The sequence below is a fragment of the Quercus suber genome, unplaced genomic scaffold (genome assembly GCF_002906115.3).
Source record: "Quercus suber isolate HL8 unplaced genomic scaffold, Cork oak 2.0 scaffold_226, whole genome shotgun sequence".
NCBI classification, from domain to species: Eukaryota; Viridiplantae; Streptophyta; class Magnoliopsida; order Fagales; family Fagaceae; genus Quercus; species Quercus suber.
The window spans coordinates 243,420-301,362 of NW_027069684.1; the positions used below are offsets into that span (position 1 = coordinate 243,420).

At 35.2% G+C, this 57,943-nt stretch overlaps 4 protein-coding genes across 4 annotated transcripts; 1 reads left to right on the forward strand and 3 right to left on the reverse strand.

Annotated features, from left to right (window-relative positions):
- Nucleotides 1–15,164: 15,164 nt before the first annotated feature.
- LOC136070331 (uncharacterized) lies at nucleotides 15,165–17,913 on the forward strand. The gene is made up of 3 exons (XM_065780138.1): nucleotides 15,165–15,392; nucleotides 16,912–17,063; nucleotides 17,691–17,913. Exons 1-3 carry the CDS (start codon nucleotides 15,320–15,322, stop codon nucleotides 17,706–17,708), a joined length of 243 nt encoding a protein of 80 aa, XP_065636210.1. The 5' UTR covers nucleotides 15,165–15,319; the 3' UTR covers nucleotides 17,709–17,913.
- A 1-nt stretch (nucleotide 17,914) lies between these two features.
- On the reverse strand, nucleotides 17,915–18,889 carry LOC136070330 (NAD(P)H-quinone oxidoreductase subunit S, chloroplastic). Its single transcript, XM_065780137.1, has one exon. It carries the CDS (start codon nucleotides 18,768–18,770, stop codon nucleotides 18,045–18,047), a length of 726 nt encoding a protein of 241 aa, XP_065636209.1. The 5' UTR covers nucleotides 18,771–18,889; the 3' UTR covers nucleotides 17,915–18,044.
- Nucleotides 18,890–39,553: 20,664 nt separating this feature from the next.
- On the reverse strand, nucleotides 39,554–39,997 carry LOC136070338 (uncharacterized). The gene has a single exon (XM_065780173.1). It carries the CDS (start codon nucleotides 39,995–39,997, stop codon nucleotides 39,554–39,556), a length of 444 nt encoding a protein of 147 aa, XP_065636245.1.
- A 5,380-nt stretch (nucleotides 39,998–45,377) lies between these two features.
- Nucleotides 45,378–46,229, reverse strand: LOC112002963 (uncharacterized). The gene has a single exon (XM_024035129.2). The coding sequence runs from the start codon at nucleotides 46,227–46,229 to the stop codon at nucleotides 45,378–45,380; it is 852 nt and encodes a 283-aa protein (XP_023890897.2).
- Between the last annotated feature and the right edge of the window lie 11,714 nt (nucleotides 46,230–57,943).

Genomic DNA, 57,943 nt, shown 5'->3' on the forward strand with positions numbered 1-57,943 from the left:
TGAAGCGGAATCCTCCTGTAGAGAATCAACGCTGTCCGAGGATGATATCTCCAGTCCGAGGAGGACATCACCTGTCCGAGGAAGATATTTTACTTTGATATGATATCGGAGACTAACTGAGTAGGGGAAAAGCCTGATTGATTGTCCGAGGACTCCACCTGATCAAGATAAGCTCAAAACATACTCAAGAACGATAAGGATGAGAAAATATCTGAGGGAAAGGCTGCTGCCACCGTATTCAATGCATTGCAACAGCTTTTCTGGCCACATTTATGTGGAGAAGACCTCTGAACAGTGCTTCATAACCTACCGCCACTCACACAGAGATGAAAAGAAGCTGCCTGACGTGACAGGTACTTGAGCAAGTTCATGGATGGGGAGCACGTGGACGGTAGAGATGAGAGTGAGAGTGGCTATATAATAGAGGGAGAGGGTTTGAAACAAGGCAGGGAATGTATGGGAAACTGATCAATAAATAATAAAAAGAGTGATAATCCTTTGCTGTGAACCCCTTGTCAACTCTAGTTCTTCGACCCATACTCTACAAATTAATTGTCTTTGGGTTTACGTAAAGAAATTAGACCCTACATTTTTAATTTGGTTCCTAATTTTTATTTTTACCGCTTTTAGTCCCTATTTTGAAAAACACGTTCTGTTTTGGTTCCTACCGTAATCTCTATAACGGAAATATTCTATGTGGTAGACGGAATACACTGTTGGCATATAGAGCACCTACATAGCCATTAAAATATTAATAAAAAATTTTAATTGACATTTAAAATGTCCATGTCAGCATTTAAAATGAATTTAAAATCAAAACCATTTTCTTTTTAAATTTCTCAATTTTAAAAATAAAATAAAATATTTTAAAAAATATGAATAGATTTTCTTACAACTCTCTCTAATCTCAAATTCTCAAATACCTCTAATCTCAAACTTCGGCCCTCTCACTTCCAACATCGCTTCACCTCTAATGAAAACCATCTCAGATTCTTACACCTCAAACTTCCATTTCTTGATCTCACTCTCTCTCGCGCTCTCTCTCTCTCTCTCTCTCTCTGAGTACCCCTTGGTCGAAGCTCCCATCGTTCATCTCCTTCATTCGCCACCGCCACTGCAGCTATCAAGTTGGTAAGATCCTCCTAGTCAATGGCTTAGGCAAGGTTCACAGGTGGTGGGATTGATAAGGTTCATTAGTGGTGGGTTCAGCAGGGTGGTGGGTCAGTTTTTGGGTCGTATGTGGTGTGTGGTATTGGGTTTCAGCAGATCTGAAAGCCCACGTTTTCCTCTCCTCCTCATTATCTCATCTCACTCTCTCTATCTTGGGATTGAATTTGAAGAGGATCTAAAGCCGATCTTGGGTTTATTTTATTTGTTTCGGATTTTTGACAAATTTGAAAAACTCATTTGCTGTATGTGTTAAGAAGGGATATTTTGGGTTTATGGGTTTGTGAAAGGACTATTTGCTGTGTGTGTTGAGAAGGGATCTTCAAGGTTTGTGAAAGGGAGTGTTTTGGGTTTATGAATGAGAATTTGTTGGGTTTGTGAAAAGGGGATTTTCTGGATTACCAATTAGGAGAGAAAAATGTTCAGATCTTGAGATTGACGTTGCCAAGAAAATGCTTAATTAAATTTTATTTTATTTAATTGTTATTGATTTGAGGATGTGTTTGGCTTTAAAGAAAGTATAAGAAAGACAAAGAAATGAAAAGAAACTAAGAATTAATTTGCTAAGAAAATGAATATGAACAGCCATGTTTTGGGGAAGAACAAAAAAACATATATGAATATGTTCTTCTGAAGAAAATAATGAAAGGAAAAGAAAATTTTATTTTAATTATTTTATTTGATTTAGTTTTAAAAATCATATGTTTAGAATTTTATTTTGATTTTTTTTTTCTGACGTGGCTTTTAAAATGTTGATGTGGCATTATTTAAATGTTAATTAAAATTTTTTATTATTATTTTAATGGCTATGTAGGCGCTCTATATGCAAACAATGCATTCTAGATATTTTTGTTACAGACGATGATGGTAGGGACCAAAATGGAATGCGTTTTTCAAAATAGGGACTAAAAGCGGTAAAAATAAAAAGTAGAAACCAAAGTGAAAATAAGGTAAAAATATAGGGACAAAAATAATATTTTCACCTATATATATATATATATATATATAACTTCTGTACTAAGTCTGAAATGGTATGCCTAGACTAATTTCAAAATGTTTCGTTNTTAAATATTTTTATTAATATATATATATATATATATTATATCACTAATCACTATGTTTGTTGTTGAATGCAAAATACATTATATATTTTATTACATAAAACTTATTTAAAAAAAAAAAAAAAACTTCTAAATAACACATACATTATTTTTAACCTATAAATTTTACATTATATTCTTATAAGATAATGATATTATGCAGGCTTGTTTTTAGAGTAGTTGTAGGGAGTCAAATTGTGGTCCCCCAACAGGTTAAAACCACTTTCAAGCTCACTTTTAAGCAAATAAACTACCAAACATAGGCCTTACAAAAACACACGTACATAGATAATGAAACGACTGAGTTAAGACTATGGTTGTCAAAATCGCGATTTGGATCATAGGATCGCACAATTTTACAATTGCATCTCACCAAAACATTTAAGATTGCATTAGGATTGTAAAAATTGTAGAATCATGTAGGATTGTAGGATCAAATGGGATCCTACCGATTCTACCAATCCTACCAAAACATTAGTTTTTGGTTTTTTTTTTTTTTTTTTTAATTTTTTTTATGGGATAAATTGTTGGTTTTGATGAAGTTTTAAGGGTTTTTTTTTTCTATGTTATGATGGTATGACTTTTATTTATTTTTATATATTTATGTTAACCTAAGCAAATGTTTTCTAGTTTCTAGTTCACTTGTTATCAAAATAAAGGAATGCTTCATCATTTCTAAATGAAGAATTTATATTGGCTTTGCTACCTTTTAAGCTATATTATTGTTAAATTTGTTTGATCAATATACTAATTTGTGTTCTAATATTACTAAAATGTTGTTCTTATATATAATTTTATGAGTATGCTTGTATTTGTATATTGATTGATTTTTTTGATCATGCTTTGTAATTGTTGCTGAGTGGTATAACTTGAATAGTTTAGTGTGAAGTTGTATTTTAATCTCTTTTACAGCTCTAGTATACAAATATATAATATCTACATAGATGATGAAATGGATGATGATGATTAGGACCAAGGTTATAAGAACCCTAGAATGAGAATAATTAAATATTCATTTCACCTTAATATTCATCTTGCTTTTTGGATTTGATATTTTAGTTAGCTAGTTTCCATTTGATAACTTATTTTGGATTTTAAAATTGGAACTTGGAACTTAAAATTTGGAAAATATTTCCATATGTGTTGATAAATATTTTGGTATTTAGTTGCTAATTAAACATTTATTTAACTTTTTAAATACATTGGATTAAAACTTAAATATATTTGTTTCGTTAGTATAGACTAGGGGCGTAGCCAAGATTTTCCACTGGGGGGGGGGGGAATTATATATTTATATGCTAGTCATAACTCATAATTAATACAATAATTATATTCTATATAAAATAGTCAAATTTAACATTTTATAATATTTTAAAACTCAAATAAGATAATAAAAATTGTTCAATTTGCTATAAACATATAAAAGTTTTTTTTTTTTTAAGCCTTAGCATCTCCTATTAGAATTGTGCTTGATGATGACCATTCATAAAATAAATTACATTCATTATCATTTTCATAGTGAAATTCTTAACAATTTTTCCCTTTTTCAAATTGGGAGGGGGGTTAAGACTTGAGAATGTTTCTTATCTCTAGCGCAACCTAAATTCTGTTGTAGAAACATATCAATGTTGGTACAACTTATAAGGCACCTAGATTCAAAATGGAAAAAATAATCAACTTAAAATATATAAAAATGAGATGATGATAATGAGAGAAAAACATATGAGGAAAAAAATTGGAAATATGAGAAAATGATCAAATTTTGTGAAAAAATGGTGATGATGGAACCAAAATAAATGAATTTGAAGGCTAAGAATGAAAAGAAAAACACACCAATTTGAGCAACACGCATTGAATTTAAAAATTGAAAACAATAGGAACAACGTCCTTTTTCTATTCTTAGAAAAAATAAAAAGAACGACACCTAGAGATTAGGGATTTATAAGATTTTGGTAAAAGTCTAGGGATTTATAAGATTTTGGTAAAAGTGTGTGTATTGTTTGAGTGGAGTCCAATTGAGAAACTAATTAAATATTGGAATTGTGAATAGCTAAATGCAATCATTGTTATATTTTAAAGGGAAATAACATAAAAACTAACAAATCTCTATGACATTTTTTTTTTAAAGGAAAGTCATTATCCAAACTTAGAGTAAAGAGAAAACTAAGCAAAACAACAGTAAAAGAAAAAAGCATGAACTGTGAAGATGATGAATATTCATAGTTAATTGGAACTCTAAAACCAGAGACTATCTTTTATTCAATAGTTTAGAAACTTCAGGTTCTTAGCATGTTGTGCAAGTAGGTGGGCCACTTGGTTCCTTTCTCTTTTATTATGATTTAAATTGAGTTAAGAGTAGTCTAGACTTATGTATTAGGTGGCCTATCCAACTATGCTAGACCAATTTTCTTCCATTGACAGCAAGAAGGTTCTGTGAAATTTTTTGGAGGGGCCAATCATTATAATTTGTAGGCGCCCAATTTCTTTTTATACAGCACTATAAGAGGATTTCAAAAGTTTTGGGGAAGCCATGGTCCCCCCAAGACTATATGTACCTCCACCCTGGTATAGAAGTAGTGATGTATGACATGCAAATTGCATCATATGATGCAAATCTTTGTTTTTTAAGGATAGATTCACAATTTACGTGATTATTCAACATATAAAATCATTATCAATGTGTTTTTTGGTTTAAATCTGAAAATATGTAGGATCTTACAATCAATGATGATAGGCCAAAATGTATTGACCCATTGTGATGAATTAATTGATTAATTTGCCAAATTTATTAATTAATCAAATTAATAAGAAGGATGCGTGGTAACACAAACAAATCACCAGTTAACTAAAGTATGTAGCGGAAAATAAATTAACATGGTGATTTGTTTACGAATGGAGAAAATTTATACGGCAAAAATCCCACCGGATGATTTTAAGGTCACCACTCCCGAGAATCCACTATTATCAAAACAAGTGGTTACAAGTAAAGGAATCCTAATACCTTATACCAACCTACAGTTGAATCCTTACCCCAATACCCAATTGGACTTGTTCTGTAGTGACAATCTCTCCTTTTCAATGCACAGCTCCCAGTACGTGACTAACCAATTGTGCGGATCCCAATATGCGAATTGATCACCAACTTAAGAAGAATGTTAGCTGCAAAGTTGTTCAGTTCATCTAGACGATGAAGATCATGAATTTGCTTAGTCACAAAACTCTGTGGTATACAAACACAACAGCTTCTTTAAGAACTAGGGCAAACTAGGTTTCCGGTTACACTCTTCTTCACACTTGTGGAATTGTGCTCTTGTGCAACTGCATAACCTTTTACGACCCTTAAAATAATCTTTATATATATTTAGGGTTGTGAGAAAAGAAAATTCAAACATATACTCATGGATTGGATGAAAATCAGCTTGAAAAACTGAACTCCATAAATCTCGACAAATACCCTATCTATCAAGCTAGCTATCAAGCCACAGGTTTCAGCAGCTTTTAAACCTCGATAGATGATAGCTATCAAGTTTTAAAATCCTGCACTTCATTCATTGATTCTTGGATAGACTTACATGATTTTAACACTTGAACTTGAAACTTTATTTCTTGAAGCATTAAACACATTTTAGATCTACCTAATTACAAATAAAGTATGTTTTGTTAAAGAATTAGCTAATTACATAAAATGTTGACATATATTCCTAACATTGAATCACATATATCCTAACACATGATCTTACGTAAGATTCTGATTTTGACAACTTTGATTAAGACACTTAACATATCTATTTACGCGTTTTGAGTCTTTTGACTTGAATTCGTGAGTGAGACCCAACTGTCAATTTTATCATTTTGAACATCGCCATAATTTCAACAGGAAATTTTTACCGTTTTAAGGACTTCAACCCATATTGGCATAGACCTGAAAATGATCAAAAGTTTTTTTCGAGAATCTTTCTGTGGGGTTCTTTTGTTTGGACTTTGAACATTCAAGAAGAAACGGGTTGCACAATAAAAAATAAAAAAGCAACAACTAATTGCTGGCCTCTGAAGTAACAAATAGCCTAGAATGCACGGCAAGACTTTCCTCTCTAAGGCTTGAGAAATTACCCAAAACTTGATGCTATGACTTGAAGTGTTGAATTGATATAGTTTCAAAGAGAAGGTTCTTAATTTGGAACTGTAAAAGGACCAATTGTTAAGTTATGAACTTTGATTTTAATCTAATCAATTTTCATCTGGGTAGACTCCAAAAGCCTTTACAAGGTTTGCGGTACGGAATTTAATACCAATTTACGTTCAGATCCTACCTACCATGGTTCCTCAAAAAAAAAAAAAAAAAAAAAATCCTAACTACCATGACGGCAAGACTTTCCTCTCTAGGCTTGAGAAATTACCCAAAACTTGATGCTATGAATTGAAGTCTTGAATTGATATAGTTTCGAAGGGAAGGTTCTTAATTTGGAACTGTAAAAGGACCAATTGTTCAGTTATGAACTTAGATTTTAATCTAATCAATTTTCACCTGGGTAGACTCCAAAAGCCTTTACAAGGTTTGCGGTACTGAATTTAATACCAATTTACGTTCAGATCCTACCTACCATGGTTCCTCAAAAAAAAAAAAAAATATATAGATATATATATATATATATATCCTAACTACCATGACCCCGTTGAAGGGTTTGATTTATAGGAATGGATGCGGGAAAAGAAAAAAAATTTAATATTTTTTTACAACTTTTTATATTTTTAATAAAAATAATATCATTTTTTTTTAATTGCTCATTAACAAATGTCCTAAAAAGTAAAAACCTCCGTTAACCAAACCGTTGATTTATTGGTTTCACATAGGCTTACATATAGTTGTTAAGGGTATTTCATGTTGCTGTAGCATTTAGAGAGTGAGCTATAGGAGGATTAATTATAGTTAATCAATGCGATATTTGGATCTAGCTTTTAGAAAGTGAGCTATGATACCACCTTACACTCTTGGTGCAATAGTCACTCCACAAGTATAAGTGCTTGTGAGGTGTGGGAGGCAAAGGCGGGATTCAAGTCTCTAAGAGAGAGCTTCACACACATATACACTTAGATTAAGTTATAGTAGAATTCTAAAGTAGAATTTTATCTTACCTCACAAAAAGTTGCGAGTCTTTGTAAGGGGTCCATAGTGGATCCACACATCCTATGAAAGGAAGGACAACTTCTGCTATGTGAGTGAATAATTCACGCTAAGAAGAGGGTAAACTCTGTCCCTAAACACGCTAAAAAAACAATCACATTTTGGGATCAAAAACATATTCGGCATCCACTTTATTTATTTAAATATTGCTAGCTAGCAATTTTTTACTTGCCAACTTCCAAAGCATTCGTCAGTATCTTGTTACCTCCCCAACCCCTCTCCTGTTATCCTTACTTCCTTCCTTCCCTTATGTAAATAAAATTGAGGAAATTACATTCTACCACCTTAAATTATAACATATATTATACTTTCTACCCTAAACTTTTTGAATGTACGTTTTGTACCATAAACTATGACTTTTGTTACACTTTGCACCCCAACATTAAGTTTGGTGTTAACTTGAATTGAAAAGTATGACACTATGTGAAAATACCTAATTACCCATTTTCTCAATTTATTAAAAACAAATGAAAAATTACACTTTACCACCTTAAATTATATTTCTTATTAAACTTTGCATCCTATACTTTGAATTTCCATCAAAGTTAACACTAAACTTAACGTCGGGGTGCAAAGTGTAACAAGAGCTATAGTTTAAGGTGCAAAATGTATATTCAAAAAGTTTAGGGTGTAAAGTGTAATATGTGAGTTGTGTTTGGATTACAGTTTAAATCAGCTTATTTTACTATTTATCTTATTTTTACTGCTATTCATAGGTCCTACTGCATTTTTTGATACTATTCATAGGTCTCATTATACTATTTCAGTTAACTTTTACCTTTATTTATAATACTTTCAGTAAAAGGTTTTCAAAACATGTACTCAAAAAGTTTATGGTGCAAAGTATAATATGTGAGTTGCATTTGGGATTAGAGTTTAAAGTCAACTTATTTTCTATTTTTCTTATTTTTACAACTATTCAGCTTATTTTTACTATCATTCATAGGTCTTACTGTATTTTTTGGTACTATTCATGGTTTCCACTGTACTATTTCAGCTAGTTTTTATCTTTATCTACAATACTTTCAGTAAAAAGTTTTCAGTTTTAACTAAATAAATTGTTTCCAAACGGACTTATGGTATAGTTTAGGGTGATAAAATGTAATTTTCACAATAAAATAAGGAAAATAATAATAACAATAATAATGGTTGAGAGATGTATATACTATTTAGTCAAACGAATTTGTAGTAAGAAGCAATGTTATTGGGATGCAAAATATTTTGTAATTTTTTATAACTTGTTAAGATGACTTATTAAAAAAAAATGGTTAAATTGCAAAACTGACCCTCTAAGTTTTACCTTTTGTCATTTTAATCTTCTAAATTTTCGCTTTGTCATTTTAATCCTCTAAGTTTTACCTTTTGTCAATTCAGTCTTTTGTTACCCTTCTGTTAAGTGCTACCATTTACTAACCAAAATAGCATTGTTTTGAATGATTTTTTTTTTTAATTTCTTAATTTAATTTTACAAGCGTTAATTACAAAAAAGAAAAAAAGAAAGAAAGAAACTTAGGGAACGATGTGTGAAGGAAAATGCCCTAGGGACATCATCAACACAATCCCAAGCTTGAATGACGAGGCACATGTGGCAGTTTTTCGCGATGGAGAGGCGATTATGGTAGCAAAATCAAGGGATATCGACGCTGGCAATTCTGCAAGCTTGAAGAACCATCATGCCCTTTGGGACTTTCATCGAGTACACATCAATGAACACTTCAATTAATGTTTCGGGTTGGGGAAATGGACTTAGGCTCTAGCCACTAAAAGCCAAGGTGACAAAGGAAGGGGATCTAAAGTCAGGTCGATTTATGACTGGGATTGTGCTGATGATGTCCTAGGGGCATTTTCCTTCATGACGTCGTTCCCTTAGTTTTTTTTTTTTTTTTTTTTTTGTAATTAATGTTTTTTAGTAAAATTAAATTAAGAAATTAAAAAAAAAATCATCCAAAACAGCGTCGTTTTGGTTAGTAAACAGCAGCACCTAACAGAAAGATAACGAATGACTAAATTGACAAAATTTGAAACTTAGAGGATTGAAATGACAAAACTAAAACTTAAAGGATTGAGATGATAAAAGGTGAAACTTAGAGAGTTAGTTTTGCATCTTAGCTATATATATATATATATATATATAAAATAAAATAAAAAATTAAAAAAAAAAAACTTTACTTCTGTTTTTATAAGGGGTGAGGTTTTGGTCCAATACCCAGTTGCACTGAACCCATTAAAATAATGACACGTATCACCATCAAAACGGATCTAGTGCACTGAATGCACTGGACCTAAACCTCACCTTTTATTAGTATGCTACCAAACATGGTGATTAAAAAAAATAAAAGACTCTTACTTTAGACCTGACACCAACATAACAATGAAAAAAAAAAAAAAAAAAAAAAAAAAAAAAAAAAAAAAAAAAAAACCTTCCTCACGTATAAAAGCATATTACGAGGGGTGGGGGGAGTGGAACAGAGTAGCTTTTTTATATCTTGTCTCACATTTTCACTCATTTCACCAATGTTTTGTTTTACTTCCTTTTTTTTTTTTTTTTTACTATTCATATCACTTTTTTTGTTGGGTGATGCTAACGTTACAAATTTTATTACATTAGTCTGATGTATCACCATCTCAAAAAATCAATTCATATAATTATTTATTATCTTGACTAGTAGCACTACTAATCACATTCTTATCGCATCAATTTATTAGCTTTTTGTAGTAAAATTTGTAGTAACTTAAACATTCTTTTTCCAAATTTTTTTTCTCATGAAAATTCATTATTGGGTCCCATAATTAACATAATATAATAATTTTTTCTTTAAAAAAATAATGTTCTTGTACAGTACTAAAAACCTAATGCATCCACTACTTTCTTTCTTCTTTTTTTTTTCTTTTTATAATTTCTATTTTATATTTTGACTTTTTCAAAGTTTTAAACACCGTGTTTTTTTTTTTATAAACCCAAATTTTAATTATTTTGAAGAATGTATATATAAACTTTGCAGGTATACTCTTAACATTTTTAGATTATTTTGATTTCTCAATTTAGTTTAACAAATCAAATTAGATGTCTAAATTTTGTATATTTAAATAATCTCTTACTTTGATTGTTAGTAACTTTGAATTGGTTGTTTTTGTTTCTTTATTTTAATGATATGAAACATATATACATTTGTTCACAATTGTTTAATTATTTTTTTATTATCAATTAATATTTTTTAGATAATTTCTTTTAATATTGACTTTTAATCTTGTCCCTCCTAGATTGAAATCATGGCTCTGTCACTGGTGTCATGGATGATTGTTTTTTAATTAAAAAGAACAATCTTTATTCAGATAGTTATATGGTATAAAATTATTTTTTGGTTATAAAAATAAAAAATAAAAATAAAAAAACAAATTTCTTTATGAATTAAACAGAAATACAGGGTGTGGGTAAGAAGAAAAAGAAAAAAGAGGAAGGATCACATTATTTGGCAAGTGTCACTTAAAAATTTATAAGCTTATAAACAGATTGGAAAATCATTCTTGTTAAACCCGTCTCATGGTAAAGATCACACATACAATAGAACAACATCGTGATGAGGTCAGATTTTCAAGGTTCGAGGACATGAAAGTAAATGTCCATAAGGATGGAATAAAAAATATTGAAAGCTTTGTCAAGCTCTCCACTGATAAGAACTCTCTCATCCAAGTGAGAGCAATAACGTCGGACACCCCTACAGAACCACGCTATAAGTTCAACATCATTGCCATTCATGATTCATCTCAAGAAAATCCATGAAAATGAAGTTCAAAAAGAACTATGTAATGCAAGACATCTCCTTTTGGAACTGTGTAAAAAAAAAAAGAGGCACATACAAAAGACAAATAGATACATTATTCATATATAATGTATCATTTTGTCTTTTCATATAACTAAATAAAGTCATCAAAACATTACCTCATTTTTGTTACTTCATTATGTGCCTATTATTAGAAATCAACATTTTGGGTTTCTTTTTGCACATCATATATACTTATCATATGGTGCTTTTCAAAGCACATGTATATATTTGAAGTATGTACAACCTGTATACTTATACTATGGTGCATTTCAAAGCACCTGTATATATTTAGAAAAAAAAAAAAAAAAAAAAAACAAAACAAAACTTTGAATCTTAGGGAACGAGTGGGGTCAATGAGGTTTGGGGTTCCACTTTGGCTGGGTTTAAGTCAGAAATTTATTGAAATAAGATGGATTGCATAATTCCTATGACCCTTTTTACCAATTTTTGATGGGTTAGGTCAATTTAGAGTAACCAATATTTTTCCACATACCAAAAAAAAAACCTTTGACATAATTTCTAACCGCTTTCTTTTTCTTAATTCTTTTGATACAAATAAAAAGTCAAAAAAAAAAAAATGTTGAATAGTCCGATGGTTAATTTTATTAGTCTACTAATCTAATAATTGCACAAATTAATAAAATAAAACACCTATACATACTATACATGAAATATGAAATAAAGTTAAATCTCCTATAAACTAAAGTATGCTTATGGATTAAATTTTTGCTGAATTGCTAAAATTTGGTTAAATTATAGTTGCACTCAAAAAAATTGAGGCTTTTAAAAAGCTATACATATGATGAAAAGTTAAAAGGGAAAAAAATAATCTAAAGTTCCAAAATCATACAATATATAATTATATACATCTTTAAGAATAAAATATAACATATTAATTAAATAAATAAAAGGTGCATGATTAGGAAGAAAAACTATAATGAAATTACGGAATTACTAGTCAAGTTAACAAGTAATGTCGTTAGTATTTTTATCTACCATATAAAAAAAATTAATATAACTTTAGTATACAATGTTACAAACATACATTGAAAATGAAAATTAAAAAAAATTAAGTTTAAAATTTTATAGTAAAGGCTTGATGAATAGGTTGTGTCGAGTATGGGTTTAACCTGGTTGGGTTGGGCCAAACTTGGGAGTGGGTTATAAACAAATCGGACTAAAATGGGTTGTGATTCCTATTACGCTTATCCTATTTTTCATTTGGGTTTGAGCGGGTTAACGGGTCCACGTCAATTTTTCTAGGCTTAATTGACTTGCCTTGTGATAAGATTATAAGAACAATGAAATTCCCATCCAAAAAAAGAAAAGAAAAAAGAACAATGAAATTAGTAGTTGCATAATTGAGTCAACAACTTACTATAAGGTTTAGTTAAACAATTGCCAACTTTTTTAGCATCTTGCAACCTGCTTTGATTATAAACTAGATACTCATGACTTCCTATCGGGTTTTGGTCATAAAATTGATTTGGGCTGGGATGGTTATGTATACTATTGGTTTAATGCCCACACACACACACACACACACACACACATATATATATATATATATAAAGAATGCGAATTTGAGGGGATTTATGTAATTTGCTTTTTAAGAAAAAAAAAATTCCTAGAAAGAATTTATGAAATCATGAAAACTGTAATGGATTAATTTGAGAAGATAAAAGATAGTTTGCAAAACTTTGTTGAGGTGCAAAGTAATTAAATAGCCACAAATAGGCCCAAAAAAGAGATGGAAGAGACTTTGGGCTCATTTCACACAAAAAAAAAAAGAGAGAGAGAAATAATAAAGGGTGGGTTCTCACAATAAAGAAAAGGAAGAAGAAAAGAAAGAAAAAGAAAGGAGCCCAGAGGATCTGATCCAGAGGTCCACGAAGAAAGGGGCCCAAGAAAACAGATGAAAAGAAACAGCAAGCCAAAGGAAGCCCAGAAGAAAGAATTGGGTCGGGACGCCCAGAAGCAGTACCAGGGGCAGAGGATCCCTGGACACGTGGGTGAAACTAACGCAGATTTGAAGAGAGGAAAGAAACAAAAGGCACGCGGACCTTATGACTCAGGCACACAGTGGAAGTACAAAGCAAAAATGCAGGAGCTTTGGTTCCAACCATTTGAAGAAAGAGACAAGGAAAAGTACAACTGGGAAAGCTGGAGTAAAAGCCAAAACGCCTCAGGTCAACTAACGGGAAAATCTGGAAATGGGAAGCTAGCTGGGAGACTTTCATCCGGTCGCAGCAAAAAGAAAGAAACTATGAGGAAAAGGGAAATGACATGATCCTGAAGCAACCAGGCACTGAACCGACTTCAAAGGACAAAAAGGAAAAATCGGTAGTACCCCCAGGGGCCTGAAGCTGTGCTATAAAAAGGGGGGAAAGGAAAGGGAAAGGAAAAGGATAGGGCATTCGATTCTGGATGCTTAGATCATTCGTCAAGCATTCAAAGTCATTTCCCAAAAGTTTCAAAAGATTGAGAAGAGACTCTGTAAAACTAAAGGGAAAACAGAGGAATCTGTTCCCGGTATCCCAGAGGCAGCCACTACAGTACACGCTCGGATTCAACGAATTCAAACTTTGCAAGTCTTTGAAGCTTGAATGGCTATCAAAGTCTATAATTTTTGAACTCATTTGAACCTTGCATCATGTCTTAGTGAGCTTTGTAATCACAATTAAAAAGAAACTAATGAAACATACCTCACTAATTAGAGGATCCCTAACGTGTTCTCTGCATTATATTTCATTTATTATGCATTTCCTTTACTGTTAAACGTCATTCAATACGAATATTTTTTTTAGTTGTTTGTAATTGTAGGAAGTTTGTCCTGTGCACCAATCTATTCTTAAAACAGCCCGTTAGCTGCGGAGAATTGATCCCAGTCCACTAAGAACCTCTCACTACGGCCCAGGATCCTTGGGCCATAGTGCTAAAAAAAAAAGCACCCTCACAAACTTTCACAACAAATTTTAAGTGGCATGTTGGTTATTTTTGGTAGTTTGGAGGGGTGTGCAGCCATCCCGCTAACTCGTCAAAACCGACCCGATTCAATCCAACCCGCTAGGTTTGGTAAGTTTTTAGGAGTTGGTGAGTTACGTTGTGAAATTTATTTTATAATGAGTTGGGTTGGATTCAAATCATAAGATTCACAAATTCACCTAACCCAACCCGACTCACCTATATTAACATATATTTAAATTTAAAAAATATATTTAATATATAGTATACGATTTTTTATTTGCTTTTTTACCCCTCTTCCTACATAAAACACAAACTCTAAGTTCTCATCATTTCAATCTCCTTCTTATCTCACGTGTTGGCTTGAACTTTGAAGCACTATTAAAATTTCAAATAGTTTATGCCTTTGTGGTGGTCTTCTTTCAATGTTCAATCTAATAATAATAATAATAATAATAGTAATTAAAAAAAAATTCCAACCCATGTGGATTGGGTTGAATATTTTTTTACTCACCATGGTGGGTTTGGTTGAAAAAAATTGTCAACCTGACCCAACCTAACTCATGCACATTCTTATTTTTAATTTTTTAATAGTGTTCAAATTAGTACTAATAGCAACTTATCACTTAATATTTATTATAAAAATATTATGAACATAGTATTTTCCTAACTTTTATCATTCATCGTCACTCCAAAAAACTTCTAGGAAACCCCTTTATTTTGTCAGAAAGATAGTTGTTAAGGCAGCTGTTTAGGTTTTTAAGACGACAGTATCGTCTTTACAAGTAATTCTGGTAGCGACTTTCACGGACCAAAAACATTTATTACAACGGCAATGCTTCGTTATGGAAAGACTTTCTTGCGAGACTGGACCCCAAAACACTGTTCTCAAAAGTTTCAGCATGATCAGCGGTAGAGATCTTTCAGAGAGAAAAATGTAACAGTACGCAAAAGCACACTTTAATATTCCAAAGTTAAGACCTTCAAAACTCGCCGTCAACTTCAACTTCTAGACAAGTCTCTATTCGTTTTGCACAGAGAGACCGACACAGTCAAAGAAAGCAACAGAGAGAGAGAAAAAGATGGGTGCAACTCAAGCTTTGAAGAGAATCCCACGTATCAAGTTTCCTCATAGGCATCCCAAATCCTCTGGAGGTCTGTTTTTCTCTCTCTCTCTCTTTCTTTTTTGAAAGATATATATGGAAACTTTTGAACTTTGCTAATTCTTTGATCAATACTTGTGTTTTTGTTTTATGTTATTGAACTATTGTCTTTGTTTGATTGATGGGTCTTGTTGATTTATTGATTTTTGATGATGTGTTTAGTTTGAATACTGAGATTGTTGGCTCAGATCTTCTGTGAGAGACTTTAGTTCCATCCTGTGCAGCAACACACTAAATTTAACTTTTTTAGCATTCTTTGATGTCTATATTTATGAAATTATTGTCTGTATAGTCATAATTAATCCACTATTAAGTTTCTTTTATGTCTTTTGGAGGCTATTGGGTATTATGGATTAATGTAATGTCAAATTATGGGAATTCATCTTTGTAATTCGTGGAAGAGAGTGAAGCACTTTTTTTTTTCCACATATATATTCTTTTTGGACAATGTGATGCTTATATGTTAAGTTGGGGCCATTGCTAGTTTGTGCTGACCTAAATATATTAGTATCGGAGCATGATTAGCCAGATCGAAACACAAATACTCGTTGCAGTTGGGGCAGGTGGGTTTAATTAGTCTTGGCAGTTTCTAATGAGAAATAGGAATGATTTGTTTGCCACTCCACAATGTAGCACTAACACTGCAGTCATTACTTGTGGTGACCATTGTTTGGATTTTTAGCTAAGTGTTTGTTTGTTTATTACGGGATGTTGGTCAGTACCCCTGCTTTTAAAAGCATCGATTTTTTCTTGGTACAAGTTATTTTGTTATTAAAACCTCACTTTAGAAGTGAGCCAAATAAGTCCTGAAATTTAAGTTGTGCAAACTGAATGGACAGTTTAGTGAAATCACAAGGATTTGATCCATGTGTGTGTGTCCGTGTTTTATCAGCTACAATGAATTGGTGGGGAATTTCCATTCTTCTTCCCCAGCTCATCTGGTGTTTAGATATGCATTTGGAGATTTTACAAGCAAGCTTTAGATTCGATTTGTTTCTTTGTGTGTATGTGTGTTTATGTGTATGGTTTGTATACCCATTAGCCATATTGCTCAATTATCTCAATTCCCCTGCTCCTTCTGAACCGTCATTCGGTACTTTTGCCATCTTGTAATAATGTATGAACTTTTATTTCGATGTAAATTATGCTTCTTTCCTTTGATGCTTGATGCTAAATGAGAATTATATAGCTATCTTCTGATACAAAAGGGTGCCTCAACAAGTGTTATTTACCTGATAGCCTTACCAGACACCATTCTGTATATATTACACATAATTTAGTTAATAGTATTCTATAGCTATCTTTCAACACCATTCTGTAGCTATCTTTCCATTCAAAAGGGTGCTTCAACAAGTGTCATTTACCTGATAACCTTACCAAGCACCATTATGTATATATTACGCATAATTTAGTTAATAGTATGACTTGAAGTTTGTGAAAATCCCGTCATGTAACATTCTCCGTGAGTTTTTATTTTTGCCACTACTAAATAATAAGGAAATCACTTGCAGATTCTGCATCACAGGTTCAAGCAACTACTACAGCTGGTGCTGCTGACCTAACTTTCTTCTTTACTTCAAAGGCCTCAACAACTGTGGGAGGGAAAGCTTCTCTTCAGCCAAAACGAACACCAATGACCAATGAGGAGATGGAGGCTATAATGGTATGTATAAATCTCCATGATAGGTTGTTGCAGGGATTTTATGTTTACTGATTTGTTTCTCGCTCTTCTTATGCAATGAACTATGCTACCTTCGTCCAGTCTAATGGTCTGGTGACTAAAGTGTAGGGAGTGATTGAGCTGGAAAAAAATTTTCATTAGAATTTAACGAGACAGGCAGACAGCTAGTTGTGTTAACTTGAAGTTAATGATTTCAACTCCCCCCCCCCCCAAAAAAAAAAAAAAAAAAAAAACCCTCACTCTTACATCTTTACTACATGTGGAGCAATGTTGTGTTCTACTCATCTGGTTAACTAAGTTCTTAGAGATGTGTGATTTTTTTTTTTTTTTGGTTGTAAAAAGGAATGACTCAATAATCCAATATTTGATGTTTAGGATTGCGTGTTGGGAATTTTGTTTGTAATCCATATTAGTGTGTACCTAAATTTGGAGTCTACTGGACAGATCAACCTTTCTCTGCACAAAATCATTAAACCATGATTATGATGATACAAACTGTTGAGATTTAAGTTTCTTATCTCTTGTCTCTCTTTTTTCTTACTACTTATAAGTTTTTGTCTCTTTTATTCAGTTGTTACATACTAGTTTGTTTTGACAATATTTTGGCAGTTGGGTGGCTGCTTTTGATCTCATACTGGAGCTTCTGAGAAGGGATGGCAAGGCATCGGACATTTTCTTAACCATTCTTTAGTTTTTGAAATACTCAAAAGTTCACTTTCTACAAACATTGTTGTATTGTAATGGTTTGAATGGAACAATTTCTTAATGATAATTACAAAGGCAGAGAATACATAAACGGCTACGAATATGAAAGACATACTTGAGATACTCTCTTTGGTTTTATTTTATTGACATTGATAATGAAAGAAAGTGTTTAAACATGAACTTCTGCCGCCTAAGTTGTCATAAAAACTAAACATATGGCATATAAGTCAACATGCATTCAACAGATAATGAAAAGAGTCATTTGGAATCTTCTTTCTCAAGCAGAGGTTCAAGGATGCAAGACTTTGGGTTCTTCATCGGAGGGCCCTTCTCCCTGCGTTCCAGCTCATCCAATTGAAAGGTAATCAATCTGTCCCAGTTTCCTCCCTCAAAAAGAACCCCAGCCTTTCCATCTGTGATTCTCTGAACAATGCCACAGTACATATGATATGGGTTATTTGGGTTCTTAACAATGGCAATCATACCAGGCATCAATAGTGGCAATTCTGGCGGTTTTGGTTTCCTTGATCCAATAATTTCTCCCAAGTTTCCTGAATCTGTAACTGTTGTTTTCTTTGGAGGTGGGTTCTTCTCAATGAATGTTTGCAAACCCTTTTCACCACCAGGAAATCCACCAGTTAGTCCCATCAGCTCCTTTTCAAAAGCATTTTCTGAAACAGTGTCAATTGTTGATAGTGCAAAACTATCTGATTTTTCTTGCTTTGTGTCAGCTGCTGCTGATTTTTGTTCTTCAATGTTTCTGTTTAGCTCCTTCTGTAGACCTTCTTCCCCATTCAAGAGTCCTCTGCCTCCCATGATTTCAGATAGGTCAAATTTTGCACATGTTATAGAGTGTTGGGTTGGTGGCTTGTTATGAATTAGAAAAGACTGTTTTTGAAGTTGCTGGGAGAGGTGGTTTCTCCCAAGGAAATGGGATTTCAGAGGAGAGCCTGTGGTGCTTGGGAAAATGATGAAAGAAGCCATGTATCTACTGTGGCAGGTCTATCAAAGGAAAGAAGTACTTAAGCCTCCGCTTTTAATCCTGACCACATAGGAGCTTTTGTTGGATATTCTCATATTCCACTCTATCTTCATCAATTATCTTCTTTCCTTCACTTCTTTTGTCACTTTTCTTCATTTGTGATGTTCTAGGCCACTTCAACCACTTCTTCAAAAATCGGTATGGTCCCACGGGACTCTATATCATTAGCAATGGACTAACCATCTCTCATTTAGTTTGAATTATTAAACAACCGACAATCATACACTTATCCACTAGTTATTTATAAACAAACAATAATCTTAATTTAAATAATAAGACTTCATTATAAATATCAGTAAAGTGTCATATTTTGGTCAACTTTTGTGCTGTTTTTTCGACCAATAAGTAATGGCAGCCGCATGGCATTATAGAATGGGTGAGATTTGAGTTCAGTATCTGATTGCACTGGACCTCCTGTTGAAATAATCACGTGTCACCCAATGTACCCTCACAATATAATGTAATTGGTCTTGGGAAAAATATTTTTCACTAGAATCCTTTATTGGTCTTGGGAGTTAATTGCCCCTGGCCCCGTAAAAGAAAAGAGGGAGCTTAAAGTGCTTAAAATTTAATTTTTGTTCTCTTTTTCCTTGGATTTCCTTTATACCATAGCTAATGACTTATTATCTTCTTTTAAAAAAATTTCTGAATTCATTAAAAATAGAAATAATTCATATTTTATTTCAAATGCTGTATCTCTTCGTGCTTTGAATTATAATAGATTCAAGTCCAAACCAATTAGATCAACCTAAAGATATGCAGATTAAATGACAAAACCATATTAACAACACCACTTGTCTCCGCCACACACAAATCAAATTTAAAATGCAAGTTAAGAATATAAAAAGAGAAAAAACACTATCATCAACCAAATTTACACCAACACGTTGGTTGGCCTAGTGGTAATGGTTTGGGCCAACATGCCTCATGGCATGGATTTGAGTTCCCCAATTAGCAACGTGTTGCGGCTTCTTATTCCCCACCTGGGGGTTGTTTATTAGCAATTGTGGTATAGGGTCTTAGTGTTGGATATATTTCTACAATTTACTTTTGTGATAAAGCAAAAGAAACAATACACAGATCTAAGAACAAGCAATAACACAAATAGATGTAAAAGGCAAAAGCAATAAACAAATACTGAATATATTTAAGAATAAATCTACAAATAATTAAAAATTCACAGATCAAATGCGTGAAGGATGAATGATTCAGATCAAGTCTTATGTTTGACACAATCTCCTTAAAGCAGATTTCGCCCCTCACACAATCACTGTGGTGCTTTGAGACTCACGGATGTCTGCCTCCCAAGATAAAATGATCTACAACACGAAAACGAAGCATACAAGATCGTGCTCTGCGAACTACTCAATGTCTCTTTCTCTCTCTTTGACACAAAATGAATGTACAAAAATATTCTCTATGAGAGTTTTTTGAAAAAAAAAATAGTTTTTTATGAATGAGGGACTATCGAAAATTATATGTTACTGAACAAGCACTCTATTTCAGTAATAACTGTTGTGCACAAACTTAAAAATTAAAATAATAAAATATTATTATTTGGACAAGTAGGCCTAGTCCACATATGCTAAAAGCCCAATCCAATGTCCAACCCATGAGTATATAAACTTATATATTATCTCTTTCTTTTCTTATGTGGAACTCAGGATTTTTATCACTTTTAATAATATCTTCAAGTGAACATAGAAAATATCAATTTCTTATTCACACCATGCTATTTTTCTAACAATCCTCCACATGAATAGAAATTGATAAACACAAAGTAAATGATAATGTAGACACAAAGAGAGTAAAATAAAAGTTACTGTATCGGGAGAAGTAGCTTGTGGCTTTGAACTTTCCTTTGTGAAAGACTATCGGATATAATAGCTAACCAATAAACACGATATTTTTGAACTGTCAGCCATTTGTGTATACCAAGACAATAGAATTCACACAGCTCCTTTTCAAACATATTTCGTTCTTATAGTTGTGTTCATTTCGGCCCTGAACATATCCTGATAAATTCATGAAGTACTTTAGAGAATTCAGCCTTAGAAATTCTCATGAAAGCAGCCCACTTCACACTCATATAGATGATTCTTATTAAGAGTATCATGCTATACCCCATTGAATTCCAAGATATAAGAATCATTAAATGCAAAGCTTACCTTGAACATCGCTTACAGGCATCACTATTTCATCATTGGAATGGGTGGGAGATGTAATCTCCATAGTGATAAGAACTAGTCTCCACAATTTTGTTGTCCTTTTGAAAACCTAGATCTTGGGATCTCCGGTCAACTAGGTGGGGTTACCGTCATGGAAACTTTAGGTCATAGGCTTTAACCCAATTCCCCTTGATGAGCAGTTTACTTGCTCTCCACTCAAAAAATTGATTACGAATCCGTTTTATAATCTGGAAATACTTTCATTTGAGAGCAACTGCCTCATAGTATTATGTATCCAACAAATATGTTGAGACCTACCATAACTCTGTGCCCTACCAATATATACAAATAGGAGGCACGAGTATCCAACAATGCATGTCTGTTTAGATTTATTGACTTCCCAAAAAATACATATGCTCTTTGCATAAGGTGTTCTCACTAGACTATCGTCACATTTCTCATGTGATTGAGACAAGACAAGTCCATTAAATGTATTAGAAATTTTCATTTGTTGTATCACATCTACAACACTTACATGAGCATATCCCATCTAAACTCATTTGACATCATCTCATTGTCAAAATTTTCATGTCATTGGATTGAAACTTGCTTCAATCTATACAAAGATTTAACAAGTTTAAGCACTTTGTTTCCTTGTACAAGAACCATAAACCCCTTTGGTTTATTGTGTATCAAGAAAACTCACATCATCCTTTTATTTGTAGCCTTCTACAAGAAGTCTCGCATTGTAATAGTCAATAATTCCATCAACTCTCAAATTCCCAAGTGGTAGATCTACCAACTACTATGCGTAGATTTCTAAGATGGATTTATTGTACTATTGACAATTTCTTTTCCAAGAAGGCACTTTAGTATATTGTTCTTTGAAACTTTAATTAATCTTCTAATATATAAATTAGAAAATCTGAATCAAACGAATATGACGTTTGTCCTTTTATTACGCTTAGGCTCAACCTCTCTTCCATCAACTCTTGATCACGAGAGATACTAAATATAGACTCAAACTTTCTTTTAAGAAAGTTTAACACTTGAAATATATTCTCAATAACTTTCATGCATATAAGAATAATAGATTCATAAATTAGAAAGCACTATGCACTACTGTTATGACTATAACTAATGAACACACAATTAATGGTTCTTTATCATTTAGGAATAGGAACTACAAACTTCATCAAACACCCCCACATTTAAAGAATTTATAGAACGCCGATCACTCTTTCCATATTTCACAAGGTGTCCTAGTGGTTTTCTTTATAAGGCATCTCAATAAACCAGTAATTTGTGGAAATAATAGCTTCCCCCCTTAAGTTCTACGATAATCAAGAACTTATTGCATTCATTGAGTTATTTCTCAACTTCATTCTTATAATGAATGAATATCTCTAATGCTTCATCCTTGCTTACTTAATAAGCACTCATAACAAACTCTTGTGCATTCCAAAACATTAGACAACTTAAGCATATCAACTAAGGCATGTAACATATATTTTATCCAAAAAAAATATTTCAAAACATGTATTGGGATTAAACATATTAATATCCAATCAAGCTCACACATGCCCAAAAAAAAAAATATATATATATATATACATACATACATATATATACATGTATGTAATTAAACAAGGCTATATGTGCTCAAATACAACAATCATGTGTCCTTCATATCAATACAAACAATTGAGCCTTAAATGCATATAAGAATAATAGATTCATAAATTAGAAAGCACTATGCACTACTGTTATGACTATAACTAATGAACACACAATTAATGGTTCTTTATCATTTAGGAATAGGAACTACAAACTTCATCAAACACCCCCACATTTAAAGAATTTATAGAACGCCGATCACTCTTTCCATATTTCACAAGGTGTCCTAGTGGTTTTCTTTATAAGGCATCTCAATAAACCAGTAATTTGTGGAAATAATAGCTTCCCCCCTTAAGTTCTACGATAATCAAGAACTTATTGCATTCATTGAGTTATTTCTCAACTTCATTCTTATAATGAATGAATATCTCTAATGCTTCATCCTTGCTTACTTAATAAGCACTCATAACAAACTCTTGTGCATTCCAAAACATTAGACAACTTAAGCATATCAACTAAGGCATGTAACATATATTTTATCCAAAAAAAATATTTCAAAACATGTATTGGGATTAAACATATTAATATCCAATCAAGCTCACACATGCCCAAAAAAAAAAAAATATATATATATATATACATACATACATATATATACATGTATGTAATTAAACAAGGCTATATGTGCTCAAATACAACAATCATGTGTCCTTCATATCAATACAAACAATTGAGCCTTAAACTTTATAAATAAATAACACCTTTGACCAAGGGGTGAACTGTACACTCTCTAACTTAGAGTGAAATCCCATAATTACAGCCCAACTAGTATGCAATTGGTCTCATTCTTGGACTTATATCCACACATTTGAAATTATTAATAATAGTTCTCATAATACTATTTTAATTATCAAATAGAGGATCACTTGATGAATTAGTAAAGGCTAACCAAAAACTAAAAAATAGCAGCCACGCCCAAAATTGAATGCATTTAAATGGATTAAAATTTTTTTGCCTCCATCAAAATTTCCAATTTCCTTTATTCATCTAGCCCATACACCATTGCACATAAAAAGGCCAAGAACATCCTTTTGAATAAGCATGGTGGTCATCGTTATAAAGTTTAAGGTTAGATATCAATATAAATGATTCATCTAACAAATAATCATTAAAATATCTCGTAAGCAAAGGCCAAATAAAAATAAGCATGTCATCATTTATATATACCAATATATATGACAATCTGAAACAGTTTCAAAAAAAAAAAAAAATTGTATCTCTCAATCAAACTGTCAAATGCCAAAAATTGATCAAATATCATTATCCTCCAAGATTTTACAGCACAGTATCTATATCTCCAACCAAGATAATCTTTATTGATACATTTACAAACACAAGCAGTATTTAACATCTTAAGAATTACTAGCCAAGTTTAAGAAATAATTACAAATATATTCTTTCAATTGTTACGGGGCAAAATAGAAAGTAAAGCTAACTGCAGAAACAAAGTAGGCACAATGCGAACAGTGAACACAATAAACAAAAGAATCTAAAAACCCGGCCAAGCAATAAACCGTAAGAGACAGAATAAGCCTAACATTATATAATATAATCAAAATCACCAACACTGTCAAGCACGAAATCAGCTTTATCAAATTCTTAGAAAATATCTAAGACACAGTGCAGGCACAATACGTACCGCGATTGAACAAATGAAACCAAACCCCAGCCAAACAATGATTCAAGTAAGACAAATATCCTAATATTATATAATAAAATTAAAGAAGATGGATAGCCTTGAAAACTCAAAATTACCAGCACAGTCAAACACGTAAACCTTTGAAGATCATAAATTAATTTATAATATAAACAAGTGGATATTTATGCTAAGCGGTAACCACAACCCAGGTTTTTCCAAGTTTTGATCAGCCGTATAAACAACTGCGATTTAGTGTTTTCTAATAGTCACAAAATTCCTTTCCCCGTGAATCACAAAAATAAATTAAAATATAGAAAATCTGCTTTAAGATGGTTGAATATATTTCAACAATTTCCTTTTGTGATAAAACAAAAGAAACAATACACATATCTAAGTCAAACACGTAAACCTTTGAAGATCATAATAAATTAGTTTATAATATAAACAAGTGGATATTTATGCTCAGCGGTAAACACAACCCAGGTTTTTCCAAGTTTTGCGCAGCGTATAAAGAACTGCGATTTAGTGTTTTCTAATAGTCACAAAATTCCTTTCACCGTGAATCATAAAAATAAATTAAAATATAGAAAATATGTGTTAAGATTGTTGGATATATTTCAACAATTTAATTTTGTGATAAAATAAAAGATACAATACACAGACTTATGAACAAACAATAACACAAATAGATGTGAAAGGCAAAAACAATAAACAAATAATGAATATATTTAAGAAGAAATCTGCAAATAATTAAAAACTCACCAACCAAATGGGTGAAGGATGAATTATTCAGATCAAGTCTTGTGTTTGACACAATTTCCTTAAAGCAAATTTCACCTCTTATATAATCATTATAGTGTTTTGAGACTTACGGACGTTTGCCCCCTAGGATAAAATGATCTACAACATGAAAACGAAGCACATAAGGTCGTGCTCTGCGAACTACTCAATGTCTCTTTCTTTCTTATTGACACAAAATGAATGCACAAAAATATTCTCTCTAGGGGAGTTTTCTTGAAAAAAAAAGTTTTTTTTTTTTTTAAATGAAGGACTATGGAAAAAAAAAGTTTTTTATTTTTTATTTATAAATGAAGGACTATGGAAAATTATACGTTACTAAACAATGTGCACTGTTTTAGTAATAACTGATGTGCATAGATTAACTAACTCAAAAATTAAAATAATAAAATATTATTATTTGGACAAATAAGCCCAGTCCACATATGCCAAAAGCTCAACCCAATGTCTAATTCATGAGCATATAAACTCATATATTATATCTTTCCTTTCCTATGTGGGACTCAGAATTTTTACCACTTTTAATAACATCTTCAAGTGAACATAGAAAATATCAATTTCTTATTCACACCATGCTATTTTTCCAACACTTAGATTGAGAGTGATTATGGTGCTACTATGATTATGTCCAAATAGGAAAGTTACACTGATCACCCCCTTTATGGTTGATTTTATATGGTTGATTTTAGATGTCTCATTGAATTGAAAATCAATCAATCTCTAGCACTGTGGAAATTTTTTTTTTTTTTTTACTACATTAGTAAAAAACCAACGTGATATATATATATATATATCATATATTATATAATAAAAGTTGGGCTTAAAAGTTGTGGTTGCACCAAGTGGTTACATCATATTGTAAATTTTTTTTAGATTTTTAGATTTTAAAAAAATATATAATTTTTTTTTCTCCTATAATTTTTAAGTTGATAAATATCTTAATTTAATTACAATTCAAATTCTTCGTTTGATCCATTATTTAATTACTATACTACACTTAAAAGAAAACATATATATATATATATATATATATATATATATAATATATATATATATAAATATAATATAAAATATAAAGTAGCAACGTGTATTATAAAAAAAAGCAGCAACGTAGTGTAATCTAATCCTTCTCAAATTCTTCATCTAATCCATCTAAGTCGTGGTTGCGCAAGTGACTGCACCATATTGCATATATTTTTTTTAGATTTTTAAAAAATATATATAATTTTTTCTCCTATAATTTTTAAGTTGATAAATATCTTAATTAATTACAATTCAAATTCTTCATCTGATCCTTATTCAATTACTATACTATACTTAAAAGAAAACTGTGGGGACTCAAGTTGGATTGGACCCAGAGTATGAATGGGTTTTCAGCCCAACAAGCCCAAAAATAAATTTGTAGAGAATGAATTGAAGGTTTAGGCGCTGACCGTCGTTCACCAAGCATGAACCCTCCCCTTTTATAAAAGAAATACTTAGAACTATTTACAATTGGGGGGTGCTCCTCGGCCCATGGCCGAGGAGCTCATTTTATTCTTTCTTTTCCTCCCCCTCCTTTCTTACTTTACTCGCTCCTCTTATATAGTTTTCATTATCCTATCTCGTTCCTCCATCTGTTGATCATCCATCCACCTTTCTTCTGACCGTCCGTCCCATCAGAGGCCTTATCAGCACTCAAGTGGTTCTCTCTGATCAACGTTGCCCTGCTAAGGGGTTATATCCCCATTAATGCGGCAGAGGGGTTAGGTGAATGCATTAAGTGTGAGGGTGACAGATTGCTCTGGGCCTGGCCTTTCCCAAGATTATCCTAAGTATGCCGAGGACGAAGAGGTCCTCGGCATGGATCCTGAAAAAGAGGCTTTCCCTAATTCAGCCTCGGATGGTCATTCCTCCTCGGCGTGGGCCTTGGGCCTACTACACGATGGGCTGAGGCTATCAGGCCCACGGGCCCCACAATAGCCCCTCAAAACCCTGCTGCACGTTCCCTCGGACGGGGAGGAGGGTTTTGGTACCTGCAGGCCCTCTAGACGAATCGCCCCACTTCGGTTCGTGCTAATGCTTGCGGCTTTTCGACTGCCCGATGTACGTTTTGGCGTCTCAAGACTCAGTATGTGCCCACATTAAATTTTGGCGGCACCACGTTTCCCACTTTTAACGGTGTGATGGTAATTGTTCGGTGGGGATCTCCTGCTTTTATGGGCAGGTGGTTACATTTGGGGAACCTAAGGAGGAGTATAAGTACCTGTTTGAACCGCCTGGTTTCCTCATTTTCGCGCTTATAACCATTGATGCGTATGATTTAAATCTGGTTCAACTTGCACACTACCTGAAGAGAATCGTCATATTTCTGTAAGTCTTCTTCTTCCGGTGACCCCAAATTTTCCTTGATTCTATTCTTTCTTTTCTTCTTCTGGAATCTTTAGTCGTCCTTGGGGGATGGGTAAGTTTAAGAAGTTGGTTAAGTCCGACGAGATGATGAGCAAATTCATTGTTGACTATGGGATACCCAACGATGTGAGTTTGAAATACTGTGAAGAAGGGGAGTGGTACATTAAGAGGAGAAAGGGTGAAGTCGTGATCCCGATAGTCGCTTTTGTAGAGAGAGGGATGAGAATCCCTATGAGGCCAGTGACTCTTAATTACCTTAGGCATTTCCGCCTGGCTCCTACCCAGTGCGCCATGAATGTATTTAGGATATTAGGGTGTGTAGATACCTTGAATGAGAAAATGGGACTGAGACTGACTCACCACGATGTGAACTGGTGCTACAACCTTCATCACCTGAGGGGTAAGACGTACTATATGAAGACGAGGGACGATAGGGTCTGACTCATCCAGTGTCTTCCTGATTCCAATAAAGGGTTGACTCAAGATTTCCTCATAGTGTCGGGGGAGTGGCACGACGGTTTTCATTGGCCAACAGTAGAGGGGGAGCCAGGTAGGGTATCCGAAGTAGGAGATAATCTAGGTTTTAGTATTTTTATTTTTATAACTGTATATCCGCTTTGGTTGATTAACCACAGGAGTTTCACTTTTCTTTTCGCAGATCCGCACGCCTTTGCACGTCATTTCCACCTGGTTAACAAAGCGGATTTGGAAACCGTTCTTAGGTCATACTTTTCCTGAACAGAACTGATAACCAGGTCAGAGCTGCTNTTGATGCCTCATCTGACCTTAGGATGGAGGACAGGGTATATTACCCTATTGCAATTCGCGAGACTGCCCCTGCTGCTCCCAAAGAGGGGTCCGCATTACCAGCGACTGAGAGCCGCAATAAGACCGCTGAGGATATATCTTCAGCTGACCAACCCCCCGAGGAGGTTGAACCCCAGAGAACATTGGGGGGAGTTAGAACCGAGGGTCAGGAAATACCACAAGGCGTGGCGAGGCCTCCTGCGGACCCTTCGAGACAAAGCCCTTAGGCCTTGGTTTAAGCCTTTTAATCTGCTTGTCGATTTAATTTGCCTACTGAGTTTGGGAGAGTGGTGTATGACATAGGACAATTCTGTTTATTTTCTCTTTTATTTCATTTTATTTCTTACTTCGGTGGCGTTGTAAGGAGACTGTATATTTTCTGTTTGAACTGAATGCTCAATACTTTGCTTCCAACTATGAATATTTTCTTTTACTTGCTTTACTCTATTATTCTGCTCAATATTTGTATTCTATTCTGGAGTTAGTCTCATGAGATCACCTGCTATCCTTCAAATATAAATCTAAGGACCGTATTATAACTTGGATCTAGGTAACACTCTGGTTTTTCTACAGATAGTTATTTTCTCCATAGGTTCAAGTCCTTGGACCATGCAATACCTTGGTTCTGTCTACCACTTCTATTTTTCTGTAAGTATCTAGTTTCCCTATAGGTTTGAGTCCGAGGACCATGCAATACCTTGGTTCTGTCTAGTACCCAGGTATAAAGGTGTGAATAGTTTTACCATAGGCTTGGGTCGGAGGACCATGCAATACCTTGGTTCTGTCTACCACTTCTATTTTTCTGTAAGTAGGGGTTTGTCCTTGGACCGCTTTACTGGAGATGATTCCTCCTTGGGTCGGATTATGATCTTTACACGTGGCATTGATCTCGCCTCCAGCTCGAGCCCCCATCCTTTTCATTTATGAAGCGTCCTTTGTCCGTTTGTGTTCCGCGCTTAACGCTTCGGTGCGCGAGACGCGCCTTCATTAATGTCCTCGTGAATTAACACGAGTCCAACGATCTACGACCCCCTTGGAATTTGGTAGCTTCATTATTAGTCCTACTGATAACTCTCTTTTCGAATTCTGCATGAATTAATTCTCACCAACCCTCATCCCCTATATAAGGTGGGGGATGGTTTCTCCACATTCCATGAACCTCCCAACACAAACAGAAAGAACATACCCTTTCAGCTCTCCAAGCCCCTTTGACAACCCCGCCAGAATTGTGACTGGAGTTGGCAAATATAAGGCGGCTTTGGGCGGGTGTGAGGACATCCATGCCAAGAACCATTGTGGCCGCAGCCCCCACTGGGCTTCCGGTGCAGCAGAATTTAGGCGTAACCCGATGGCGCCATACAAGGTGGCCCGGAGGGATGTCGTTGAAGTACCTAACATCTCTCCTCGGAGCGCACCCCCGACGAAGGAGGCGTGCGAATTCATGTCATGGCTGGTGCTCGAGTGTTGCCGTCTCCAACGGCCAACGCTCGTGAGGAGTGGAGAGAATCAAGGGAACATCACGGGGAGGGTGTCTCGGAGCCCCTGCATCTACTCCTCTCTTTGTTCAAGCTCCGCCGCTCCGAGAAAGGAGTTGTTGGTGGCCTTGAAACAAGCTGGCCCTCCCCCTTCCCTGCTTTTATTGTCAAGTTCTCCCATTCTCTTGATGCCAATAAAAGCATGGGTTGACACTTCCTCTAGCTAGTTTTTTAGGGCGGGTCCACCTGGGCCTCTGATTGTAGAACTAGCTGGTAGGATTAGCTTGTAAATTTGTTTGTAAAACACGCCTGCCTGAGCCTCTGATTGTAATTTGTACTGTTTCTATTTATGAAATAATATCAATATTTCTCTTTTCGCTGTCAAATCTTCTATTTTTTTTTTTTACTTCGCCAACCTACTGTAAAACGACCACTTAGAACAATCGCCTGGTGCGCCGGCCAGCGCACTAATCCTCCCCACAGACGGCGCCAATTGTGGGGACTCAAGTTGGATTGGACCCAGAGTATGAATGGGTTTTCAGCCAACAAGCCCAAACAATAAATTTGTAGAGAATGGATTGAAGGTTTAGGCGCTGACCGTCGTTCACCAAGCATGAACCCTCCCCTTTTATAAAAAAATACTTAGAACTATTTACAATTGGGGGGTGCTCCTCGGCCCATGGCCGAGGAGCTCATTTTATTCTTTCTTTCCCCCCCCCTCCTTTCTTACTTTACTCGCTCCTCTTATATAGTTTTCATTATCCTATCTCGTTCCTCCATCTGTTGATCATCCATCCACCTTTCTTCTGACCGTCCGTCCCATCAGAGGCCTTATCAGCACTCAAGTGGTTCCTCTGATCAACGTTGCCCTGCTAAGGGGTTATATCCCCATTAATGCGGCCAGAGGGGTTAGGTGAATGCATTAAGTGTGAGGGTGACAGTTGCTCTGGGCCTGGCCTTTCCCAAGATTATCCTTAGTATGCGAGGACGAAGAGGTCCTCGGCATGGATCCTGAAAAAGAGGCTTTCTCTAATTCAGCCTCAGATGGTCATTCCTCCTCGGCGTGGGCCTTGGGCCTACTACACGATGGGCTGAGGCTATCAGGCCCACGGGCCACACAAAAACATTTATATATAAATAAATAAATAAAGAAAAAAGAAAAGAAAAGAAGTAGCAACGTATATTATAAAAAAAAGTATAAAAAAAAAAGCAGCAACATAGTGTAATCTAATCCTTTTCAAATTCTTCATCTAATCCATCTAAACCCATGGTTGCGCCAAGTAGTTGCACCATATTGCATAATTTTTTTTTAGATTTTTAGATTTTTTTAAAATATATAATTTTTCTTCTCCTATAATTTTTAAGTCGATAAATATCTTAATTTAATTACAATTCAAATTCTTCATTTGATCCATCTAATCCTTATTTAATTACTATACTACACGTAAAAGAAAAAATTTATATACATAAAAAAGGTAACAACGTGTATTATTTAAAAAAGAAAAAAAAAAGCAATGTGTATTATAAATAATAATAATAAAAAAGCAGCAATGTAATGTAATTTAATCCTTCTCTTCATCTAATTCATCTAAGTCATGGTTGCGCCAAGTGGTTGCACCATATTGCAATTTTTTTTTTTTTTTAGATTTTTAGATTTTTAAAAATATTTAAAATTTTCTTGTCCTATAATTTCTAAGTTGATAAATATTTTAATTTAATTACAATTCAATTTTTTTTTCCTGATCCATCAAATCCTTATTTAATTACAATACTACACATAAAAGAAAAAAAAAAAAATATATATATATATATATATATGTAAGGTAGGAATTTGTTCCCCCACATCTGATTGTATCCTACCGCGGTGCCTGGCGCGGTGCGGTTTTGTCCTCGTCCCCGAGTGCAGGCACGAGCAAGCAAGCGCCTAGCTTGGACTTGTACTCGTCGAGTCCCACATTGGTTAGAGAGAGCGCCCCACTACCCTTTATAATGCTTCAGGAGCTTGGGTAGTGTACCACTACTCACGAGTGCAGGCACGAGCAAGCAAGCGCCTAGCTTGGACTTGTACTCGTCGAGTCCCACATCGGTTAGAGAGAGCGCCCCACTACCCTTTATAATGCTTCAGGAGCTTGGGTAGTGTACCACTACTCACGCGTGAGTAGTGGTACACTACCCAAGCTCCTGAAGCATTATAAAGGGTAGTGGGGCGCTCTCTCTAACCGATGTGGGACTCGACGAGTACAAGTCCAAGCTAGGCGCTTGCTTGCTCGTGCCTGCACTCGGGGACGAGGACAAAACCGCACCGCGCCAGGCACCGCGGTAGGATACAATCAGATGTGGGGGGAACAAATTCCTATCTTACAATATATATATATATATATATATATATATATATATATATATATATATATATATATATAAGGTAGCAACATGTATTATAAAAAATTAAAAACAAAATAGCAACATAGTGTAATCTAATCATTTTCTCAAATTCTTCATCTAATCCTAATATATATATATATAAATAGCAACGTGTATCATAAAAAAAAAAAAAAAAAAAAAAAAAAAAAAAAAGCAACATAGTATAATCTGATCCTTCTCAAATTCTTCATCTAATTCATCTAAGTCGTGGTTGCGCCAAGTGGCTACTCCATATTGCATAATTTTTTTTTAAAGATTTTTTGATTTTTTTTTAAATATATCATTTTTCTTCTCCTATAATTTTTAAGTTGATAAATATCTTAATTTAATTACAATTCAAATTCTTCATCTGATCCATCTAATCCTTATTTAATTACTATACTACACGTAAAACAAAAACATTTATATATATAAAAAAAAATAGCAACGTGTATTATAAAAATAAATAAAAATAAAAAAACAGCGATGTAGTGTAATTTAATCCTTCTCAAAAATTTCATCTAATCTATCTAAGCTGTGGTTGGCCAAGTGGCTGCACCATATTGCAAATTTTTTTTATAGATTTTTTTTAAAATATATAATTTTTCTTCTCCTATAATTTCTAATAAATATCTTAATTTAATTATAATTCAAATTCTTTTTTTGATCCATCTAATCCTTATTTAATTACTATACTACACGTAATAGGAAAAAAAAATATATATATATATATATATAAAGGTACCAAAGTGTATTATAAAAAAAAGCAGCATGTATTAAAAAAAAAATTAGCAACATGTATTTAAAAAAAGAAGAAGAAGAAGCAGCAACATAGTGTAATCTCTAATCCTTTTCAAGTTCTTCATCTAATCCATCTAATCTTTATTTATATTCCATAAAAAACAAAAGATAGAAAGTTATTTGTTCATACCGATTTGCCAAAAATGTTTTTGGATAAAGTAAACAAAATTGTAAAAATGCTTCTTTTTTTGTCAGAAGAAGCATTTTTCTCTTTCTTCCCGCAAAACAAGAGAATTATAACAAAAATTAGCTAGACGAGGTTAAGAGTAAGACTACACCACCTCTTTTTCTTCAATAAATGTTGAATTCAGTTGTTTTTTCACGCATATACACAAACATGTAGTGTGATTTTTTACTTTCAATTTTTACTTTTGATTATATATTTGTAATTCATTTAACTTTTTTTTAATAAAATTATATATTTTATGAGTTTATACTCACAGGACTAAAACTTCAAGTTTCAATGTCTTCTCTCATGCTTTCAATGACAAAATTTAAATTCTCATATGAGTCTCTCTACTCAAAAAATTTAAATGTTTAGTAATTTAGATTATTCTTAATTATTGAATTGAGTTTCCACTTAAATATGATTTCAATTGTTGTTTTCAATAGTTTTTAATTATTAAATTCAAGGTTTATCCATTTAAATACATGTGATTAATTGAGCCTTAAAGTTCAATGTATTATTGAAAATCATTTTATATTTTTTTAGATATTTCTACCATCTTCCATTCTATTATATATATATATATATATATTATGATACCTTAGTCTCACACAATATGCATTCATTATATAACTTAAAAGTAAAATATTTATTTAATTTTATTATTTATTTGTAAGTAAATTAATTAAAAAAATTATTTACAGATGAATAATTTTGATTAAGCCGTGCATCACACGGGTATAATGTTAGCACTATATAATAAAAATTGGGCTTAAAAGTCGTGGTTGCGCAAAATGACTGCATCAAATTGCAGATAATTTACTAAATTTCATTTTAAAAAATTAAATTTAATTATTTGGTAGCGTACAACTACTATACTTAAGAGAGGACCTAATCAGTTTGAATAACAAAAACTAAATTAACGTGTAATCATTGTTCATCTATATCTTTTCTAATTTAATGCCTCGTGGACTCCTTTCTTTTTCCTTTTATTTTATTTTATTTTATTTTATTTTTTTTCCATGTCAACTTCTTGAGAAGTTCATTCTAACTTATCAAACTATTTTTTCCGTTTACTTTTTTATTCTTTGGATAAACACCAAAATTTAATATAAAGTTATGATTAACGTTTTCTCCTTTAAAAAAAAAAAGTTATGTTTAACGTTAATTCCAATTGCAATTCTTATTTGCCTTAGATGTAATTTAAGATTTTCTATCTATATATCAATTAATAAAAATTACAATGGATAATGAACTACTTTTTCCCTTAACTTTTTGTAAGGACCAGATTTGGCTCCCTAGTCTAGAAGATGGATGGACTTATGCCCAAAAAGCCTAATACAATGAATTTGTAGAGAGTGTGTTGGAAAACTTGGCCTTAATGAATCAGACAACAAGTAAAGTAGGTCTTGGTGACAAGAGAATGAAGATAGACAAGTCTAAACTTAGAGAAAGTCACCCTCGACACAATTTGAGGAGGTCAGTTATTATATATTGATTCTTAAATTTGATTACAAGTTCAGTTCTTGATTGTTACAGTTCTTGATTGTTACAGTGTTTTTCTTTCTATTTCCATCTCCTTCCTTCCTCAGGAGTTTCTTACATTATATATCTCCCTTCGAATGATCTTGACTCTTCATTTGTTGATCATCTAGACCACTACTTAAGTGCTTGTCTCATCGAACACCCTCTCTGGCCCTCTATGAGTTAGGGTAGCCAAGACAGCACTGTTCAAGAGTCTTCTCCACATAAATGCGGCCAAAAAGTTAGTTGCAGAATATTTAATGCGGTGACATCAGCTTTTTCTTAGATATTTCCTAACTCCCATTCTTCCTGTACATTCATAATGCATGTCTTTATAGATAGAATCTCTTGGAACGTCACCCTGAATGACATGAGGCACATCTTGATCTTTGTTGCATTTAGCCGAGAGGATATTACTCCTCGGACAACCTCTCTCAGCCTCTATAGTCATAGTTTGCTCGTGAAGTTATAAGTATTACGTCTTCCTTGCTATTGATCTATTCTCGGACCATTGTGCCTTCTTGGACAAGATCCAAGGCCCAATATATATTTGGGCCTGCGTCCCCACACTTTTTTTATATTCAACTTGACTTGCTGGCTGCTGCTATATTAATTTCTTGAAATCATAAAAGCTTATTTCTTGATTTATTAGTCTCACTTTGAATTACAAGATTTTTTACACTCTGCATGCACTTGATTTGTCTTTCAAATATACATATGATTAGTTTGGTTGTGTATGCTATAGCAGTTTGCCTTTATTTTTTTAGTTTTGGGTTAGATAGTTGAAATAACAAGAGTTGCAAGATTAAAACAAAGATCGATCATGAATTTACGACAATCAAGATATGTAGATTCAACCAAGAAAAGACAAAGAATCACAATTCAAGAATCAACTATTCTTGCAACAGAAGGTACCAATATGGTCATACATTTATTTTACATAATAAATTGGTAGCAAATTACAAACTCATCTGCTTCAAGTGTTTTGAGTCCAATAATTAATAGTTTTTTGGCATAAACTTTTCATTTTTCTTAAAATAGTTGAAAAAATTTTAAATAACAAGAGGTGCAAGATTAAGACGAAGATCCATTATGAACGGCATCAAAGAGCTACAAATTCAATCTCCAAAAGGCAAAAAAAAAAAAAACACTATTCAAGAATTGAATATTTGTGCAAGAGACCATTCATCCTAAAAAGAAGATAGTTTTCTTTAAAGATCTATTATGCCATGACAATTAAAAAAAAAAAAAAAAGTCAATGACAAATTCTAAACAACAGTGGCCCTACTCGCAAAGTCCAATGTTCAGCCATGGCAAATTGTACATTGTTTTGTCTCAAGTAACAAGCGCTGAAGAACTAAATATTTTAATAAAAAATAATGATAAACAAGAATAAAGATACACTAAAAATATATTCTTAGCATAATTAATATTTTTCATTGAGGTGTTATCATTTTATATTTGATGGTTGTTACATTATACAATTTATTCCTTTTATTATTATATTTTATAGGAATATGACTTTTTATGGTACTGCTTTCTGTATAATTAAAAGTAAATATAAATGTTTAGGGACCGTTTGGTACGTATATTTAAACAAGAATTTACAGTTTTTTTAAGAATATATGTAGGTAAAAAAATATTTAAAAATACGTATAATATTATTTAAAAATTAAAAATATATATTTAAACTCACACGACCTTAAACATTGCAACAGCAAACGTCCGCACGTTTACAAGTAATTAATATATATATATATATACTCTCTCCCAGCTTGAGAGAGAAGCTTTTCCTTCCAACCTTTCACCTTGGACCAAACCCTTTCTCTGAGGAAAGCAAAGCTCGCCTTTTTTCCCCTTCCCACAATAGAGGGGAGGCCTAGATATTTATCATATTGCTTAACCTCCGGAACCCCAAGTAAACGAAGAATGTTCTCTTGCGTACTCTGAGAGGTAGCTTTGCTGAAGAAGAGGGTAGTTTTGTCTCTATTGAGTTTTTGCCCCGAAGCTGCCTCATTCTCAGAGAGAATGGCCTGGATGTGGTTACACTCCTGAATTGAGGCCATGCAGAAGAGAAGACTATCGTCTGCAAAAACTAGATGCGTTAACCTCAGGCCATTTCTACATAAAGATATGCCCCTTATAAGGCCAGCACTAGCAGCTTTCTCAATCAAGGCATGTAATCCCTCTGAACAAAGGAGGAACAAATAGGGGAGATTGGGTCTCCCTGTCTGAGTCCCCTAGTGGGAACAATTTTTTCAGAAGGTTCCCCATTGATCAAGAGAGAGTAAGAGACCATAGTAATGCACATCATCATCAAATCAATCCATTTCTCCTAAAAACCCATTCTAAGCATTAACCTCTTAAGAGAAGACCATTCCACCCTGTCATATGCTTTACTCATGTCTAATTTGAGGGCCAAAAAACCTGATTTGCTAGGTTGGTGTTTCATAAAATGGAGAGTTTCATAGGCCATCAAAATATTATCTGATATAAGCCTCCCAGCTTGGAAAGCACTTTGATTTTCTGAGATTATATCAGGGAGACATCCCTGGAGTCTGTTAGCTAGTACTTTAGACACTAATTTATAAATCATATTACACAAGCTAATAAGTCTAAACTCAGAAATTCTTTTGAGGCTCTTAACTTTAGGAATGAGAGTTATAAAAGTGTGGTTGATATCAGCAGGCATAGAGCAATTATTAAGACAGTTTAAAACAGCCGAGGAAACATCCTCACCAACTACAATCCAGTAAGTTTGGAAGAAAGAGGGAGGCATACCATCCGGGCCAGGAGCCGAGAGCGATTCCATAGATTTGAGGGCTGCTTCCACCTCCTCACGAGTGAAGTCACGGGTAAGTTCTCTGTTCATGTCCTCCGTAACCACTGGGTGAATCACTTCAAAAATTGAGTGGTTTTCTACAGGACTACAAGAAGTAAAGAGATCCCGGTAGAAAGAAGTAGCAATCTCATGAAGTTGATGCTCAGAAGTGCACCAAATGTTCTGGTTATTTTTCAGCCCAAGAATCCGATTTCTCTTGAATCTTTGAGAGGCTCTACTGTGAAAAAAACGGGTGTTGCTGTCACCCAATTGCAAGTACATGGCACGAGCCCTCTGAAACCACATCAAGCTTTCCTTGTCAATGAGCTCATTTATTTCCTTTTTTACCAATCAAACCTGATCAATAGAGCCACCCCTTGCAGCCGCCTCCTTAGTAGAGACAAGCATTTTTGAGGCCTCAGCAAGTTGCCGTTTAATACTCCCAAAGGAAGACCGGCTCCATTCCACCAATTTCTCACTACAAGATTTAATTTTTGAGGGTGCCAGGAGCATGTTACACTCAAAAGAGGGGAGACCCCATGCATCAATAATCGTTTTCTTGCACCTAACATCTTTCATCCACATGGATTCGAAACAGAAAGGTTTATTTTTGCATTGCACTATTCCTTCGGGTTTAATGATAATGGGATTATGGTCAGAGGCATTGGAATGAATATGTTGGACCCGTGTAGCTGGGAAGAGTTCCAGCCATGTAGGGGTGGCAAAGGCGCAGTCCAGTCTTTCCAAAATCATTGTCTCACCTCTTTTTCCCCTCTAAGTGAATTTTTTTTCCGGTGAACCCAAGGTCAACAAAACCAATCTCATCCACAATATCCCTGAAAGCAACCATCTCAACTTCCCTTCTCGGAGCTCCGCCAAGCTTCTCATGACCTCTAAGGATCTCATTGAAGTCCCCCGCACATACCTATGGAAGGTTATACTTAGTATGGAGTTCACGTAGAAGTTGCCACGTTTCAGCCTTCCTCCTTGAATCCGGAAAACCATAGATACCAGTAAACCTCCAAGAGTCCTCCTGGCCATTATTAACAATAGCATTAATAAAATTAAGAGAAGAGTCAACTACTTTGATACTTACTGAGTTTTTCCAAAGGAGAGCCAGTCCACCAGCTCTAGTAATTCTATCCACAACCCACACTTCATCAAAATTAAGGTCATCACACAATTTTTCTAGCCTTGCTTTGTCTACCCAGGTCTCGGCTAGGAACAGGACAGAGGGGTCTTGTGCTCGCACTAAGTTAGCAAGCTCTCGAATTGTATGGTGGTTCCCAAGCCCCCGCATATTCCAACATAAGCAACTCATTGTTCTTGACGGGGCTGGGAACCAGCCTCCACCACTAAGATAATGTTTTCTTTCTGGTCAGCAGTATACATGTTTCTACGTTTTGGTGGTTTTGATTCACAGTGAGGGAGGTGAGCTGATCTTTTACCCAGAGCAGCATTGAGATCAACCGAATCCTTATTTGAGCTCCCTTGTCTTTTTATCCTGGTCCACTTAGGAGGAGTGTTGGGCTTCGTTTTGGTCTGTGAAGGGCTTAAGTTTGTTATGTTGGCAAGTGGGCTTGTAGGATTAGAATGAAGGGAAGGATTTGTTGGGCCGGATATGATGGGGCCCATAGGGGATAAGGGTTCAGTGCATGTTGTGAGTGTATGGTCATACCTTGCTATTTCCTTGTCCAATGCTTCCAGTGTCATCTCAAAATCTTTTCCTGCTTCAGCTACACCTTCCAATGTCTCTGCACTAGCGTACACGTAATCTACTTCAGTCTTATCATTCTGAAATGCCTTTGGAAGCACTGGATTAGGCTGCTGAAAATCTGACTCCATCATGACAGGTGAGTTTGAATTTTCATCTTGGTTATCGGGCCAAATTACCACTGGTGAGGGGTTGTCCGTTCGGAGCACCACCATTGGTACCTTCCTGCCCTGCACCGGATTAGAAGGAGGATTGGCTTTCTTCCTTTGTTCACTGATACCCGGTACCGAGACCATCTTGCTCTTTGAAGGCACAAATGGAGAGGCTTTTATCCACGGCCCATACTAGGGACTTTCATCATCCAGGTTTCCTTCACGAGCAGACCCAAACTCACAGTTTCGTTCATCATTTGAGAGACACCCACACTTATAGCAGAGGTTTGGAAGCCGCTCGTATTTAAACGGAATCCATAAGTCCTTGCCGTCATCTAGAGTGATCACTCTTCCCCTGCATAGCGGTTTGGATATATTCAGATTAACCCTTACCCGCAAAAATCTGTCACCTATCATGTTCGATTCTTCCTCTCCATGGTATATTGTCCCTAAGGCTTCACAGAGTTGCTCCGCCACCCTACGATTTCTAAATCTAAGTGGGAGATCATGAACTTGAACCCAAAAGGTGGCTTGATCAAATTTCATGTCTTTCACATCCTTGGTACCATCAAACTCTTGCATTGCTACCAAATACTTGTCAAAACTCCATGGTTCCCCTGCTAGGACTTTCATCATATCGGGCTGTTCCTTGAAAGTAAAGAGGACAATATGTTCATCCTCCTCCCTGACTTTGAAGCCCTTTTTGCTTTCCACAGGGGGGAGAAAGTTTTTGCAATCGCTTCTAGGTTGAGCGCATGCCAGGTCAGAAATTTGGTTGCTAGCACCCACTCAGTTTCAACGTGTTTTTCCATTAACCTCACATTAGAGCCCTCACAATTAGATAATTTAAGCTTACTCCAGGTTTTAGTGAGATCTTCCATCTCGTTGTTCACCAAGAAAACTAACAGAGGGGGAAGGGAAAAGAAAGGAGTAGAAAACTTTAAGAAAAGGGTAAAGTTAGCAAGGGAAAAGAGAGAAGGAGAAAGGAACCCGTTTCCCAGTAACCCAAGAATAAAACCCCACAAGCCTCACAATGCACTTGTCACTGGGAGGTATGGATAAACCTTCGAATGAAGGGACTATAGGTTCTACACTCGTGGAGAAGATGGAAGCCACCTTACTCACATGAGAGAGAAACCAATCACTCAGCTTTAATGAACTCAATTGATCGAGCCACCTAATATATATATATATATATATACACGCACAAGTCTAACTAAATAATACAATACCATCTGGCCTTTATAGCCTAGTGGTATCTGGTTCGTTATAACCATTAGCTTGGAGGTTCTATCCCAACAATTACCAAGCAAAAAAATAAAAAAATAAATATAAATAAATACAATAAGTTTGTATTAGGCCTGTCCACGGGTCGGGTTTGGATCTGATCCAGACTCAATCCAACTAGGTTAGGTTACCAAAAATGTGACCCGCAATCGACCAAATATATGGGTTGGAGTCGGCGGTTCGAGTTATCGGTTAAACAGGTCGGATTCGTCGGTTAGGCGGGTTTGGGCTTCAAATTGGGCCAATTTTGTGAATTTGCATAATTTTTTTTAACTTAATTTTTGACAGGCCTTTTGGCCCAAATTAATGGGCTTACTTTTAACAAAGATTTATATATTGTTGAACCATGTATATATATCATATGGGTCTCTATTCACATCCTTTATTTCAAATTGGGCCTTCAAGCTCAATTTGTATGCCACTACACAACTTTGAATTTTTTGGACCTCTAGGCCTTATCAGTCCAAATTTAATGTTTTCAGCTCACACATAATGACAACAAATACAGTAAATAACACGTAAAAACTTGGGCAAATTAGCAAGTACATAAAATCACACATAATATCACTTTTTCTAACCACCTGTTAAAACCACATAATACAAGAAAAAAATATTTTTCAAAATGCCTTAGCCTTAAGACCTGAGCAGTACCTTAAAAATCCAAAAATAAATCAAGAAAGTCTAATAAGCACAAAAGCCCATCTCAACCTATTAAACCTGCAAAGTTGTGTCAACCATTCCATACATGTAACACAGGCAAGCAAACAAATTCCAACAAATAAATCAATCACAACCACACCACAAATTATGGTAATGATAGATAGTAAGAGCATCTTGCAATATTTCCATAAAGTCAGAGAAGGCAAAAAGGCAGTTACTGCAAGTGTGTAAGGCAGTAAACTATCAAGGCAGTAACTAGTTATAATTAGTTAAGTCCATGACTTATAGAAAAGAAAACCTAAAAACTTAATAAGTTTTCTTTCCTATAAGCAAGAGTTGATTTATAAATTATAAGTTAGAAAAGAAATATATCCAAAAGCTTCCAAATTATATACAAAAATCTACCTTCTATACAAAATGTGTCCTTCCTCCTACAAGAAAATGGGCAAAAAGATATTTATCAATAGAATATAAGGACAAGACCAAAAGATACATAATAGTAATAACAAAAAACAAAAGAGAAGGCAAAACCAAACTCAATAGAAATAACAATAAGGGCAGAAACTTACCCAGTTAGTGATTAGTCATCAACACTAATTGAGATACCTTTGCTTGAACTTGAACTTCCACCACCTGTTGCTGCTTGACTTATAACTAGAAAAGAGAAAGAAATGAAGGGTATTATATTAAATTTCATTTGAATAAGACACATTTAATAGCGCTTAATAGACAAAAATTTTGGTAGTTAAAATATTACCAAAATCATGAAATTCATCTTCCAAGGCCTTTAACTCATCCTTTGATTTGCGAAAAGAAATTGAAACCAAGGCTTGAAGCCAATCTTGTGCACAAACAAAATTTTGAACCATAAGTGGAGAGAGTGAACTCCGAAATGGATCAAGTATGCATCCTCCGGTACTAAATGTTGACTCAGAAGTAACAGTAGAAATAGGTACAGCCAGCACATCCCTAGCCAATTTGGACAACACTTGATACCTATTTGAAATGGCCTTCCACACCCCAATATCTCAAATTTCACATCCCCCCTTTTACTTTCACAATTTTCAGCCAAATATTTGTCAATCTCATTGCTATACCCTATGGACTGCTCAGCCTCCAAGAAACACTCAAACCTAGAATTAACCATCGCATATGGATCACTACAACCAATTGACTCACCTTTTATGTGTGTCCTCTCACTCCCACATAGTACTTGTATATTTGGTGAATCAACACAAGAGTAATAATCATACAAACTGACCAAGGTACCCCTCACCAATTCAATCATCTCATCAGCCACTTCATTCCCATAAATTTCAGAAAAAGAAAACTTCAAAAACCTCAGCTTTTTCCTTGGATCAACAACCATAGCCACAAACAAAAGATGATTAGTTTTATCCACTTTCCCCAAATACTTATCAAACTTAGATTTCATTTTAGTTGCCATGTCTTTCAAGAGGTGGTTTTGAGATTTACTTAAATGGGCAATATTCTCTTGAAGGACAAACATCTCATCAAAAAAGGTGTTTGCAGTAACATACAAAGAACCTGAAAAATTTTTAGTTGCATTGTAAAAAAGTTTCAAAAAATCCACAAATGTCCTACAATTTTGGAAATCAATACCACTAGGAGATCCCATACCACCACTATTCTCCTTGTTCATAAAGTATGAACAATAATTATCATTCTCAAATTCCATTCGTATGAACACTTTCTCAAATTTTTCTGCAGTTTCTAACATGAAGTAGGTAGAGTTCCACCTAGTTGGTACATTTAGACAAAGAAGAGACTTAAACTCAATACCTAATCTCTCCACAAAACCCATAAAGTTTGATTCCTATTTGGTGAGGACTTCACATACCTCACAGCTTCATGCACCTTAGCAATGGATGCATCAATTTCTCTCAAACCATCCCCCACAATCAGATTTAGGATATGTGCACAACACCTTATGTATAAGAACTTATGTTCTGAAATAGTCTCCTTCCAATCTTTAGATACAGTTTGCAAAAACTTAATGGTGGCACCTTTTAAGCTAGCATTGTCCACTGTTAAAGTGAATATGCCATTGATACCCCACTCACGCAAACATATCTCAATCTTTCTACCTATAGTCTCCCCTTTACGGTTTTTAACTTGACAAAAATTCAGAATTCTTTTATGCAACTTCCAATCATCATCAATAAAATGACTTGTAAGGGACATATAATTCAAATTTTGAATAGTAGTCCATGTGTCTGTAGTAAGACACACCCAATGACCTTCAAGGCCCCTCTTAGTTTCTCTCTTTCAACACCATAAATACCAATCACATCCTTAGCCACAGTTTGATGAGATGGGATATCCCTAATTTGTAACTTAGGTTGTAAGGTTGTCAAATATCTTTGAAACCCATACCCTTCAACAAACCTAAAAGGCAACTCGTCTATTATAACCATTTCAGTGAATGCCTTTCTAGAAGCCTCAACACTAAAGGCTGTTGGTACAAGTTGAAACCCTTCCTCCCCATCCATTTTGGGTTCGAACACTAAGGTTTGTTGCCCTTTAAGTGAATCTTTATCAGTGTTCTTAACACCAACTGGCGTATGATTTAATAAATTAGTAGTACCATGCCCTTTACTATCAGCTAGATAAGTTTTTTTTGACAATAATTGCAAACAACATTAAAATGACCCTCACCAATATCTATTTTTCAAAATTGTCCCAAGCAGTAGACTTTTTCTTATTATTACACACATTGCCTTTACCTGTAGGTGGAAGTGGGGGAACCTTAGCATTAGTTAAGTGGCAGTAGGTTTAGCTTGGGTAGTAGATGTTTTTTGGGAAGGAGGTGCATCACTAGAGAGTTCTATAACCTAAAGACATCAAATTTATGCATTAGCAAACTACCATAATAGTGATACGACTAACCCAGTAACAAGAACACACACAAGTGACACAACAACAACAATAGGTCAAAGTAACAACAAAAACAACAACAAAGTAACAACAAAAACAATAAGTTAAAAGAGAAACAACTGAAGATAAATGATACCTTAGAGAATCCTTAGCTGTTAAGGATTCGAAGAGGAAGCAAAAAGAGTAGCCTACTTGAACAAATTTCAACTCCTATATAAAATTAGGGTTTCAATTTTTAAATTAGGAAAACAAAATGAATCAAACAAATTAGCAATAAAATAAATAAAATAAAAAAAATAAAATGTGTTAGGATTTCATCTTTTAAAATTAAGGGTTCATCTTTTTTTTCTTTTTTTAAACTGTGAAGATAGAACTATTAGAAGTATATTGCTCATTAAAAAAAAAAAAAAGANATATATTCAGCAAAAAAAATTAATACGTATATATATATATATATATATATTTATAAGGATCGTAGATAAGAGAACTTTCACCAAATTTGGTTCTACCAAGACAGCTTTATATCGTACTAGTCTCTTTTCGTCGGCAAAGTCCATCCAAATTTGTGGAGAATGCTGTCTTCCACGTACATATGTATACAGTATTCTCCACAAATTTAGATGGACTTTTTTTTTTTTTTTTTGATAATAATTTAGATGGACTTTGCCGACGAAAAGAGACTAGTACGATATAAAGCTGTCTTGGTACAACCAAATTTGATGAAAGTTCTCTTATCTATAATCCTTAGAAAAGGTCTCTTGCCTTGGTGTAGATGTCAAATATCATATCATATCTGACATAAAGGGTGCATGCCACATCTTAGGCCTGCCTTGTAGGTCTATTTCTATGCAGACTACAAAGAATACATTATTTACCGCAGGCACTTTTTGTTTTTGTTTTTAAATAAAAAACATACTTAATATATATATATATATATTTTGAGAAACCAGCTCACAATTAAGGGCAAAAACTAATCATTAATAAGACCAAGATCATGGTTGTAAACATTCACAATGTTAGGAGGGACTTCTTCCATCCAAACTAACAGAGGATTACAAAATGATCTACGGGCTAAGCGATGAGCTACACAATTACTAGAGCGCTTAACATGAAGAAAAGAAATACTACTAAAAGAAGAAGAAAGAGCATGGATGTCTCGCAAAATGTGGCCCTAGTCTGAAGAGAGGAGAGATTTCTCCTTGATGGCTTTGATAATCACTTCAGAGTCTCCTTCAACCAAAACTTTCTCAAAACCAAGCTCTCTGGCAAACAAGAGAGCCATTCTCGCTGCTATCACTTCCACTGTCTCCACCAAAGTAGGCAGGGGAATTTCTTGTGAGAGGGCAGCCAATACCAGTCCAGCCTGATCTCGGATTATCAAGCCAAGACCAGCTGAAGAATGGGTTGAGAAAATAGCGCCATCGAAGTTAACTTTCACCATACCAGGGGGTGGAGGCTTCCATCGGACCGCATGGGCTATTCTTGGTATTTTTGCATGGACAGGGTGGAGGAGATGGAATTCATGCACCAAGGCTTGGGCCTGATTTGGAATTTTTTCAAGGGACAGACTAGTATCCCCAAAGGCTGCTCTGTTTCTTCTCATCCAAATCAGGGAGATGGTATTTGCAAATACCTCCACACAGCATGGGTCCTGAAAAGCTAAGAGCAAAACCTCAGAGAAGGACGAGTGTGGAGGGGTAGCATCCCTGAGTTTAGCAAACTGAGGGAGCCACACGGGATCAAGCAATTGGCAGGACCATAAGGCATGCGCAACCGACTCAGGTTCCAGGTTACAGTTGGGGCAAATAACATCATGTAGAAGCTTTCTTCGAGCCAAATTGACCCTCGTGGGAAGAGAATCGTTGCAGGCGCTAGAGAAGGTGGCGGATTCGGTTTCGAATGTGGAGGTTCCAAATTTTTTTCCAGGTATCTTGATTAACGGTATGGTCAACAACGCCAGGTGTGTTAGGCGAGTCCCATACACTTGCAAGCTTGTAACCGGATTTTGCGGAGTACATTCCATTATGATTCTTAGGCCAGTATAACCAATCTGATGTGCCCAGTAGACTCAAAGGGATCGCTTTGACCATGTTTGCCTCAGCTGGTAGGAAAATAGTGTCAACCCGATCAGATTTCCAGCAGTGCGACTCATGATCGATTAAGTCAGCCACCAGCATTTCCGGATCATGATCCCGGGGTGGAGAGATAACTTTACCTGAGCCCCCACAAGGCAGCCAATGGTCTTTAAAAACCTTTATAGTCCGACCATCACCAACCCCCCACAAAGCACCCTTACTGATGATGTCCCGACCTTTAAGGATGCTTTTCCAAGCGAATGAGCCCACATTGTTTTTCGCCTCAAAGATGGAACCATGGGGAAAGAACTTGGATTTGAAGAATCTATAAAACAGATTGTCCTGGTTAGTGACTAACCTCCACACTTGCTTCGCTAGTAGAGCATCATTAAACTTTTGAAGCTCTCTGAAACCCATGCCCCCATCCTGCTGTATGCCACTTTAACCAATGCACCTTCCTACGGGTACCACGCTGATCCCACCAAAATTTGCGGACCATAACCTCGATTTCATGGCATAGAGTAGTAGGTAATTTAAAATAGCTCATAGCAAAGGATGGAAGCGCTTGGATTACTGCTTTTATGAGAACCTCTCTCCCAGCTTGAGAGAGAAGCTTTTCCTTCCAACCTTTCACCTTGGACCAAACCCTTTCTCTGAGGAAAGCAAAGCTCGCCTTTTTTCCCCTTCCCACAATAGAGGGGAGGCCTAGATATTTATCATATTGCTTAACCTCCGGAACCCCAAGTAAACGAAGAATGTTCTCTTGCGTACTCTGAGAGGTAGCTTTGCTGAAGAAGAGGGTAGTTTTGTCTCTATTGAGTTTTTGCCCCGAAGCTGCCTCATTCTCAGAGAGAATGGCCTGGATGTGGTTACACTCCTGAATTGAGGCCATGCAGAAGAGAAGACTATCGTCTGCAAAAACTAGATGCGTTAACCTCAGGCCATTTCTACATAAAGATATGCCCCTTATAAGGCCAGCACTAGCAGCTTTCTCAATCAAGGCATGTAATCCCTCTGAACAAAGGAGGAACAAATAGGGGAGATTGGGTCTCCCTGTCTGAGTCCCCTAGTGGGAACAATTTTTTCAGAAGGTTCCCCATTGATCAAGAGAGAGTAAGAGACCATAGTAATGCACATCATCATCAAATCAATCCATTTCTCCTAAAAACCCATTCTAAGCATTAACCTCTTAAGAGAAGACCATTCCACCCTGTCATATGCTTTACTCATGTCTAATTTGAGGGCCAAAAAACCTGATTTGCTAGGTTGGTGTTTCATAAAATGGAGAGTTTCATAGGCCATCAAAATATTATCTGATATAAGCCTCCCAGCTTGGAAAGCACTTTGATTTTCTGAGATTATATCAGGGAGACATCCCTGGAGTCTGTTAGCTAGTACTTTAGACACTAATTTATAAATCATATTACACAAGCTAATAAGTCTAAACTCAGAAATTCTTTTGAGGCTCTTAACTTTAGGAATGAGAGTTATAAAAGTGTGGTTGATATCAGCAGGCATAGAGCAATTATTAAGACAGTTTAAAACAGCCGAGGAAACATCCTCACCAACTACAATCCAGTAAGTTTGGAAGAAAGAGGGAGGCATACCATCCGGGCCAGGAGCCGAGAGCGATTCCATAGATTTGAGGGCTGCTTCCACCTCCTCACGAGTGAAGTCACGGGTAAGTTCTCTGTTCATGTCCTCCGTAACCACTGGGTGAATCACTTCAAAAATTGAGTGGTTTTCTACAGGACTACAAGAAGTAAAGAGATCCCGGTAGAAAGAAGTAGCAATCTCATGAAGTTGATGCTCAGAAGTGCACCAAATGTTCTGGTTATTTTTCAGCCCAAGAATCCGATTTCTCTTGAATCTTTGAGAGGCTCTACTGTGAAAAAAACGGGTGTTGCTGTCACCCAATTGCAAGTACATGGCACGAGCCCTCTGAAACCACATCAAGCTTTCCTTGTCAATGAGCTCATTTATTTCCTTTTTTACCAATCAAACCTGATCAATAGAGCCACCCCTTGCAGCCGCCTCCTTAGTAGAGACAAGCATTTTTGAGGCCTCAGCAAGTTGCCGTTTAATACTCCCAAAGGAAGACCGGCTCCATTCCACCAATTTCTCACTACAAGATTTAATTTTTGAGGGTGCCAGGAGCATGTTACACTCAAAAGAGGGGAGACCCCATGCATCAATAATCGTTTTCTTGCACCTAACATCTTTCATCCACATGGATTCGAAACAGAAAGGTTTATTTTTGCATTGCACTATTCCTTCGGGTTTAATGATAATGGGATTATGGTCAGAGGCATTGGAATGAATATGTTGGACCCGTGTAGCTGGGAAGAGTTCCAGCCATGTAGGGGTGGCAAAGGCGCAGTCCAGTCTTTCCAAAATCATTGTCTCACCTCTTTTTCCCCTCTAAGTGAATTTTTTTTCCGGTGAACCCAAGGTCAACAAAACCAATCTCATCCACAATATCCCTGAAAGCAACCATCTCAACTTCCCTTCTCGGAGCTCCGCCAAGCTTCTCATGACCTCTAAGGATCTCATTGAAGTCCCCCGCACATACCTATGGAAGGTTATACTTAGTATGGAGTTCACGTAGAAGTTGCCACGTTTCAGCCTTCCTCCTTGAATCCGGAAAACCATAGATACCAGTAAACCTCCAAGAGTCCTCCTGGCCATTATTAACAATAGCATTAATAAAATTAAGAGAAGAGTCAACTACTTTGATACTTACTGAGTTTTTCCAAAGGAGAGCCAGTCCACCAGCTCTAGTAATTCTATCCACAACCCACACTTCATCAAAATTAAGGTCATCACACAATTTTTCTAGCCTTGCTTTGTCTACCCAGGTCTCGGCTAGGAACAGGACAGAGGGGTCTTGTGCTCGCACTAAGTTAGCAAGCTCTCGAATTGTATGGTGGTTCCCAAGCCCCCGCATATTCCAACATAAGCAACTCATTGTTCTTGACGGGGCTGGGAACCAGCCTCCACCACTAAGATAATGTTTTCTTTCTGGTCAGCAGTATACATGTTTCTACGTTTTGGTGGTTTTGATTCACAGTGAGGGAGGTGAGCTGATCTTTTACCCAGAGCAGCATTGAGATCAACCGAATCCTTATTTGAGCTCCCTTGTCTTTTTATCCTGGTCCACTTAGGAGGAGTGTTGGGCTTCGTTTTGGTCTGTGAAGGGCTTAAGTTTGTTATGTTGGCAAGTGGGCTTGTAGGATTAGAATGAAGGGAAGGATTTGTTGGGCCGGATATGATGGGGCCCATAGGGGATAAGGGTTCAGTGCATGTTGTGAGTGTATGGTCATACCTTGCTATTTCCTTGTCCAATGCTTCCAGTGTCATCTCAAAATCTTTTCCTGCTTCAGCTACACCTTCCAATGTCTCTGCACTAGCGTACACGTAATCTACTTCAGTCTTATCATTCTGAAATGCCTTTGGAAGCACTGGATTAGGCTGCTGAAAATCTGACTCCATCATGACAGGTGAGTTTGAATTTTCATCTTGGTTATCGGGCCAAATTACCACTGGTGAGGGGTTGTCCGTTCGGAGCACCACCATTGGTACCTTCCTGCCCTGCACCGGATTAGAAGGAGGATTGGCTTTCTTCCTTTGTTCACTGATACCCGGTACCGAGACCATCTTGCTCTTTGAAGGCACAAATGGAGAGGCTTTTATCCACGGCCCATACTAGGGACTTTCATCATCCAGGTTTCCTTCACGAGCAGACCCAAACTCACAGTTTCGTTCATCATTTGAGAGACACCCACACTTATAGCAGAGGTTTGGAAGCCGCTCGTATTTAAACGGAATCCATAAGTCCTTGCCGTCATCTAGAGTGATCACTCTTCCCCTGCATAGCGGTTTGGATATATTCAGATTAACCCTTACCCGCAAAAATCTGTCACCTATCATGTTCGATTCTTCCTCTCCATGGTATATTGTCCCTAAGGCTTCACAGAGTTGCTCCGCCACCCTACGATTTCTAAATCTAAGTGGGAGATCATGAACTTGAACCCAAAAGGTGGCTTATCAAATTTCATGTCTTTCACATCCTTGGTACCATCAAACTCTTGCATTGCTACCAAATACTTGTCAAAACTCCATGGTTCCCCTGCTAGGACTTTCATCATATCGGGCTGTTCCTTGAAAGTAAAGAGGACAATATGTTCATCCTCCTCCCTGACTTTGAAGCCCTTTTTGCTTTCCACAGGGGGGAGAAAGTTTTTGCAATCGCTTCTAGGTTGAGCGCATGCCAGGTCAGAAATTTGGTTGCTAGCACCCACTCAGTTTCAACGTGTTTTTCCATTAACCTCACATTAGAGCCCTCACAATTAGATAATTTAAGCTTACTCCAGGTTTTAGTGAGATCTTCCATCTCGTTGTTCACCAAGAAAACTAACAGAGGGGGAAGGGAAAAGAAAGGAGTAGAAAACTTTAAGAAAAGGGTAAAGTTAGCAAGGGAAAAGAGAGAAGGAGAAAGGAACCCGTTTCCCAGTAACCCAAGAATAAAACCCCACAAGCCTCACAATGCACTTGTCACTGGGAGGTATGGATAAACCTTCGAATGAAGGGACTATAGGTTCTACACTCGTGGAGAAGATGGAAGCCACCTTACTCACATGAGAGAGAAACCAATCACTCAGCTTTAATGAACTCAATTGATCGAGCCACCTAATATATATATATATATATATACACGCACAAGTCTAACTAAATAATACAATACCATCTGGCCTTTATAGCCTAGTGGTATCTGTTCGTTATAACCATTAGCTTGGAGGTTCTATCCCAACAATTACCAAGCAAAAAAATAAAAAAATAAATATAAATAAATACAATAAGTTTGTATTAGGCCTGTCCACGGGTCGGGTTTGGATCTGATCCAGACTCAATCCAACTAGGTTAGGTTACCAAAAATGTGACCCGCAATCGACCAAATATATGGGTTGGAGTCGGCGGTTCGAGTTATCGGTTAAACAGGTCGGATTCGTCGGTTAGGCGGGTTTGGGCTTCAAATTGGGCCAATTTTGTGAATTTGCATAATTTTTTTTAACTTAATTTTTGACAGGCCTTTTGGCCCAAATTAATGGGCTTATATTGCTCATTAAAAAAAAAAAAAAGAACAAGTAATAAAATTGGGCAGATACAAACAGGACCACCACACGGTCCAGCCTACATAGGTTAAAAACGAAGAAAAAAAAACACAAATGAGCACACTCAAATTAGGGGTTCATTTTTAACCAACAAATCAAATCAAGACAATTAGGGTTTCATATTTGAATCCAATCACTTGGTCTGTTTTGGTCTCCTAATCTTTGAATCAAACAAAAAAGTATAGAGACTAGAGAGAGTGACTACATTGGATACTATGTTTTGAAGTGGAATCAAGCACATGCAACTCTATGGTAGTACGGCTAAGCAATTTCTCACAACTATGATCTTTAAGTTTTCAATAAATTGAACAAGATGAAAAACTCATATCTCAAAATAGAGAAAAAGATAGATGAAAAAGGAAGAAAATATACCTGAGAGTCTTGAGACGAAGAATCTGATTCGTGAGCATGAGAAGGCTTAACCCATGGTGGAAAGTGAGGCGAAGCCATGAGTGTGGCGATGAGGCAGTGGCGGCAACAACTAGGGTTTGGAAAGGAGTGTGGATTGTGGAGGGTATGGAGTGAAGGTTTGAGACTTGAGACTAGAGAGACTTGAGATTGAGAGTAGAGAGAACAGAGACTAAGATTGAGAGTGAGATATTGATTTATGAGAGAGTGAGATACTGAGAACAGGGAGAAGTCTGAGATGGGATTGAAGACTGAGGCTTGCGTGTGGAACTTTGGAAGACTGATTTCCATTTCAATTTAGCCATTTTGAACTTCTGGTGATTTGATTTTTGCTTTGCCGATTTGATTTTTTCTTTTGCGTGGAAGACTTTAGATGCCGTGTAGTTCTCAATTTGACAGTGCTTTAGTCTTATCATCCTTCAGTCTCACGTGCTCACCTCAAAAGAACTGAGATATATATATATATATTTACTCTAAAACTTTTGGTCAGGTCGGGTCATACGGGGTTTTGAACCCTCAACCCGCTACCCAAACCAAATATTCGGGTTTTCTTAGAGAAGGACATGAACCCGACTGATCATGAGCTTTGGGTCGACCCGCTGGGCTTTGGGTTGGTTGGTTTGGTCGAGTCCTGGACCCGTTGGATAGCCCTGGTTTGTATATAGCGTTTGGAATCATTTATTTATGGTAGGTTATTTGTATAATGTTTTTTAAAAAGACAAAGTTCAGCTACAAGCTTGATTGTAATTAATGGTTATAAGTTTATTCAACATCTTTGTTAGTTTTTAGACTCCTTAACTGCTTAACTTAATTTTATTGCCAAATTGTCACTTATGTCAATTATGTAAATCTTAGGTTAAACATTCATCATACATATCATGCAATGGAAAAGTAAATAAGACAAGATATGATGACTTAGAAAAACCAATGAAACAAATCAGTTTCAAAGTAAAAAAAATCTTGGGGGGAATGATCCCACACTACAAAAAAGGGGCTATCCTAGTGTTTTTAAAGTGCCGAAATAACACCAAAAGTGTCGGTATAGCCTAAAATGTCTTATCTTGACGCTTTGTAGTGCTGCGCAACGAGTGTGGCAATAGGTCTGCCTCACCTACACCGGCGCTTTTAAAATTGTTGGTATAGGTCCTGGCGATTTTGAGACCCTATTCCAGCCATTTTTTTAAGTGTTAGGACATTCTTCATCAGCCGTTTCAAGACCTATACCGGCACTTTTTCAAAATGAAAACCACTATTGTAGGTGTACCTATAACAACGGTTTTAAAACCGCCCTTACAGGGTATTTAGGGAAATAGAAATATGTCCTTTACTAGCGGTTTTAAACCGCTGTAATATGTACTGCCTATGCCTGCGCTTTTAAAACCGCTAGTATAAGTCATTTAAGGATATAGAAATAAGCCCTATACCAACATTTTTAAAACACCGTAATAGAATTTTACAGTCAAGAATATTTAATTCGTATTAAACTTAACTATAATTATTAAACCTAGCTTTGAAACCCTCACTTGATCTGCTCCAACATGAACTTCCAGTTCATGCCTTTGATCTTTAGTACACTTGATATCTGAAACTTTAAACCACATAAACCTCCAGTCTATGACTCCAAAACCACTTCTGAAGGTTTAGATCTCTAGCACCTTTGATAACTAGAATGAGGCAGCAACTTCTACAAATACTAGATCTTGAGTTTCTTCAAAGAATATTTTCGATAGAAGATTTGAGAGGGCTTTGATTATAGAAACCCTAGATCTACAATAGGAGGCACAGGACACACTTTTCTCTCTAAAACCCCTTTTAGGGTTAGCTTATAATTTCCTTTAAAAACTGCAACAAACATACCGCGATTTGGGCTTGTAATAGACAAGTTATGAGCTTTTTCCGTTTGTTGATTTTTGTTGATCCGCAATCAAGCGAGCCAATCTGATTTTGAATTCCTGAACCTATAGCTTGTATGTTCTTGAATTTTGACTTGCAGCACTTTTAGCAATGTCTAATATGACTCATAGACTCTAAGATCTATTTCTAGATAAGTTTATGTATACGTTTTTCCAACAAACATATCATTTAGAACGTAAAAAATTATACCTAAATATTTAGAAGCTAACAATATTTTTATTGGACAAGAATTTTGGATACTCCATTAACGGATTATATTTTTTTTCCTATATCCTCCATACTTATAAAATTTAAAGAAAATAAAAAATCAATAACTATGTCATTAATCAAATATTTAGATTTTCTTTTGTAGTTTAAAATTATGCATAAAAAATAAATGTATGAATTGAATAGTAAATAACATATGATTGTCACAAAATTTGATTTGTCTTAAGAACATATAAAAACATATAATTCAACTATTATATTTTCAAACTATGTATCCATGTTAAAATTTTTAGTGAGAGTTGTAGCCGTCCTTTTAAAAATATAGTTTTTGATAACTTTTGTATGAAAGAAAAAGAATAAGCTAAAAATTAACTTATTGACAACTTGTTAAAAGTCAAATTATTTGTAAAATAAATGAGAGGAAAAAGAAAATAGCAAAAAACAAATAAGTTGGGCTAAACGCATGCACGTAATGGGACCATAATGGAGACTGGATAATAGGCTTTTCTAGAAGTCTTGTCTCCACTAACAACATCATTGCAAAACTGTGGGCTTTAAGAGATTGTATCACCTTGGCCAGGGACCTCAATCTTGATAGCCTTATAGTTGAGATGGATGCTATGAGTGTAGTCTAACTGATGAATAATGATTCTGTCAACATGTTTATGGAGCCTCTTTTGTCTAACTACAGGACCCTCCTGAGAGCCATCCCTAACAAACAGATTGAGCACACGTACTGTGAAGCTAATCAATGCACGGATGCATTGGCAAGAATGGGGTCTAGGCATAGTTTTCCTTTTGTTGAAACATCGCTTGTGGTGGATGCCTTTTTAGCTTTTGATAAAGCTAATATTTTTGTAACAAACTTGTTGTTTCTAATCTATAAGTAGTCAGTTCTAACCCAAAAAAAAAAAAAACAAAAAAAAAAAACGCATCCACGTAAACTACAATTACCAACTTTATGAGTTAGCCATTATCAAATGAGAACAAATTTTTTATATGAATTCACCTTTTAAAAAAAAAATTTAATAAAAAATAATAGTAAGATGGATTGTGAATTATGATACTAAATAACTCAAATCTCTTTCTCAAAAAAAAAAAAAAAAAAAAAAATTCAAATCTGGTTTAGTATGGGTAAAGATAAGCACTATATAATATATATGAGCATTTTTTATTCTAGCATTCATATGCTTTCCTATGGAGGTTAATTCCTCCAAATCAACACATGAAAATGAGTCCTTTTCAGTGCATAAACACCCACGTACAAATGAGTCCTTATTTGGAACAACAGATTTTGAAGATAGGGAAATAATGAAATATCTCAAAATTAATTAAATAAATAGTGGAATGAGTACTTTTCATGTGATATTTAGACATAGCTTTGGGTTCATTAGAGCAATTACATCAGTCTGTGCAAAGTTGTGCCAAATGAAAAAATTAACTGATTTTACACATATTGAGCAAAAACCACTCACATCAGTTGGTGCAAAATTGTGCATAAATTCAAAACTAGCCCTCCCTCTCATGTTCTTTCTTCCTTTGATACACATACTCCCATAGACACAAAATTAAAAATCAACTACAAAAATAAAAAATCAACCACAAAATCAACAAAAAAAAAAAAAAATCAACCACTAGAACAAAATTGTTGGATCGGTGATCAGTGATCATGGATCGTGGATTGGAGAGACGATTTGGATTGGCGATGGGTTGATATGAATCGGTGTTGATGGAGATTGGTGATGGGTTGACAGAGATCGGTGTTGATGGAGATCAATGTTAATGGAGATCGGTTTGATGGAGATCGGTGATGGGTTGACGAGATTAGTGTTGATGGAGTGCTTGTAATGGGTTGACAGAGAAGAGGAAAGAAAAAGATTCTCCAAAAAAAAAAAAAAAAAAAAGAGAGAAGAAAGAGAGGCGGAGATAGAGATAAGGATGGTGTGAAGAAGAAAGGGGTGTATTAAGAGGAAAGAGAAGGGTTAGGTGGGAAATAATAAAAAAAGTGAGGAAAAATATTATTTTAATAAAAAAGTGTGTATAATAGATAAACTGATGTGGGTGATTTGTAAAAGTGATAGTGTAAAATAGAAAAAGTAGTTTTTTTTTTTTGGTAAAATAAACGAAATATTTTGCACAGACTGATGTAATTGCTCTTACCATTTATAAACAGCTCTAACTTGACTCGATAAAAAGCTCCTTTATATTTGTTTGTTTATAAACAAGTCAAACTTAAGCTTTAGTTTTAGGATTGTTTAATAAATGAGCCAAGTTCGAGTAAAAAATATTGTTCATAAATAAGCTTGTGAACACCAAGGCTCGATAGAAAAGTAACAAAATAAGTTGAGCATAGGCTTAATTATGAATTTGGTAATAAAATTGATATGAGTTTGACAAGTAAACTCATATCCTTCTAATATTTTAATTAATTATAAGTTGAGACCACTCATCTAAACCAAATAAGTTAGATAATAAACTTGATATAGGCTTGATAATATATTTGTATTAGATCTCAAGTTCAAAAACATGATATTGAGCTTGAGTTTAGGTTTGATATTGAGCTTGAGCTTGAGCTTGAACTTGGCTTGACTAATGAATCAAGTCAAGCTAAGCTCAAACTTGAACATTATTTATATGCTTGTATCAAGCTCAAATCAAGATGGCGAAAATAGCTAACTAATTTTTTTTTTCTAACTATCTAGTTAGTAGTTTCAGTTTTCAAACTATATTATTTACTAGCATCTCGAGTCTAAGAGACTCAATTTTAGCCTATAAATCGAGTCTCAAAGACTCGATTTCCATGGTCTGATGTGGCATTTTTTTTCCACATGGAGTCCACATGGAAATCAAGTCTCTGAGACTCGATTTATAAGCCCATATATAAACAAACAGCAGCACTAGCAAAGCAAAAAAGAAATCAGAGCAAGGAGAAAAAAAAAAGTTCGAGTAAAACATATTGTTCATAAATAAGCTTGTGAACACAAGGCTCGATAGAAAAGTAACAAAATAAGTTGAGCATAGGCTTAATTATGAATTTGGTAATAAAATTGATATGAGTTTGACAAGTAAACTCATATCCTTCTAATATTTTAATTAATTATAAGTTGAGACCACTCATCTTAAACCAAATAAGTTAGATAATAAACTTGATATAGGCTTGATAATATATTTGTATTAGATCTCAAGTTCAAAAACATGATATTGAGCTTGAGTTTAGGTTTGATATTGAGCTTGAGCTTGAGCTTGAACTTGGCTTGACTAATGAATCAAGTCAAGCTAAGCTCAAACTTGAACATTATTTATATGCTTGTATCAAGCTCAAATCAAGATGGCGAAAATAGCTAACTAATTTTTTTTCTAACTATCTAGTTAGTAGTTTCAGTTTTCAAACTATATTATTTACTAGCATCTCGAGTCTAAGAGACTCAATTTTAGCCTATAAATCGAGTCTCAAAGACTCGATTTCCATGGTCTGATGTGGCATTTTTTTCCACATGGAGTCCACATGGAAATCAAGTCTCTGAGACTCGATTTATAAGCCCATATATAAACAAACAGCAGCACTAGCAAAGCAAAAAAGAAATCAGAGCAAGGAGAAAAAAAAAAAAAAAACCCCAAAGAAGAAGAAAGAAGCCGAAAGCCAGAAGAAAAAAAAAAAAAAATCCAAAAACAGCCCCAGGCCGGCGAGCCTGAGGGTGGTGCGACCCGGGCCGCGCGAGCCCCAGGGTTGCGGAACGAGTCGCACGCGGCCCAGGGGCTTGTGCGGCCCCTGTCGCCGCAAACCCAGGGGCTCGCACGGTCCGAGTCACCGCGCGACCCAGGTTGCGCGTGACCTTCTATTTCTGGGTTTTTCTCTCTCTCTCTCTCTCTCTCTCTCTCTCTCTCTGTGATGAACATATTTGAGCTTGATCTTTTTCTTTGATGAACACATATATGGGTATTTGAGCTTAATCTTTTCTAGA

What these genes read in the sequence shown, in the direction of transcription:
- LOC136070331 (XM_065780138.1), top strand. Translation starts at nt 15,320, where the DNA reads ATGGGTGCAACTCAAGCTTTGAAGAGAATCCCACGTATCAAGTTTCCT. An exon ending in GCATCCCAAATCCTCTGGAG is followed by an intron (nt 15,393 to 16,911) that starts GTCTGTTTTTCT and finishes AATCACTTGCAG; the next exon opens with ATTCTGCATCACAGGTTCAA.
- LOC136070330 (XM_065780137.1), bottom strand. Translation starts at nt 18,770, where the DNA reads ATGGCTTCTTTCATCATTTTCCCAAGCACCACAGGCTCTCCTCTGAAA.
- LOC136070338 (XM_065780173.1), bottom strand. Translation starts at nt 39,997, where the DNA reads ATGATGAAAGTCCTAGCAGGGGAACCATGGAGTTTTGACAAGTATTTG.
- LOC112002963 (XM_024035129.2), bottom strand. Translation starts at nt 46,229, where the DNA reads ATGGAATGTACTCCGCAAAATCCGGTTACAAGCTTGCAAGTGTATGGG.